Below are 68,316 nucleotides of genomic sequence, written 5' to 3'. Positions count from 1 at the left end.
AATCCTTCAGCCAACCACTGGAGGGCATTAGAGACTTATGTAACAGGCTTGATTTCCTCTTGTAGGTAAGGCACAGGGAAAGTGAATTAAATTGGATCTCCTTTATGTATCCATCTGCTAACCAGTAGCATTGAATAAGCCTTCCCACTGTTTTATTATTCTTTTGGCCTTTCCATTTTTACTTCTGTTTCATGATTGTAAGACACAGACAAAAATACATTGCTTTAATTACTGCTGTTGTATTTTGAAGTTAGTAATATTAAAAGCCTTTCACCTACTTTATCTCAATAATTCCTTAGGATAACAATCTGCATGGAAGGCTGGTAGGGCTGCCATATTAAAAAAAATGGCTTAGAGAGGTTGATAATCCCTACAGGTAGTCCTTGACTTAAAACCGTTCATTTAGTGACCGTTAAAAACTACAACAAAACTGAAAAAAGTGACTTGTGACTTTTTCATGCTTACAACCGTTTGCATGGTCACACGATCAAAATTTGGATGCTGGGCAACTGATTCATATTTATGACAGTTGCAGTGTCCTGGGGTTGTGTGATCCACTTTTGTGACTTTTTGACAAGCAAAGTCAATGGGGAAGCCAGATTCACTTAACAGCCGTGTTCCTAACTGAACAACTGCAGTGATTCACACAACTGTGGCAAGAAAGGTCGTAAAATGGGGCAAAACTCACTTAAATGACTCGCTTAGTGACATAACTTTTGGGCTCCATTGTGGTTGTAAGATATTGACACTCTAGAAAAAGTGCAGAGAAGAGCAACCAGGATGATAAGGGGACTGGAGGCCAAAACATATGAAGAACGGTTACAGGAACTGGGCTTGGCTAGTCGAATGAAGAGAAGGACCAGGGAGACATGATAGCATCTTCCAATATTTGAGGGGCTGCCACAGGGAGGAGGGAAGGGGTCAGGCTATTTTCCAAAGCACCTGGAGGCCAGACAAGGAATAATAGATGGAAACTGAACAAGGAGAGGTTTAACCTAGAAATAAGGAGAAACTTTCTGACAGTGAGAACAATCAACCCATGGAACAGAAGTTGCCCTCGGAAGTTGTGGGAGCGCCATCACTTGAGACCTTCAAGAAGAGGTTGGACTGCCATTTGTCAGAAATGGTGCTGGGTCTCCTGCTTGGGCGGGGGGTTGGACTAGATGACCTACAAGATCCCTTCCAACTCTGATTATCTGTTAACTATCTGTATTAGATTATGTTCAATATTGTTTTTGTCAATGTAATTATGTAGATGTATTCTATCAATAAGTGCTTTATTTAAATGGTTTTATGTATTATCTGTTATCCTGTTTCATTAGTATGCTTACTTAGGGATTAATTTAATGATTATACAGTATAAAGTATGTATTTGAGAATAAATACAGTTTTGCCCAGTTCTTCCAGGGCTGATATTATTGGCAATAATTTCCAATTTCAAGTTCTTAATCTCCTATGTTGACTTTCCCCCATTCTGGTCATCTCCAGAGGTCAAAACTATCAGAGCTATTATCTTTAGTCAGCACATCTATATAGTCATAATGACTAGCATTGAACGTCATGCTAAACCAAAGTAATGTAATTTGTTTGGGCTTCTTTTCAAATGTGCAAATCATTCAATGTGGGCTGTAATGTGGCTTCTGGACAATAGAGGAGCCCACCAACTGAACTAGCAGTCAACTCCATGATGAATCATGATTTTTCAAATAAGTAAAACGGTCTCCCTGCAAAGCCAAGCTTCTAAACACAATTGACAAATCACAGCGAATGGGTTCATGTAAAACCAAATTCCAGAGTTGGGTGGAGCTAGGTGGCACCCAAATTGAAATAAACACATTAAATCAAACATTCTGTGCTTTGCTTGTTGTATAAGCTAGGGTAGGACCTAGTATACCAGAGACAACATGTTAGCAAGGGCTAATCTTGTAGCATTATTTCTCAGCCTTGGCCGCCTCAAGAACTCTAAGAAGTTGAAGCCCACACATCTTCAAGTTGTTGAGGTTGACAAACGCTGTCTCATAGTTTATCCCCTTTTTTCAAAACCTTACACAGCACAACAACGGTTGTATTTACTAAGGATTCTTAGGAAACAACAACTGGCTGAGAATCTACTGACTACCTTCTATCGGAGTTCAATTGAGAGTATATTATCCTACTGTCTCTGTGTATGGTTCTCGAGCTGCACAGTGGCAGAGAAAAAGGCAATTCAGAGGGTGATCAAGACGGCCCAAAACATCATTGGCTGCTCACTCCCCTCTTTGGAAGAACTATAGAGGAATAGATGTAAGAGGAAGATACTTAACATATTGAATGACTCCTCTCATCCGGGACATCAGCTCTTTGAACTATTACCATCGAGAAGGAGATTTAGGGTATTAAGAACAAGGACGACTAGATTTAAGAACAGTTTTTATCCAAGTGCAGTTTTGAGTTTGAATGCAGGGTCATAAGATTTTTGTGGAATTTAAATGGCTGAGAGTAATGGGGTATTTACATTTTTAAATTGCATAGAGATTATTGTATGGTTGGTTGTATTTAGTTCAATTTTTTTCTTTTAGTGGTGTTTGTCCAGTTTTACTTTGTGGAAGAGCACCTCATTTCGTTGCACCTGCTAGCGAGTGTAATGACAAATAAATTCTTATGTCTTAAGGATCAGCAGATTCCTCCCTTGAAGGGTAAGGAACTATGGATCAGTATTATTTCAGGGCAGGATGGATTCACAGGCAATTTGGGATACAGTTTTGGGTAAGGATGGATCTTAAGGTAGGAAATTGTCTTCTTGTTGCCCTCTGGTTAAGAATGGATCCGTTCACTGCCCATATCACTGCTAACGAATAGTAACAGTACAAAAATGATCTAGTCCATTTTCATGGCTTATAGCAGAAATGAACCTGGATTGTTTTCATTCTGATCTAATTTAAGGGTCCTAAGTATAAATTGAGATAATTCTGCATTCTGCCCAAGATCCTTTGGGGGTTGGAGGGGGAATGGGCAAGATACCAATGAAAGAAAACCTTTTAAATTTGGTTTGATTATCCAGTTTTATTTCACTATTTAAGAATGATTTATGATGGAAGTTGTACAATGTCCAGGAGCCAAGGACAATTTTCAAATCTGGAAAAGTAAGCAAAACCCCAAATAAGAGTCCACTATTAAGAAAATCACTTGAGTAAGCAGAAGTGGTAAATTGGTGGGCATTTTAAAAGACCCACAAAAATACTGAAAGCTGAGAACCCAGTGATTAAATTGTTGACTATCCAGTTAGATGCAGATCTTAGAGAATTGAAATTGTGGGTTAAATTGCATGATATTGTGAGATAGTGGCATTACAATAAAATGTGCTGCAAACCCCTTTAAAAATGATGCATAGACTTGCGAGAATTTTTAAGAATAAATCGGATAAATGCTGGAAATGTCATCAGATACCTGGTTCATATTACCATATGTGGTGGACATGTTCGGACGCGAAGAAATATTGGACTAAAATCCACACATGGTTGGAAAAAATGATAAAACATCATATAGACTTTAAACCAGAGATCTTTTTATTGGGAGTCATACCGGACATATATAATAAAGAACTGAAATATTTGATTGTAATTTTTTTAACAGCGGCTAGAATTGTATTTGCGAAGAACTGGAAAAATGACAAAATACCTATGTAGGAGGAAGTTATCAAAAAAATTATGGACTGTGCTGAAATGAATAAACTGACATTTGAAATTAGAGAACAAGAAGACAAGCAATTTTATATGATATGGGATTTGTTTTAACAATGGTTGGATAAAAAGGCATGGTAATGTAATAGACTAGGTAATTTTGTGTTAGAAATTTAATAGACTGATATAAAACATAATATAGATATACATAACCACTGGTTGAAAGTATAACACAAATTTTAAGATAAAACTTGGAACATATCGTATAAAATGATGGAATAAATAGTTTAGTCATGGATGATTAATAACTGCTAAATATATAAGCATATGTTAGTTCGACAATGTGAAGACTGATATAATTAGACTACAAAAGGATAGCACAAAAGATATGTAACCAACTGACACACTGTATATATATAAAATGGAAGATGGTTTTACGTTTTCATGTTTTGTATGTGTATGTTTGTTTTTTAAAAAAATTATAAATAATAAAAATGATGCATAGAAAACCATTATTTTAAAAGGGGAAAATACAGATTGGCATTCAGTATGCTCAAATTATTGTGTGAAATTTGAACTGGTAATTTCCCATCTGTCTGGGCCTGTAAGGTCCTGGAAAAGATCAGTTCAATTCTGAGATAGTATATATTGGCTTATATTTTGCGAAAAGAAATTATGAATGTGATATGTAGAGGCAGAAATGTCCCTGCAAGTATATTTTTGGCATCTCTCCTGTTTCCTGACCCACTAGATTCTATGTTGTATTTTTTTCTAAACAGTATTTATTGCAATATAACAACAAAGGGGAAGCTAAATATCAGCCGCCAACGTTGTTTTTATTTCTAAGTGTACCTATGGGACCCACATAGATCCCGTAAGCATTCTAAGAAAATAAACACTTGGGTGGATGTGGCAAAAAGTTTCCTGGAAAGATTCCCACACATAAAGGGAAGAACAAAACACAACGTAGGTGGCAAGGAGGAATCTCACCAGCTTCATTCATTCATTCAATTTATATATTAATGGCAAATGGCTGCTTTATGGTGTTTTATCTCTCTGGTTCAGGAGTGGTATTCAGCAGTTTCTCACCAGTTCTGGAGAACCAGTAGCGGAAATTTTGAGTAGTTTGGAGAACCGGTAAATACCACCTCTGGTTGGTCCTGCCCCCAACTATGCTCTGCCTCCCGAGTCCCAGCTGATTGGCTGAATCTTCTTTGGTTGCCCTGCACAGGAGAGCGGAGCTGGAAAGCAGGTTAGTGGGGTGGGGAGGGAATGGAGATTTTGCAGTAACCTTCCCCTGCCACGCCCACCAAGCCACACCACGCCCAGTAAAAAAAATTTTTAAATCCCACCACTGCTTCAGTTGCCACTTTGTAGCATACTTCTAAAATTGCAAAGGCACCAACAGCTCTTTAAAAATAAATCCACTTGGCACGCATTTGAAAGGCGCACCCTGTACCGTAGGAGATGACCGGGGAGAGGTCAGGCAGGTCATCAGTCTAAAGTCTTTTCGCACCCACAAGAGATCTAAGTCCAGCCCACTTTGAATTCTGTTGATTGTTATCCATCACCTATTTGTTTGTTGACTTAGTAGTTTAGATTCTTGTAGAGAGTGTTAGCATGCAATCAACCTGTAGCCATTTGAACCGCCCTGCTTCCTGATTCATTGCACCTGACATACGAAGCAGGGATCTTAATGTATTCTGCAGTTTTCAAAAATTGTATATTTGAAAAAGAAGGAAAAAAGGCTGCTTTGTGATTAACAGGCTGTAGGTTCCCTTGCAGAAAGGATCAGTTGATTGATAGACTTTTACCTTAAGGCCTGCAATGGGATGCTCATAAATAACAATGACTTTGCTTTCCCAAAGGTGCTTTTTTCAAAGCTTTCTAGCTTTTCTTTGAAGACGTTTCGCTTCTCATCCAAGAAGCTTCTTCAGCTCTGATAACTTTGTTACTTTGCCCAGCGCTCCCCTAAAGGTACATTTGGAAAGAGATAGTTTAATGGAGAACTAAATTCCCTGGCTTGTAGGGAGAGGATTTGTGCCACGGCCAAGAAAGGTCTTTTCAAGTGAAGAGAGCTTTAGTTAAGGCAGTGCTCTTGTCCTACTTTGGCAATAGACGGAGAGAAATACCTCTTTTCCCAGCTGAATCACATACTTTTGTTTCTGGGATTTATCTAGCACAGGGGTCTTCAAACTTGACAACTTTAAGACTTGTGGACTTCCACTCCCAGAATTCTTCCTGCAGTCATGTTAGTTCAGGAATTCTGGGAGTGGAAGTCCACAAGTCTTAAACTTGCCAAGTTTGAAGACTCTTGATCTAGCATGAGGAAGAGGATTCTTCCATCTGTGTGTGATTTCTGTGTGTGATTTGTAGATTGCTGGCTATCACTCTCATTAGTTATATACCTGGCTTTCTAGAGATAAATATTAGTTTGTTAGACACCAGCGATAAAACAATGGTTTTCTTGTAAGTTCCATTCGTAGGCTTTCTCCAGGCTCCTTGGAATTCAGAAGTGGTGGTTAAAATCCTGGAAGATACCATACTGGACAAAGCTGGTTGTAGATCACGATATGAAAGCTACTAAATGTGGATCCTCACCACCCAACATGGTATTTTCCAGATGAGAAGGATGGTTTGTTTGAATGCAGTTACTAAGCTGATATTCTCTTTATCGTTTCCTGAGTCTTCCTTGGCTTGACCCCTAATTGTAGCATTATTGACATCTGTTAATCAGCCATTTGGATGTGGGAAACATTTTAGAGCAACTCTGTCAACCCCATCAGGAAAGGAAATCAAGGAATTATGTCTCCATTTGGCTTCATTCCCATATATTTTTGCCAAGAGAATAGTAACCAAATCCTTCCCCCAAGCAAAAATACAAGCATTAGCCTCACCAATCTTTCAGCAGATATTATAGCAATGTATCTATCCTTTATCCTCCTTTCCCATCCCCCCCCTTTTTTTTCCATGTTGGGAAAACCTCGACCAAGTCAGTAACTCTTGGCAACTTCCATGCAGTCGGATTTCATTCCTCAAACCATAGAGTCCTTGGTACTTTCTGAGCTTGGCTGTTTTCTTACAGATGGTGCTTTACCCCAGGGGTCCCCAACCACCGGGCCGCGGACCGGTACCGGGCCGCGGAACAAGTCCTACCGGGCCGCTGGCTTGCTGGGCGCCGCCATCTTTTTGATGAAAAAGTGCTTCCGGTGAGCTTTTCCGGGTAGAAAGCTCACCGGAAGCACTTTTTCATCAAAAAAGATGGCGCCAGCGCTTCGGTGAGCTTTTCCGGGTAGAAAGCCATTTCTACCGGAAAAGCTCACGAGCGCGCCGCCATCTTTTTGATGAAAAAGTGCTTCTGGTGAGGTCACTGGAAGCACTTTTTCATCAAAAAGATGGCGGCGCCCAGCTAATCCGGGTACCGGGCCTCGGCGCCCAGCTGATGCCGGTACCGGGCCGCGGCATAAAAAAGGTTGGGGATCACTGCTTTACCCAACTAAGTAATGTCCTCAGTGCACTGATGACGTTACCTAGATGGGTAATGAAAAGTCTGCAAGAAAACTACCAAAGCTCAGACAGCACCAAGGACTCAACAGTTCAATCTTGAGCTACAAATATTCTTTTCTATTGATTCCTCAGCCCTTCAGAATCATTTCCGAAAATCTGCATAATCCTCACCAGGCAGAGAACCAACTGAAGAATCCTGGGGAGCATTTCCACTGAGCAACAATGCCAAAAGCAATAGCCAGCCAGCAACTTGCTTCCCCCCCACACACACACAGTTTAATCCAGGGGTGTCCAACCTTGGCAACTTTAAGACTTGTGGACTTCAACTCCCAGAATTCCTCAGCCAGCTTTGCTGGCTGAGGAATTCTGGGAGTTGAAGTCCACAAGTCTTAAAGTTGCCAAGGTTGGACACCCCTGGTTTAATCCATCACTTTTTAAAAAAAAAAAAAAGTATCACTGCAAAGGAGGATGGCAATGCCACCTCTCTGCTCTGTTGGAGAAAACATCATAAGAATAGCATGGCATATTAGAGCACTTCAAGCCATAGAAGAGGAAGGGGATTTTGGAGGCACAACAAGACACCAGCTTCTCCAGTGAGAAAGTGTTCCCTTTTAAGCTTTGTGTTTCTGCTGCAAAACTGCGTACACAGCAATTCTTTTTTCCTTGCAATATAGTTGACCCAGAAATTAATCAGTTCAGCTGCCAAAGCCAGGCTAGTATACAGTACAGGAATGCATTCTGACATCTTGGCTAAAACTTGTTGCAATTGGTAATGCTTCCTTTTGCTAATGAACCCCAATTTTCCCAAACTTTTCAGGGAATTAAACATTTCTGCCCCATAGGCCAGTAGAGCTTACAAACTGGAGGAAAGGATGCTATCTTTTATCATCATCCTCCCTGCCTTGCTCATTGTCAGAAGTAAATACTTTGCTTAAAACACCTTGCTTTTCAGAGAAGTTCAACAAGGAAAAATTGGCAAATGACTTAAGGGCTCTCACCTCTTCACAAAACATAGAATTATAGAGCTGGAAGGGACCTTGGAGATCATATAGTCCAACTCCCTGCTCAAGGCAGGAGAACGTACACCATCCCGGTCAAATGGTTGTCCAGTCTTACTTTTGAAAACCTTCAACGATGGAACACCCACAACTCTGGGATGTAAACTTTTCCATTGACTAATTGTTCTCGCTGTCAGAAAATTCTTCCTTATTTCTAGGTTGGATCTCTCTTTAACCAGTTTCCATCTTTAGTATGTCTTGTTCTACTTTCTGGTGCTTTGGGGAATAAGTCAACCGTCTCACCTCTGTTGCAGCCCCACAACAGAGGTGGGGTTCTGACCAGTTCTGGAGAACTGGTAGCAGAAATTTTGAGTAGTTTGGAAAACCACCTCTGACTGGCCCCGCCCCCATCTCTTCTCTGCCTCCCATTGAGTCCCAGCTGATTGACTGGGATTTCTTTTGTTGCCCTGTACAGGAGAATGGAGCTGGAAAGCAGGTTAGTGGGATGGGGAAAGGAATGGGGATTTTGCAGTATCCTTCCCCTGCCACACCCACCAGGCCATGTCTACAGAACCGGTAGTAAAAAAATCTGAATCCCACCACTGCCCCTCAAGTACTGGAAGAGAATTATTGTTGTGGTTTGCCGGCAGCAGGTGCGGACGGCTGAGGTCTCGGAGAGTGAGGACTCAGATGAGGGGCCTGCGTGTGGTGCAGGGATGGGGCCAGGACCATCAGGGAGTGAAATGCTGCCTTTGTGGAGATTGTGGAGGCTGGTAGCAGTGATGAAGAGGTCCCTGAGGAGCCTGTGCCCAGTGCGCATGCGCGCAGGGCTGCTCAAAGAGCAGCTGCAGCAGCACGGGTGACTTTGGAGTAAGACTGCAAGGTAATGGCCCCTCCCTTAAGAGATAAAAGCCAGTTGAGAAACTGGAGTTCTTTGCAGGAAGCAAAGAAGTAGTTGCACTTCAAGCTTTGTGGCAGTCCGGACTATCTTGGTTTGTGTTTGAAGACTTTTTGTTTGGAATATTTCTTGGCAACTTAATCTAGTGCTTTTGGCAGCCTTGCACAACCTTGGCAAGGCTCGTTCTTATCAAAGACAATTAGTTTTTAACCGTGAATTAATGGAATTCGCAGAGAAGCATTAGAAGGTTTTGCTTTTATGTCTGTTTGGTGTTTGTTTCCTTGGAACAAGGTTTGGGTCAGAACAGTTATCCTTCTCTTCAGTTGATTAGACATACCGAGATCCCTCAGCTGTTCATCATACAATTTAGCCTCCAAACCTGTTGTCACCTTTGTTGCTCTTCTCGGCACACTTTCTATGTCCTCGGCATCCTTTTTGTATTGTGACCACTAGAGCCACTAGTGTGGCTTCACTAGTGTGGCATATCAATTCTCATGATCTTGATGCTGTCCCTCTATTGTTGCAGCCCAGGGACTGCATCTGTTTTTTAGGTGGCTGCAGCACACAGCTGGCTCCTACTTAAGTGGTGGTCCATTAGGGCATTTAGATCTCTTTCCTAGTTGCTACAATTGAGTCAGATGCTGCCCATTCTGTACCCAGGCATTTCTCAGAACATCATCTCCCAAACTATCACCCTTGTCCTGCAAGAAACCTTGCATTGAAAGGACAGGCGGTCCTTGACTTACAACCATTCATTTAGTAACCGAAGTTACCACTGCCCTGAAAAAAAGTGGCACGATCAATTTTTCACGCTTAAAGACCATTGCAGCCTTCCCGAAGTCATGCAATCAAAATTTGGATGCCTCAAAATTTGGCTGGGGAATTCTGGGAGTTGAAGTCCACAGATCTTAAAAGGTTCTGAGATTGAGAAACACTGTTTTAGAAGGCAAGGAGAAGCATGCCCTTTTAATAGAGCGGCATGGTCCTGAAGAAAGATTTTCCTCCCTGCATCGGTCAACTATTGGACAAAAAAGGTGGCCTGAGGACACCATGATTTCAGCATATTCAGATTGTTTCATTTTCCCAAAAGACATCATGTTTTACTCTTTTTTTAAAAAAAAATTCTGCCTCTGCTGAGGAGCAGGGAAATAACAAGCAACTTGAAAATACATTTTTTGTCTGATTTCACCATCTGCAATTCTAGCTAATGGTCAGGAGAAGCCAATGTAGATTAGGCCCTACAGATTTCGAAACAATATTCCCCATCCGTGTCAAAACACCAAAGCCAGTATTTCTGTCTCTGATCTGAAAAGAGTTGGCTACCCAAGGCACTCAAGAAATAGCTCTTTTCTGCAAAACTTTATTGATACTGGTAAAACCCAATAAAGACTGAACATTCCTCTGGTACCACCCCTGGCTACCAGGGAGAGTTTCCACTTTTTAGGATCCAAAGTTCGAAGGGCATCGATGCAGTGAACCCACCCCAAAATCCGGCAATAGCGCCAATGGCCTAGAGCAAGCAGTGAGTCCAGCATGGCTGGTGTCTTCTTCTCCAAGCACCTCCCCCAGAGAGCAGCAGTGGGCTTTCTCCCCGGAGCTAGTCCCTCTCCAGTTGCCGGTACTTTTTCCGTAGCACAGAGACCTGATCCTTGAAAAGCACTGGGTCCAAGCGGAACTGCGAATGCACCAGAGGCATGTAGCCAAACCAGGCAGCAAAGCGATTGACACACTCCTGGCGTTGAGCAAAATGCAGGCTGCTGTTGGATGGGGCTGCACTTTTCAGGAGCTTCAGAAACCGAGAGAAGACCAGGAAAGAGATCGAGCATCATTATGACGGATGTTTAGATATATATAGATTTTTATCGCACCTTTATTACTTTATAAATAATTCAATATACATTATACCCCTGCTTCTTCCCATTTTCCACACAACAATCCTGTGAGGTGGGTTGGGCTGAGAGTTCAAAGTCACCCAGCTAGCCTTCATGCCTCAGACGGGACTAGAACTGACAGTCTCCTGGTAACTGATCCAGTTACCCAATCGGCTTTCATGCCTAAGGTGGGACTAGAACTCGGTCTCCTGATGATTGGCCCAGTTATTTAGCTTTCATGCCTAAGGCGGGACTAGAACTCAGAGTCTCCTGATGATTGGCCTAAAGTCACCCAGCTGGCTTTCATGCCTAATCCTATTAATCCTCCCATCCTTCCTTTCACCCATCTCCTCCCACTTAGGACTGTATGACTGTTTCCTAGTATGATTTGATTGCTTATTGCACCCTATGACTATTATTAAGTGTTGTACGTTGTGATTCTTGACTCTTGACGAATGTATCTTTTCTTTTATATACACTGAGAACATTTGCACCAAGACAAATTCCTTGTGTGTCCAATCACACTTGGCCAATAAAGAATTCTATTCTTTTACCTAAGGCAGGACTAGAACTCATGGTCTCCTGTTTTTTAGCCAACACCTTTACCGTTACACAAAATGACTTTCATTTCAATTTCAGGCACATTGTTAAGAGATTGAAATTCTGAATTGACAACAAGTACAACTGCCCTGTTTTGCTTTCCACAGTGAGTGCTTCCTTGTACCAAAGCTCATACAGTTTTTTAATTCAAATTCTGGACAAGGATGACAAAAACAATAGCTACCTTTTACTGTTGTTTTTCAACAACTGGCTTTGAGAGGTGAACTCCTTCTAAATATGGAGGTTTTCACATTTCTGTGTATCATCCAGCTGCCATAAAAGCTTCGTGTATATACCCCTATCAAAAAAGTGCTCTTGGCTCACAGGTTCTCCACACTGAACAATTAACTCAGGTTCAAAAGAGCCACATGGACCTCTCTGCTAGGTATGGATTCCAAAGAGTAGCACAAATACGGCTGGTCAATCTGCTATCCTTTAAATTGGTGTGTCAATTCCCACCGTCAGTAGCCAATATTGCTATTATGGAAATGAAATCCTCACACCTCCAGAGGGCACTAAATGGGAGAAGGTTGGCCTAAGTCAGTGGTGGCTAACCTTTTCGTGTGCACTTGCATGTCAGCACCCAGAAGGCAATGCGCGTGCCCCCCCCATGCCCCCTACGCGTGAGCGTGCAATCCCCCCCTCCCACGCCACCCCCTTATCTGCACTGCACCTCCCAGCTGATTTTTGGCCTCCCAGAGGCTTGAGGAAAGCTTCTGCAGGCTGAAAAATGGGCCCATTTCATCACTTCCGGTATTTCCGGAAATACAGGAAGTGACTAAACGGACTCATTTTTCGGCCTGCAAAGCCTCTGGGAGGCCAAAAAGGCCTCAAACAGGGCAAAAATCAGCTGGGAGGTGCGCGCATATGCAGTGAGGGTAGTTTGCCTGCAGCTGGCGTGCTGGCACAAATGGCTCTGCGTGCCACCTGTGGCACGTGTGCAATAGATTCGCCATCACGGGCCTAAGTCATATTTAAAGGGCATCAAGAAGTTTTGGAGGAAAAAAATCTTCAAGACAGGAATAATTCTTTCCCTTTTCTCCTCTGCCCCTTTGGTTCCCATGCGTGTCTGCCTACCTGCTGTGGTGGGCTCTCCCTGAGATGTTTCTTCTGGGTCACTTTGATGGGGGGCAGTTTGGTTACAGCAGAAACCAAAAAGTTCATCAATATGTCCTCGCAGTTGGCAATCCGATCAACAAGGCTCCTTAGTTTGGCGGGCAAATAGTTGCTGAAGAGGCTGTGATAGTACCTGTGGAAGGGAAACACAAAGGTTGGGCAGAAAGAAGATCTCTGCAGAAATGTGTAGGCCTCCCATCCTCAACCTGCTCCCTCCAGGTGTGTCTCCTGCACCACAATCTTTTTTAATCATCCCAGAATGCATCATTTAGAATGTTCTGGTTGAATATTAGGATATTTCTAACATGTCCCAAAGGTACTTTTTCAAGAGGCAACTGGACTTTCTGGTCTTTGTTTGAAGATGTTTCACTTCTGAAGAAGCTTCTTGGAGGAGAAGTGAAACGTCTTCAAAGAAAAAAACAGAAAGTCCAATTGCCTCTTGAAAAAGCACCTTCGGGACAGCCACATGTCAGAGAGACATCCATTGGGATTCCAGCACTGAGCAAGAAGTGGATTTGATTGCCTCAATGGGCCCTTTCCAACTCAAGGGCGTTCTTCAGTCAGGAAGGGTACCTGTGATAGAATGCCGCGGCAGTGAGAACCATAGAGAACTCATTGGTCCATTTTGAAGTGTAGCTCCACTGGTTCTTGCTCGTATCCCAAAAGTGGCTGCGCATTGGGAAGCCTACAATCCGGTCGGGGAACTTTCTCCATACAACAAAGGCAAAGTCAACCTAAAAGGCAAGGAAGAGAACAGGGAAACAGTTTGAGGAAAGAGAATCTTTCACCAGAAGGCTTCAGGTTGTCTACATGCCTTCTACCTTCGAATTATATTCCTTCTTTTTTTCCCCAAGGAGCATAATCTCTAGAGCAAGGGATATCCAATCTTGGCAATTTTAAGACCTATGGACTTCAACTCCCAGAGTTTCTCAACCAGAATGGCTTGCTGGAGAATTCTGGGAGTTGGTGTCCACAGGTTCTTAAAGCTGCCAAGATTGGACACCGCCTGCTCTACATGTTAGCTCATGATAGTAATGATATCCATAATTTGTATCCAGTTAGATATCTTCTGTGATCCAGAAATTTCTAGAATTCCTACTGCTAGTCATGCAGATGGGGCATTCCAAAAGTAGTAATGAAAGTTGTCAGGTTGGGAAAGGTTCACCTATTCTCACCAGCAGTGATTCTCTAGGATCAGCCACAGTCTCTGCTAGCCAGTTCTGGAGATGACACAAATTAAAGCTAGAACCTTTTGCAAGCAGACCATGCAAAGATTACTCATCGTTCCCTTTCCAGATCTAAACAAGCATTTTACAATGGGGAATCAGAATTGGATAACTAAAAGACAACATAATTCCATATTTTAGTCTATATATGTAATTCCTTTCCCTCTATTTTTCTATGTCAACCAATTTACATTTCAATCATTTCATTTACAATGCAGGTATATAAATATGTAGGCTTACAACATATGCTTTGTCAAATAGGTTTGTGTGTGTGTGTGTGTGTAAAGAGAGGGAGGGAGGGAGTGGGGGAGGGAGAGAGGGAGAGAGGGAGGGGGGAGAGAGGGAATGAGAAAGAGGGAGGGAGAGAGAAAGGGAAAATGGTGTTTCTCAAGGATCCCTAAGTCCCTCTGAGCCAAGATAGCTGCAGTAGTGGACAGACTGTTTCTCAACTGTCCCAGGTTCTAGGCCTTGCCCTGCGTTTAAGTAGTCATATGTCCCTTCCTGTATGCAAAGTCCATGGCTACAACACAAGTAGAAAGATTCTGGAGAACCTCCTCACCTCACTGGTTGAAAGGCTGGCATATTCATCAAGGCTCAACACAGCATCCGTCCCAATAGCAGAATAAGGCAAAAACCGTTCACTGACCTGCAGGAGTAGAAACAAGAAACAAAAAAGTTGACCTTCTGTCACCCCTTCAAGAAAGAGCCAGAGAAGGAAATCAAAGTCATGTAAAACAATGCTACTTTTATTGTAAAGATATAGGAGAGCCAGCTTGGTCTCTAGTGGTTAAGGCACCAGGCTAGAAACCAAGAGTCTGTGAGTTCTAATCCTACCTTAGCTATGAAAGCTGATTGGTTGACCTTGGGCCAATGGTCCTCAGCCCAACCCACCTCACAGAGTGGTTGCTGCAGGGAAAATAGGAGGAGGAAGGTGTGCTCGATATGTTCACCACCTTGAGTTATTTGTAAAATTATTAAAAATGAGAGATAGAGAGAGATGATAGAGAAAAGGTGGGATAATCTTACAAGTCTGAATGCACTTTCTCCCTCTCCATCTTATCTTTGTGAAAACTCGGGGTGGACTTGTCTGAGGTGTTTCCTCAGGTTACTTTTCTGCTTTCTTTCTGCTGTTGGTAACTATTTCCTCCCACCAGGATAGTTCTTTTGAAAATTGGAGAGTAAGAAAAATCAAGAGGAAGATTTACTCTTGTCTTTATGTTGGTATTTTGTTGAGTGTTTGGAAAATGCACATTGACGGATGAGGAGGAGAACTGGCTTTGAATGATAGGTCAACAAGGGTGTTTAGAAAGCTGGATTCCTACTGGAATGTGGGTTTCAGCTGATTTTTGCCTAGGTCTTTTCTTCCTAAAATGTTTTCCATGACAATTACAACCACAATCTGCAAAACTGACAATGGGCCACAAATTTTATGTATTGTAATTTTAGTATAGTTAGACCATGTATAATTGACTGACTGGATTTTTATCATAGATTTTAGTTATTATTTATTATTTTATACTAGAATTTTTTTTAACTGTATATTTACTGAGTGTTTTTATTTGTTCTGGTCTCTGGTCTATGACTGTAATAAACTGAACTGAATTGAAAACTGAATCTCCATGGCCTCTTACCTGGTTGCTGCTTAAAATGACAGTCAAGGGAACTGTGGTTGGCGGCCATTTCTGTGGAGGTGGCTTCTCACAGTTCCATAAGACTAAAATCTGTACAAGAAACAGAAATGCTAGCTGAAACGTGCAGCTGAACAACTGTCTTCATTTTGTGGGCCCATGCATGTTTGTTTGTTCCTTCTGCAACTTTATCTGGCCACCCATCTTAATCAATTAACTCTGGGCAGCCAACAAGGCTTGCAAACAAAAACATACATATTTAAAAGAATTAAAAGATGCCAGAGAAAAATAACCAATTGCTCAATTCATTGCAGAGCATAGCATATAAACAAATCAAGTCTTGCTAGCATCCTGGCTCTAAATTCAGAAGGGAAAGCCAGGTTTATAAGGCCTTTCAAAAGGCATGAAGTGGGTTTAGGTGAAAGAGGTGGAGAGATACTTCATGTTCTCCAGAAATGATATCATCCCGAAGCCCCAGATTCCCCTAAAAATCAGACTTGATTTTTTTAGGGGCAGGGGGAGTTTTTAGGAGTTAAACGAGTGCCTTAACTCCATCCACTTCTGTAACCCACCAACAAAACTCCAGAAAACAAGCAAAACCGCTGAACGTTCTCCCTGACATCAAAATTCCCTGCTCACTCTCTAACGCCAACCAAATTCCAACTCAGGCTAGAGGAAAAAATGGTCATCTAAGGTGTTATAAGCAAGCACCCACTCTTCTTAGCCAACCTGGCCTATTGGCAGCCTGCTTGGGGATTATGGAAACTGAAATGCATCTCTGGGCATCATTGGGTTGGAGAGGGACTGGGTACCGTAAAGAGGCAGAAGACAGAATTTCATTAAGACGATCTTAAAAGCACGTTTTTGGTTTATGCTGCAAACACCTCCAATGGTACGTCTCCTCCCATTAGTGGGAAGGAACAAAGCCCATTGGCACAGAACCTCATTGAAAAGGGCAGGAGCTGTGCCAAAGCCCAAGAGCTCTGCTTATTTCTATGGGTCTTATATAAGAAAACACGCAGACGACTCTTGTTGCGCTAAATCTGCCTTGTTTGAACTGTGCTGCAGTACAAACAGTACCTCCTGCACTGATCCTCAAAGCCGCCCTCTTTGGGGTGGTCTTTTGGTTTTGTCTCATCACCAGACTGCCTCGGGAATTTCAGCTTGTACAATTTTCCTCCCCTGCCTGGCAAGCTGCCCCAGTCCCCCTGCTTTCAAACGGCAACTGGGGTTTGGAAGCAAGTATTCCACTGTGCAAATGCTGCCACGTTTTGGCTCCGGAAGGTTGTTCTCAAGCCAGCATTTTAGGTTCATAGGAACGGTTGACCCCAAAATGTTAATGGTTTCCTGCAGCAAATCTAAATTATACAACCAAGGAACAGCTAAAAAGTTGCTCCAGTAAATTCATTTCAGTTTTGCTTGTCATAAGGAAAACTGCAGAGACGTTGATCTTTCTTAATGAAATTTTCCCACTTGATATATTTGAGATCTTTCTCGTAAATCGTTTCCTAGGTGTGTGGTATGAGTCCTTTTAGCGGCAGCACTGCGAACATGAAATGCCCGCAACTATGAAGCTCTTATATTTTCAGCATACATGTTTTGGGGCTTTGCCTTTCCTTCCCTATCCTATTTCCAGGGCACAATGGGCTGTGTTGTTCCATTTTTGTCCCCATAAAACCAGGCTGTGCAATTGAGAGACAGACCAAAGACAAAAGACATTCATATACTGATGGTGTACTAAAATGGGACTTGCAATTTCTCTATTGCTTTCTTTCATTTGGAAAGAGGTTTCTGTTTTCTTGCCTTATTCCCTGTTGCTTGAGAATTCCCTTCCAAGTTTTCTTTCGGAGCATCGGTGGAATGGTGGAAGATACAAATGATTAAGCGAGGATCTCACATAACCGTGACCTCCAACTTTCAACTTCCTGCCGTCTTCCCCATTGACTTTGCTTATGGGAAACTGGTAGGGAATGTCAGAAATTACCATCATATGATAGTGGGGATGCTGCAAATGCTGGAACTCCAAGGACTGGTCACAAATCCCCTTAGTTTAGTACCGTCATAACCTCGAACAGTCACTGAACAAATGCTCGTAACCCAAGGACTACCTGTACTTTTCTTGTTGTGTGCTTTTCCATTAAGCGTTTTTTTCCATCATTCCGAAGCCGCCTTGCCTGTTTGCAATTCCCAACCTCAAAACGCCTTAGAAAAAGAGTCCCTCCCAAACGGTCCCTCTGGGACTCAATGTAATCATGGGAAGCCGGGAAGCAAACAATGTTTGGAGACAGGACTCTGCTACGTAAGACGGGGCATTCACGTATTCCATTGAGTGCCTCAGTTCTAAACAAATGCAAGGCCATCACACTGTACACAAGAGAATTTTGTAGACATATTCCTGATTTCCTCCAATTGAATGAGAAATGGTTTTTAAAAATGCAGGATTTGGCAGTAATTCATACTGTGGGGCAGGACCAAACAATTGCCACTCAACCTCTACAAAAGGAAACTCAAGCCTTCATTGTTGTTGTTGTTTTCTTTTTTTCCTTTCTTTCTTCGGCCTCTGAATTAACTTTTTGACTCCTGGCAAGTAAATAGACAGGTCTCTGCAGTTTTCTGGGCAACATTTTTAGAAGCAGATTGCCATTGACTTCTTCCCAGGGCTGAGATGTAATAATTGGCCTCAACGCTGGAACTCCCAGCTTCCACCCAGCACCCTTAAGCAGAACCCCAAACGGGCTTCTATATAATGCACTAGATTACCCACCAAGGCATGTTTCCTTGGTACTTTTGTTGAAATAGACTGGATCTTTCCTTCTAAAGCAGACAAGCTACAAGGACAATGTGCTTAGACTCCTGACTTCACAAACTTAGAAGACTCTATTTACTGCCACACATTTTGAAATGCTCAGGATGGGCGCGGCCTAGTTAGCTGAGCTCATCTGCAGTAGAGACCTGGCTGTTGACAGGACTTGCCCTGTAGTTAAAGGGGAAGGTGAGACCTGCTGACAGCAATAAGGGTTTCTAGCCCACCCAGGTGTATCCTAAGGCTGCCACACCCGCCACAACCCTCTGACATCCAAAGGAATGGAAAAGGCACAAGAGCTTGGTGGGATTTTGTACAGCGCAACTCTGAAAGATCACACCTCCTAGCAATCTTCACAACAAGAGGTGTGTATGAAAACATAGAGGTTGTAGTCCAAAGCATCAGAAACCTGGATTAAGAGTGTAATAGCAAGGAGATGAGAGCTGTTATTAAACATGAGAGTGATGGCAAAGAGACGATAGAAATTTGAGATACAGATAGTCCTTGAGTTACAACAGTTCATTTAGTGACATTCAAAGGCACTGAAAAATGCAACTTATGACCGTTTTTCATAGTTACAATTTTGGCAGCATCCCCATGATCAACATCATGCGATTCCCCTTTTGTGACAAGCGAAGTCAACGGGGAAGCCAACAACCGTGTTACTAACTTAACAACCATGTTACCAACCAACGGCATTGATTCTCTTAGCAACCAGGGCAAGGAAGGTCATAAAATGGGGCAAAGCCCATTTAACAAATGTCTCACTGTGATCGTAAGTGGAGGACTACCTATATTGTCCTGCTACACGTTTTAGGTGGCGATAGATCATTTTTCACGTTCTTCGATATAAAACTAGCATGTTTGTATAGGTAGTCCTGGACTTACAAGCACAATTGGGGCCAGAACTTCCATCTCTATGCTAGGCAGTTGTTAGGTGAGATCCGCCCAACTTTACATTCTTTTCTGCAATGGTTGTTAAGCAAGTCACTTGTGCAATTGTGAAGGGAATCATGCAGTCATTAAGCAAATTCAGCTTCTCCCATTGATTTTGCTTGCCAGAAGCCAGCCAGGAAAGTTACAAATGGAGAACATATGACCGCCCCCCTGCTTAGGACACTGCAATCGTTGTAAATACACGCCTGTTGCAAAGCGCCCACCGTTTATTCGTGTGATTGCGGGGGACGCTGCAACCATCCACACTGCAAGAAACAGCAAGAAACTCCTTTACCTTGGCGCAGTATTGGGATCTGGAGACAGCCTGAGTGAGCTTGAGGATGGGCTGAGAAAGGGAGGTAATTGGTGAGACGGCCCAGATTAACGCCGTAAACTTCTCGGAGGGGCTGGATCCTGTTAGGGGAGAGAACGGGTGAGTCTCGTAACCTTCTTCCAAACCTGTCTCGGGTTTTGGCTCACCTGCTGAAGTTTAATCCCCATCTAACCAATTATCGTTAGTGGTTTATTTAGTGCTGCCGGCTTACATGACATTTCAGAAGATAAAAGAAGTCAGCTCTCCACCCACAGGAACCTTGCAATTCAGATTTCACTGCCAATGAAAACAGTAGGAAAAAAAAAAACCCAGGTGGAATTAAGGCAGATGAAACAGAGATAACATTAGTGACAATTTCAGATGGGTTATTTTACAGGAGTCCACAATGTGGCTCTAATGGACGCCAATTGTCAGGTACACTACCTCAGCAGTCTTTATTGTTTTATCAGTTTATATTTTACAGTTCCTCGACCAGAGGAGTCCCCAAACTTGGCAACCTTAAGACTTCTGGACCTCAGCTCCCAGAATTCTGTTGGAGTTGATGTCCACAAGTCTTAAACTTGCTAATTTTAGAAACCTCTGCTGTAGCCCTTCAAGGAAGCCTATGTGAGGATCTCCCTTCACTTTAACCACAAAGAGTTGTCGAAGATAGACTGAGGGAGGAAAAGTGATAGGCCCAAGATCTCCCCAGGAATGGCTGAGACGGCAGCTGAACGCCAGTTCTAATCCAACACCTTGATGACTCTATAGCAAGCCCCGCCCATCTTTAATTTAATCCTGCATTACCCCTCCTTCCTAAAACATCAGGTTGCTCCACATGAATCTTAGAAGCTTTCTGGTAAATAAAAAGAGTGCATGGGTATTGCTCTTTTGCTTTGCCTGGACAGTTCCTCATCTGCCTTGATTTTAAAAAAAAATCATTCAACTATTTGAACTTTACATTAAAGCAGAGGTGACATTCAGCAGGTTCTGACCAGTTCTGGAGAACCAGTAGCGGAAATTTTGAGTAGTTTGGAGAAACAGCAAATCCTACCTGGCCCTGCCCCCATCTATTCTCTGCCTCCCGAGTCCCAGCTGATGGGCTGAGTCTTCTTTGGTTGCCCTGCACAGGAGAAAGGAGCTGGAAAGCGGGTTAGTGGGGTGGGGAGGGAATGGGATTTTGCAGTATCCTTCCCCTGCCACGCCCACCAACCACGCCCACAGAACCGGTAATAAATTTTTTTTGAATCCCACCACTGCATTAAAGTATTTGACTTCCTCAGGTCTGGAAGAAGCAGCTTGCCTTTTGCAGAATAGATGGCTTATGACTGTCATACCACAGGTAGTCCTCGACTTACGACCACAATCGAACCAAACATTTCTGCTGCGAGACAGTTGTTAAGTGAATTTTGCCCCATTTTGTGACCTTTCTTGCCACTGTTGTTAAGTGAATCACTGCAGTTGTTAACTTAGTAACACGGTTGCTAAATGAATCCAGCTTCCCCACTGAAGGTCACAAAAGGGGATCATATGACCCCGGCTCACTGCAATCATCGTAAAGATGAACCAGTTGCCAGGCATCTGAATTTTGATCCCATGACCCTGGGGGATGCTGCAACGAGCATAAGCGTGACAAACAGTCACAAGTCCCTTTTTTCAGTGATGTTGTAAGTTTGAACGATCACTAAAATGAATGGTCGTAAGTTGAGAACCACCTGTAGCTGTTCGGTGACAATGCACCATTGCTCAGGATGCCCTGCTGAGCCTCACCAAAGAGGGAATTGGGGATGCCTGACAGAGACGGATGTGTCCTTATCTATTTCATTCCATCCTCTCTCTACTTATGTGGGTTTCTCCCTTTTGATTTCTCTCCCAGGGGCCTGATTGCAAGCTTCTTGGGAGCCGAGGCTGTTTCCCTGTGTTCCTTACTCTTTGTCAGCCCTTCAAAGGAGACCAGGTCAAGAAACAGGCACAGCAGCGACTTCAGGAATGCTGTTTATTTTAATTTTTTTGAAAGCCTGTCCAAGTTTCTCTTTGTCCCATTTTTAAAGTAAACAAAATCACAGCAGCGTGGTTGTTTTTGCATGCTTCCTGCAATCCCTGGACTATGTAATCTCTCTACGTTCCTCTTCAACAGCTTGTTTCTTCGGCTTTCTCAGACCTTTCCCAAAGTCATCTCTGTGATTCTTTACGTTCTGTAAGGTTAGACCCTCCCCCTAAATGATAAATGCTAATGCTAATTAAAAAACAAACAACAACAACCAGAAGATAGGCACCACCTTACTCGGGAAACCTTAAAGTTTGCAAAAAAGTACAAAAATCCTTTCGGAAAAGTCTAAGATGCAATGCCTCCTAAAATAGATTGACACGCAAGCAAATAAACATTCAATTAAATGATAATTCTGAGCACCTGTAAAAGATGAACCTGGAAAACAGGTGGTGGAAGTCATGGTGCCTGACGGAGTATCCTGGGAGAGAGACAACAGGTACTCCTCAAGTTATAACCATTTGTTTAGTGACTGTTACAAAAGCGCTGAAAAAAGGGACTTATGACTGGTCTTTGTACTTACGACAGCATCCACAGTCACATGATCAAAATTCAGAAGACTGGCAACCGGCATGTATTTACAGTATGATGATTATAGCATCCTGCGGTTGGGCAATCACCCTTTGTGAACTTCCCAGCCAGCTAAGTCAATGGGGGATTCACTTAATGACTACCTCACCTAACAACTGCACTGATTTGCTTAACAATCAGGGCAAAAAAAAAGCTCATAAAATAAGATATGGCTCACTAAAACAACTGCCTTGATGGTCAACGGAAATTCTGGTCCCAATTTTGGCAGTAAATCGAAGACTAACTCTTTGAAAAGGAACATTCATGGCCACCACATTTTGTGGTATTAGAGCCATCGCCACCCCAACAACTTCAACTTTTTAGGAAAGAAGAAGCAGGGATTAGAAAATGAAGTTAGAAACAATGCAGGGGTATTTACCCTACCTTGCTGCAGGTAATAGAAAGGGAAGTCGTTGAGATGAGTGGAGTATTCTGGTAAAGCCACCAACCCTCCAGGAAGTGTGTTCCAGAAGAACTTTGGGCGTGATTCCTGATGAAATATCCGATCTTTTATTATCTAGCAAAGAGAAAGATAAGTTGTCATTACACCCTGGAGCCATCTGCACCTGCTTGGAAATCTCCTGGATATGAGATCAATCTCAACAGTTGTTCTTGGCTCCAGTTAGGAAAAGCTACGCTTGCGTAGCAAAGTAGCCACAAAGTCCAGATTCAAATCTGGGATGCCGTTATTGACTTTTGGATGCTTCCTCTCTAATTCCAGTGTGAGGACACTGGTCACAGTAGTTAGCTACCAGCAGGCATATTTTGTGCCTTAGTAAGAAACTGTAGATGAGACAGTCTGAAAAAGCTCTGAAAATGTTACATAAATGTTAAGTGTTACTATAACTATAAGCAAAGCATGCTAGGCTGAAATACACCTGGTGCAATTTCTATTCAGGAGCTAAGAGCTGGACTGAATAAAAATAGCAGTTGCCTTCAAAAATAAAAGCAAAGCAGTTATATTGCATTCATGGGGTACAATTATTTATATTTGATTTCTAATTTCCGAATGATCTCGCATGGGCTGGATGGGGACAGCCAAAGAGGCCATAAAATGCTCGGATTTGCTATAGGCATTTGCCTCTAGACAGGAATTTCCTGTCTAAAAACAACTTGAAGAGGTCAAGAGGAAAAAAAAAAGAGACTCCTCATTCACTTATATTTACATCTATATACCTAAAATATTTTTAAGCATTATATAATACAGTTGAGGCACTTCATGAGGAAGGTGAAACTTAAAAACTTGAATTTCCCTTCCCCATTTCTCCAAATTTTGGACCAGAGGGAAAAAAAATAAACAATTATGTTTTCCAAGGTGAGAGAGATTGTGGGATGGGGAGGTTGAAGAAGGAAGGGGGAAAAAATAAAAACATAAACCATTTGGCAGCTTATCTCATAAACGGCAACTCAGCCCAGGTGGTGAGAAAGCCAGGAGCAAACATTTCAAACCATTCAAAGAGATTCCGCCTTTTACTGGCACCTATGAATTTCTTCCAGTTCTGGGTCCAAGAAAGGCAAGTTGCACTCATAGATCTGGAGAACTTCACCACCAACTTAAGTGGTATATCAAGCAACAGACACAGTGGTGGTATTTTACCGGTAGTTAAAAAAAACCTACCGGTTCAGCCAAACCGGTAGTAAAAAAATCTACTGGTTTGGCCGAACCAGGAAGGTTGGTGGACAACATGCTGGAGGTTGGTCCAATATACAGCTGTGTGGATCAGTGAAGTATCAGTGAAGCCATGGAGGGAATTACATGAAGTTTAACCTCACCTTCCCCTCCTTCTCCTCCAACTACTTAGCCCTGACCTAGAAGCAAAGAGAGAAGAACTACTGGGAGGAGGTTAATGGGCCATGGGGACACACCCTGAAGACTGACACAGCTTGACACACCTAGACCAACTTGAAAGCTAAAGGTTCCCACCTCTCTGTGGCTTCCTTCGGTCATCATGCCAAGCCATTATGTGCTGAACATGCTGCATGAAGCAAACCAATTTGTTTCAGAGCTGACTGCATTGTGTGACCCTATTCACTGCACTCTTCAAGCCATGTTTTATGTCTTGTGTTATATGAATCCAGCCAATTCTAATTTATTTAGCAAACCACAGTTCACCATGGCATGTGATCTCAATCATAGAAACAGAAATAATTGCAGATGAAATATTTGGGCAAATGATGGGCATACTTCTGCAGCTTACCTCAAGAGTGGTTTGCACAATCTTCTCCACAGAAGAAAAATACGTTTCCCATAAAAACTGGGTTTGCTGTTGGAAGGCCAGGATTTTGTCACTGTTCAGACATCGGACCGTAGATGGAATCTGAGAGGAAGCAGCGTGAACAGAAGATACAAAGGGGCAAATGCAGGAATTTTATACTGCTTATAAGTTTCAGAGAAATTATTAAAATGGATATAATTTTCCTTGTTCATATTTTATGCTACTACACTCTATAACTGAAATACAGTCTTGTTGTTTTGATGGAGGAAAGCATCAAGAGATCTTTCCTTCAACAACAAAAAGCACCAAGGATGATGTGGAGACAGACAACTAAGCTGAACATTTGGTCTAGTGGTTAAAGCACCACACTAGGTTCTAGTTCCAGTCCCACCTTAGGCATGAAACCAATTGGGTGACTTTGGGTCAATCGCCAGGAGACTGTGAGTTCTACTTCTACCTTAGGCATGAAAGCTGGATGGGTGACATTGAGCCAGTTATTCTCTCTTAGGCCAACCGATCTCACCAGGGTTCTTAATATGGGTAAAACAGGAGGAGGAAGGAGTATTAAGAATGTACACTTTCTTTGGTTATATAAAAATAATAAAAAGTGGGATGTAAATAAACAAACAAACTGCAGAATGGGCATTGACTAAACTATGTATGCATATTATAGCTTTTTATCCACAGAATCGATATTCCTGTGACCAGCAATGATCTATCCAGGATGCTCAGGGCAATGTCATAACAAAGGTTACAGTAATTCAGTTACCAAAATTCAACACATTGCTAGATCAGTTTCTCTATTTAAATCAATTCCTAAGTTACCCATATCAAGAACAACAAATAAGTGAGACAAGAACAATGAAAGGCCATATGAAAATGAGGTAAAGAGGTAAATAAATCAACACCTCCGTATCAGTAGTTGCATCCTACCTTAGTCGCTACCAGTTTGGTGGGTGATTGCACATGCACGCGTGTACATGCCCCTAATGCGTGCCCCCCTAAAAAGCCAATCAGTTGAGAGGATGAAAAAATGAAAAGCTAGGAGTAACCCTCCCTCCCTCCCATGTGCTTTTCGGTCTTTTATCCTCTCAGTTGATCTGAGGCTTGTTTTCCTCCGATCAGCTTGAAGGCTTTTTTTTTTTTTACTACCAATTCGGCCAAACCGGTAGCATACTGTTATGTAGATGTAAATAATGTAGTTGGGTTGACAATATATAAACTACAAATATATATGTTTGTAGCTTTAAGGAAAAATACTGTAATGTATTATGCTGTGTTCTGGTTGGTTGATTGTGCTGCAAGTTGCCATAAGAGGGAGCTATAGATCATGGTTTAATTCTCTTTCACTTTTTCACTGATGATCTCTCTTGATACTTATACTGACTGACTACGGACTGATACTGACTAATCCTGTTTATTTTGATATTCTGTTGATATCGAAGGTTATTTGTTGTATTATGGTTTGATGTTTGTCTGCTGTAAAAGACATGGAACCGGTAAGAAGACTCTATAACTAGATGTAAGAAGACTTTATAAATGGATCTTTCTGGACTGTTAAAAACGTGTATGACATGGACTTTTTATTGGACTGGGCTATTTCTTCAAGTAAACATTAATACAACTTGTTCAACTCTGTGTGGCTGTATATTGCTACATAACTGTTCTCATAAACCATTTTCCGTGTGCATATCCTTTTTATACAAGGGTTACTCTGCACATATCCTACCACCTACCACCACTGCTCCATATTCTAAATAATTGATGTACTTTATATAGGAAAATGAAAGCATCTCATACAAAAGACAATGTTGTTTTCAGGTGGTTTTTAAAATTAAATAACAATGAACCAGGGCTCCAAAGCTCACCAAATGGAGCATTGTTTCCCAACTTTGATGACTTTAAGGCGTAGGAACTTCAATTCCCAAAATTCCTCAGCCAGCATGTTACCTGCAGAAGAAGCCGCTCGTCCCCAACAATGGATGATTTACTCCAATCAATCACCTCTGAAAATGGCAGCTCCCACCCATTGCTGAGCAGGACCGGGATGCACGCAGCCTGGATCAAAGAGAGAGAACAGAGCAAGGATCACCAGGTTGCAGGAGAGGAGAGAGAAAGTGACCTTGGAAGCATGAGGTTCAAAGGATCTTCAGTGGTGCTTACAGGTAGTCCATGACTTACAACTGTAATGAAACATGCCATCATAGTTGTTAAGTTGTAATAGCGATAAAAGGGTCAGTTATGTGCCCAAACTGATTTTATGACTTTTTTTGTGGTGGTCATTAAGCGAACACTGTGGTCATTAAGCAAAGCAGTGGCCATACATATCCAGCAGAAGCAGAATAAAGTTATCTTTAGCCATTCTCATTTTGAAGTGGTGTTTTCCCTCTTCTCCCAATACTGTGGGATTGATCCATTAATCTCCAACCAGAACGATAGAGTTGGGAATTGGGATCTACCCAACTTTGATTAGTTGCTTTTTGCAGCCACCTCAGCTGAATGGCAGGAGAGACTGGACTTCTGCAAAAGTAGCTGCCCATATAGGGTCTAACTGGCCCCATCAGCTCTTATATATGTGCTCCTTTTATATACAGTTTAGTGCTCTTTTGAAAAAACTGCTGGATCTGGGTTTCGGACAAGTGATGCACAAGTAAGTCTAAAGCAGGAAAGGAAGCTGTGTTCTGTCACTTGTGTGTTGTTGGTTCTGTCACGAATGGATGCACAACATTTTTTTTTTCTTTTCTGCTGCTCCTGCCATCAAAAACGGCCATGCTATTTTTTATTATTGGCAAGGGAGAACCAGTTTCATTAAGGCACCAGGCTAGAAACCAGGAGATTGTGAGTTCTAGTTCCGTCTTAGCCAGCTGGATGATCTTAAGCCAGTCCCTTTTTCTCAGCCCCAAAAAGGAGGCAATGGCAAACCACTTCTGAAGATCTTGCCAAGAAAGCTGCAGGGACCTGACCAAGCAGTTGCCAGGAGTCAACATTGATTTATAAACACACATACACACTTACACATAATAATAATTGGCAGCAGGAACTCTTTTCTCTATTTCTATTTCTTGCCCAGTCTGGAGACTTTTGCAGGTGTAATCCAACTCCAGCAGTTGCCAGTTCACTTGCTATCAATTGCTCCTTCTTCCTAATTTCTTCTGCTCCCCTCCATCTGCCCCTCTTATCTGTTAGCCCGGCTATTTCTGAAAACAGGTCTGGCACCCTTCGGAAAGTGTTGGGGTGAAGTGCATGAGAACTTTAGCTCCTTTGGGTCTGTGACCTATCAGTTAGGCTATTTCTGAAGATCAGTCTAGCACTCTTACAACACTAGGAAGCTCACCTAAAACAAATTATTTCATCTGTTTGTTTCATCTAGTAGAGGAATGGGACAAGTTTGGAAAGACAGTTCTCAAGAAGTAGAAAGAACTTTTCTCAGAGCTGGTTGCACAGTCAGCCAAAGGTTTAGACTGGATGTGGCATTTTTATCTACCTATTGAGTCCTTCTCAAGGACCTGAGATAGGTAGACGTTGTTTGAGGGTGTTAAAAGTATTATTGCAAGATTGTTATTAACTTTTTTATTACGCTGTTATAAATCTTGATTGTTCAAACACAGGATTGTTTCTATAATATGATTAGAGATGATTAACATTCCATTGTTTAGATAGCTTAGAGTACTGGCAAGAGAGGAGGGAAAGAAAAATATGCTATTCATGTTAATTATAATTTAGAATGTCAACATCACAAGCATAAAATGATTTGCCTTTTTAAATTAAAAGTTGAGGATAATATTGAAAAAAGAACCACTACAACTCACATCAAAGCATTTATTATATAATCTTTGACTTACAAGCACAATTGAGGCCAAAATTTTTGTTGCTAAGCAAGACAGTTGTTAAGTGAGTTCTGCCCCATTTTACAACCTTTCTTTGCACAGTTGTTAAGTGAATCACTACAGTTTTTAAGTTAGAAAGTGAATCAAGCTTCTCCATTCACTCTGCTTGTCAGAAGGTGGCCTGGGACACAGCAACCCTCATAAATACATGTCAGTTACCATGAATCTGAATTTTGATCATGTGACTATGGAGATGCTCCAATGATTGTAAGTGGGAGAAACAGTCATACGTCATTTTTTTCAGTGCCATTGTAACTTCAACTGTTCATTAAAGGACTATCTGTACAAAGAGCTACAGTGGCGCAGTGGTTAAATGCAGTACTTGCAGGCTACTTCTGCTGACTGCCAGCTGCCTGCAATTTGGCAGTTCGAATCTCACCAGGCTCCAGGTTGACTCAGCCTTCCATCCTTCTGAGCTGGATAAAATGAGGAGCCAGACTGTTGGGGACAATAGGCTGACTCTGTGTAAACCGCTTAGAGAGGGCTGTAAATCTATTGCTAAATAGAGCTTTTGATCTTAAACAGAATAGCATACTTAATATTAAATTTTCCTTATATTGTTCCTTTATGTTTGTGCAAAGGCGTGTGTGTGTATGTGCGCGTGTATTGACAAGAAATAGAAACAATTCTATTTCAAAATTGAATTTCAAAACAGTTCAAACCTGTGACATAGAGCTAGTGTGGTGTGATATAGTGGTGAAGAGGGTGGCCTAGAAACCCGATGCCTCCTTTCAGCATGAAAGCCAACTGGGTGACTTTGGACCCGTCCCTCCCTGTCAGACCAACCCACTTTGCAGGGTTGTTGTTGTGGGGAAAAGAGGAAGTGGGAAGATTAGGTATGTTCACCACCTTGAGTTATATATAATATACTTCCAACGTTAATAACCTTTTATTCCTCAACATTATCCATTCTTTCATCCATGTTAAAGCCATGACTTGATAATATATTTCCCAACTGGGTAATCCAAATCCTCCTCTAGTTCTAGCATTCTATAACATGATTTACAAATGGGTTGTCATGCATTCTTGTGGTACAGGAGAGGTAAAACACATGAGTTATATATAATATTAAAAGATGGGATAAAAATCTCAGAACAATACAGTAATAATAACCACGTACCTGCAAAGCTTCTAGGAACCGGAAGGACCCCAAACGTCTCCCCCGGGGGATGACACAAAAGGTAGAGTTGTGCAAAAGCTCCTGATAATCAAACCTGGGAAAAGACAACACAAAAATGTCCTGAAGTAGTGGCAATCGTTCAGTGCTCTTGTTCTTTTCCCTTCATTTAATTCCCATAAATTTAAATAATTTATGAATTTTCCAACAGGATGGAACTTTGGGGCATGAAATGAATCCTTTCTCATATTGGATAGCTTTGGATTTCCCAGTGGTGTCCCATTCTAATATTATCTAACAGATTTAACAGATAATCAGAGTTGGAAGGGACCTTGTAGGTCAGTGATCCCCAACCTTTTTATGCCGCGGCCCGGCACCGCATCAGCTGGGCGCCGCGCCCGGTACTCCGCATCAGCTGGGCGCGCCATCTTTGATGAAAAAGTGCTTCCGGTGACCTCACCAGAAGCACTTTTTCATCAAAAAAGATGGCGGCGCTAGCTTGTGAGCTTTTCCGGTAGAAATGGCTTTCTACCCGAAAAGCTCACCGGAAGCACTTTTTCATCAAAAAGATGGCGGCGCCAGCAAGCCAGCAGCCCGGTAGGACTTGTTCCGCGCCTGGTACCGGTCCGCGGACCGGTGGTTGGGGACCCCTGTTGTAGGTCATCTAGTCCAAGTGGGCGATCTTACACCATTACTGACAAATGGCAGTCCAATATTCTTGAAAGTCTCAAGTGATGGCGCTCCCACAACTTCCGAGGGCAACTTCTGTTCCATTGGTTGATTGTTCTCACTGTCAGAAAGTTTCTCCTTATTTCCAGGTTAAATCTCCACTTGTTCAGTTTCCATCCATTATTCTTTGTCTGGCCTAGAGGCACTTTAGAAAATAGCTTGACCCCACTCTGTGGCAGCCCCTCAAATATTGGAAGACTGCTATCATGTCTCCCCTGGTCCTTCTTTTTACTAGACTAGCCAAGCCCAGTTCCTGTAACCGTTCTTCATATGTTTTAGTCTCCAGTCCCCTAGCCTTCAGTCCCCTAGCCTCCAGTCTGAGCAATATCCAAGCAAATTTACCCTCCAACTGTTTGGGATTATCATCAATCCCAAACCAATCACCCTCTCTTCTCTGAGAGCTTTGTAATGTGATAGGTTTACACCAGAGGTGTCCAACCTTGGCAACTTGAAGACTTGTAGACTTCAACTCCCAGAATTCCCTAGCCAGATTTAGAAGTCTATATGTCTTCCAATTGGACATCCCTGGTTTACACCAAACTACGTTCAGAGCCACGAAGAACTTCCATTAAGAACTTCCATTGAGAAATTCCTCGGAAGGCAGAGTTACCTCAGGCTAGATCTGAACTACATTTCAAATGTCCTTTTCATAAGCCTCTAAGCACAACCCAGGGCAAGGAATGGATTCGGGGCCTGACACAAAAAGCCCTGTGTGCCAAAACTGAGACCAGAGGTGGAGGACAGAAATTTCCACTGTGTTCTGTCAAAGAGGCTGACTTTTCCCTCACCACAAATGTACAAACATCCTTAGTAATGAGAGGAGGCAAATCCACAAAACACCTTTGTATGGGGGATGATTTCCCCCAGGATGTAGGCAAGAAGATTTTTCTATCAACACTCCTGCTTTCTGACTTGCAAACAGAAGCAAAGGTGTCTATACACACAGCCAACAGTGGCTCCCGCTTCAGGCAGCTTTGGGATATGCCCATAAATTATTTCTTACTTCCAGAGACTTATTAGTCACCCTGGAACCCAGCCATAAAGCAGGAAGATAAAAATCCATGTCAAATCAAAGGAAGAACACACCATAAAATGAATCAGGGCAGGGCAGGAGATGAGATGGGGACAGTAATTGTTGGATAAGGAGCAGATGCTTTAAAAAAACCCCACATCTTAATATCTAAAACCATTTGGAGATACATGCTCCCCAAAACACACTGTAGTGCAGGGACTGAAAAAAAAATACGAGGAATGAAAGGACTGAGAAAGTGGAAAGATCCTCAGTAAATGCAGAAAAGAATAACAAGGGAGGTGCCAGGCAGATCTCTCAGGGGAGGATATTCTGTACCTCTGCGGTTATGACTGAAAAGGACTATTCTCAAATAGGCCTCTACTATGTCTCAGTGAAGAGCAAGGCCTCTGCTGATGTGGGAAGCTGCGGTCCCAATCCATGCCCAGCTTTTAAAAAAAACAGTCTTTCTAAATATGTAGGAACTCAAATGTTCATTCAAAGTTATTTTCCTGTATATACAGTATATATTTTTACCAAGGGAAGAGGAGGAGGGGGAAGGAGGAGGAGGAGAGGAAGAAAAAGGAGAAGGAGAGGAAGAAGAAGGAGAGGAGGGGAGGAAGAGAAGGAGGAGAGGAAGAGGAGGATAAGGAAAAGGAGAAGAGGAAGAAAGAAGGAGTAGGAAGAGGAGGAGAAGGGGGAGAAGGAGAAGGAAGGAGGGGGAGGAGGAGGAGAAGAAGAGGAGGAGGAGGAAGAGGAAGAAGAGGAGGAGGAGGAAGAAGAAGAAGAAGAAGAAGAAGAAGAAGAAGAAGAAGAAGAAGAAGAAGAAGAAGAAGAAGAAGAAGAAGAAGAAGAGGAAGAGGAAGAGGAAGAAGAAGAAGAAGAAGAAGAAGAAGAAGAAGAAGAAGAAGAAGAAGAAGAAGAAGAAGAAGAAGAAGAAGAAGAAGAAGAAGAAGAAGAAGAAGAAGAAGAAGAAGAAATAATAATTCTTTTGCATTGTGGTGGTACTGGAGGAGGAGGGGAAGGAGATATTCTGGTTTTTCTTTTGCAGGGATGTAATAAGACTTGCCTGGTTCAGTGGAGAGGCCAACGGATGTATATGATGTGAATGTCCTGCCTTTCATTGTACCATATAATCACTTCTCTGGCAATCTGCAACTTTCTTGGCTTTCTACACTACCATCTAGTTATTTACTTTGACTGGCTGGCTTGCTGATTCAGGAGCTCAGGGGGCCCGTCCATTGTGTTCCCTCTTCCTAATTTTCCCTACAACATCAACCCTGTGAGATAAATTGCATTGAGAGAGAAGGATGATCAAAGCTCTTGTGGGAGCTGTGACTAAGTGGGTCTTCAGGTTCCTTATCCAACAATGTCATCACCATATAACAGTCTTTATTACAAAGGAAAGGTATTGGAACAGTGTTTCTCAGTCTTGGTGACTTTAAACCGTTTGTACTTCAGCTCCCAGAATCCTCCAACCAGCATGGCTGGAGGATTCTGGGAGCTGAAGTACACGCGGCTTAAAGTCACCAAGGTTGAGAAATAGGGCTTTTCGAAGAAACTCTCCTGAAGGATTTTTAGTAGTTTTCATCTCTATTTAGGAAGAGTTACACCTATGAAGAATTGCTGGAGAATTTCTGCTGCCTCTGGAGAAATTGGAGGAATCAATTTATCTAATCATAAATTTGGGAAGGATTTTGAAACGCCATGTGAGCTCCTCTGCCCTCCACTCCCCATCTTTTCCCTATTAGGCCCAGATTTTGTGAGATGTTTGAGCATGGACAATATATTTTGTTTTGCACAAAACTTACACCTGCTGGCTGGTATGCCTTCTGTAAGATATTCAAGAAGCCTGTGATCATGCTGTGCTAAATAAATTCACCTGTGGCACATAATAGGTACCCTACAATGCATTTACAGCTTTTACAAAATGTCTCCTTCACTAAAAGAGGCCATGTTCTCAATTGCTTGGGGAATATATTTTTCACGCAAAGTAATTAATTTGTATTATGAGATAAAGATGAAAAATCTGTTGCTCTCCAGATGTTACTGAAGTATGGCTCCTGTCATTCCTCATGTTTGGCTTTGGCTGTCTGAAACTGCTGGAAACCAAAGGATAATTACCCTGTTTCCCTGAACATACAACCTATCCTGAAAGTAAGTCCTAGCTTGAGCCCAATATAAGCCCTATCCCAAAAATAAGCCCTAATTAAGATCCCATCCATTCTAGAGTGCACGGGTAAAAATTAAGCTAGGGTGAGGATGGGGGGTGGTGGAGCTGCCCTACTACTTACCTTTGGACAGTTGTAGCCAGGCCTCGCACACCCCAACACTTGCCTTGCCAGCCCATTTCTTCTGCAGCCGGCAAGGTTGGCAAGGCTTTCTTTCTTTCTTTCTTTCTTATTTATTTATTATTTATTTATTTATTTTGTACATTTTATTGGTTTTTAAAGACAAACAAAAACAAACAAAACATAAAAACATCCAACTTTCTTCCATAAGTGTACAAGCAGTATGTCGGTTGGTTTACAAATTTTTTGTGCATCCATTTCATAGTCTCAATTACAGTTACATTGCATAATAACTCATATTATCAATCAAAAATTGAATACCCTAGTATCATTATTAATCAATCATTTGACTATAATTTTGTTCATTCATACTTTGCGAGATAACTATCATTTACTTAGTTTATTTTATAACAATTCATATAATCCTCCTAAATCTAACCTAGAAACATTTTATAGATATAATAATGAAAAAAGAAAAGAAATACATGTTTATATATTCATTATTTTCTAAAATTCTACATATCCTATTATTATATTTTATTATCTAACCATTGATAGAAAAGGTCCCAAATTTTGTAAAATTGTTTATCCTCTAGGAAAAAGGTTGGCAAGGCTTTCTTGAAGACCTCTGTAGCTGATAACAAAGCTCTGGATCGATCCAGAGTTCTGTTATTGGCTGCAGAGGCCTTCAGGAAAGTGTTGCTGGCTGCAGAAGACGTTCCTGAAGGCCTCTGACAGTGAAAGGAGGCGGAGGGACGCAAGTGAGCGTTGACATCCCCTGAAAATAAGACCTAGTGCCTTTTTGTGGCAAAAAATATAAGACAGGGTCTTATTTTAGGAGAAACATGGTAGGTAGATGAACTGACTTAAAAAGTACAAATCAAATGGATTTTTCCGCTTATGTCTGTCCTCAAATATGCTCCCCAGAAAGAAAGTTTCTGGCTCCCCTGCAAGTTGGTGGCCTGCAAACTAGTATCTGTCCACAGCCTCCTTGAAGTTCAATGGGATGAAAGAGAACTTTCTGGAAGCTATAAAAGGAGAGGTAAAGGCACTGTAGGGAGCCTATAATCACAGTGGAAAAATCCAATGTTTGCGTTCGGTTTAGAGACACATCCTCTTGTGTGCTCCGCCAATCAGCAGCACAGCGGGTCAGAGAGAACAAAGAAATTAGTGTGATCCAGCATGGAAGGGTTCTCTAACCAGGAGGTGGACCCCCTTCTGGTCCAAAACTTCAAGAGAAAGTTAAGGATGGACAAATTGTTGAGCTAAACTCTCCACCCTGCTCTGTAATCTCACACCAGTTCTCTAAAGTTGCCAATTTGCCAACATTTGCTGGGTGGACCACCAGCTTGTTCAAACCATGTTAGGAATGTAGAATTTGAACAGCGGCTTCACACCTCAGGCTTTCCAACCAGCTAAGAGCTTGTTTTGCTGAGCTGTTTGAATCTGAGGCATTTTCTTATGCCACAAAAATCCAAACTAAGGCAGTCTCTTTGCTGGGTCAATTCAAATGCGGTTACAAATATGGGCAAGCCCTGGAAATCAATAAGTTATGAAAAGTTATGATATTTTTTATCTAGGATTAATGACAAATAGGAGAAGAGACATGGTGCCAATGACTTAGCAAAGTGACACAAAGGTGGGAAGGGAAAAGACTCAGCGAAAAAACAGAACGAAGCAAAAAAGTAAAATTAAATGTAAAGCAATCTCATTTTGATTTCTGACTATACTTACTTTTTTTAAACTTACTGAGTCATTACTTTGTCTTCTTTCCCTCTTTTCTCGTTAAAATAAAATGATTTTTGTTTGGTAATGACAAGGGATACAAATCTGCCAAACGGTTATCATTGGTTTAGGGCAGTGGTGGCTAACCTTTTTTGGGCTCATGTGCCAAAAATTGTGCGCGTGCTTGCATGCTCCCATTCTCATGCCAGCACCCAGAAGGCAATGCGCGCCCCCATGCCCCCTACGTATGCATGCGCAATCCCCACCCACCGCCCCCTTACCTACACTGCACCTCATAGCTGATTTTTGGCCAGTTTGAGGCCTCTTTTGGCCTCCCAAAGGCTTGAGAAAGGCTTTTGCAGGCTTCTGGAGGCTTTGCAGGCCAAAAACTAGCCCCGTTTTGTCACTTCCTGTATTTTCGGAAAAACAGGACACGATGAAATGGGGCTAGTTTTCAGCCTGCAAAGCCTCCAGAAGCCTGCAGAAGCCTTCCTTAAGCCTTTGGGAGGCCGAAAAAAGGCCTCAAACCAGCCGAAAATCAGATGTGAGGCGTGCACATGAGCAGTGAGGTAAGTTTGCCTGCAGCTTGAGTGCCGGCACAAACGGCTCTGCGTGCCACCTGTGGCACGCGTGCCATAGGTTCACCATCATGGGTTTAGGGCATAGATAGGTTCCTAAGCTTTATCTGGATATCAGAGTATAGTATAGCAAAATTTATGTAGGTCATGTAAACAGTATTTTCTCAACCTTGGCAGCTTTAAGAATGTGTGGACTTCAACTCCCAGAATTCTCCAGCAAGCATTGCTGGCTGGGGAATTCTGGGAGTTAAAATATATGCAATCTAAAATTGCAAAGGTTGAGAAAATACTGTTTAAATCAGTGATCCCCAACCTTTTTATGCCGCGCCTGGTACCAGCATCAGCTGGGCGCCGCGCCCGGTACTAGCATCAGCTGGGCGCGCTTCTTTTTTTGATGAAAGTGCTTCCGTGACCTCACCGGAAGCACTTTTTCATCAAAAAGATGGCGGCTAGCGCTCGGTGAGCTTTTCCGGGTAGAAATGGCTTTCTACCCGGAAAAGCTCACCGAAGCGAGCGATAGCCGCTTATCTTTTGATGAAAAGTGCTTCCGGTGAGCTTTCTACCCGAAAAGCTCACCGGAAGCACTTTTCATCAAAAAGATGGCGGCGCCCAGCAACCAGCGGCCGGGTAGGACTTGTTCCGTGGACTGACCGGTCCGCGGACCGGTGGTTGGGGACCCCTGGTTTAAATGACCTACATAAATCTTACCTTATACTTACCATGAGAGTTGAAGTCCACCCTATTAAAGTTGTTGAAGTTGAGAAACACTGATTTAGAGTATCTGCATGGAAGGAAGCTCCAGCTTCTATATTTTTCTTCATAATGGTTAATCTTAGCCAGAGGCAACCTTATCACTATTTCCTTTTTCTTATGCTTCCTAAATCCCCAAATCCAAACAGAGACCTCTGCCCTGAAGCAAAATAGGTTCTCACAGGGAATGAAACAGTTCCCCTATGTTAACAAACTTACCCTGTTCTATGAATGGACCTGTATAGTGCACCATTCATTAATCAAACTCAGGCTCACATCAAACCTCAAGACATAGACCAGAATTCCCCCAAAGTGGTCAATATCAACCAGTGGTGGGATTTAAACTTTTTTACTACCAGTTCTGTGGGTGTGGCTTATTTGGTAGGCGTGATTTAATGTGTTAACTGGGTGGACATGATTAGAATGTATGAAATACACTACAAAGCCTATGTCAAAAAAAAAAAAAGCATTTATCCCCATAGACCAGGGGTATCAAACTCAAGGCTTGCGGGCTGGACCCGGCCCACGGGGTGCTGAGATCTGGCCCCCGGGGCTGCCCTGGAAACAGCAAAGGATTGGCCTGCGGTGCCTCTGCCAGCAAAAATGGAACTTAGGAGCCCGTTTTCGCTGCCAGAGTGCTCAGGCCACCACAGGCACCCCCGGCACGAGTTACATCAAGCTGTCTATGCCCACCCTGGCCACATCGATCCCGGCCCCCCGAGATCAAACACAACCCTGATGTGGCCCTCAATGAAATCGAGTTTAGCACCCCTGCCATAGACCAAAATGGACAGAGATCAGTGATGGGATTCAAAAAAATTTGCTACCGGTTCTGTGGGCATGGCTTGGTGGCCGTGGCAGGGGAAGGATACTGTAAAATCCCCCTTCCCTCCCCACCCCACTAACCTGCTTTCCAGCTCTGTTCTCCTGTGCAGGGCAACAAAAGAAGACCCAGCCAATCAGCTGGGACTCAGGAGGAGGAGAAGAGATGGGGGTGGGGCCAGTCAGAGGTGGGATTTGCCAGTTCTCTGAACTACTCAACATTTCCACTACCAGTTCTCCAGAACCGATCAGAACCTGCTGAATGGTATTCAGAGGTGAATACCACCTCTGACAGAGATGAACATTTTTTTTAAATGAGGGTAAGTTGGGGAGAATTGGACCATTTTAGGTAATTACGAAAGTGAGGCATTTCTAAACACAGGTACAGGACTTGGAGAAGCTGAGCAGGGAAGTGCAGCAGGCAAAGCTTGCGTGAAATCAATGCAGCTGTGGTCAGAAGCGGCACACAGCCTGTGACTGGATGGAGAACAAGTGTCATGGGGCTGGAGAGCATCCAGCAGTCCCTTTAACTGCCAATTCTTTGTCCCAGATACAATACCACAGTTCTCCCGGCATGCTTGCAGTGAAGTAGCTACAGGGTTGGCAGGCCCATCCTGGATTTCTTTCGACATCTTCCTTAGAAGTTTGGCCAGAGTCACCCATAGCCTGTCCGAGCCTGATCTATGGGGCAGCATGCACACACACACACACACACACACACACACACACACACAAGAAGACCCATTTTAAAAGGATACTGACTTCAGCCAAGAAGCCACAAGCGGTGAGTCACTGATAATTTAGCAACAAGAGTCATTGGGAGCTAGGTGGATACAGAGGAAATAAAATAATAAACCACAGAAATTCTAACATCGGATCATTGTGTTCCCTCCCAATGGCTTTCTAAAAGTAAAGCTTCAGCATATGAATATGTACAATGGGCTAAGCCCAGGATAATAAATATAATTAATAAACATAATAAACATAATTCACCTAACTTGCCACCCCAAACAAAAGAAATGTTATCATGCTTAACGTAATGGCCTGGTTTAGCCAATGTTCATATGGATTGGCTTGGTTTCCTATAATAGCAATAGCAATAGCACTTATATACCGCTTCACAGTGCTTTACAGATCTCTCTAAATGGTTTACAAAGTTAGCATGTTGCCCCCAGAAATCTGGGGTCCTCATAATACACTGAACAAGCCGGTCCATCCCCCTTTCAGTATGGCTTGACTTAATTTTGTGGAATATTCTAAAGTAATCTATGAGTAATCTATGACATAAATAGACTAAAATAACAGAGTTGAAAGGGACCTTGGAGGTCTTCTAGTCCCGTGATGGCGAACCTATGGCACGCATGCCACAGGTGACACGCAGAGCCATTTGTGCCGGCAAGCTGCAGGCAAATTTACCTCACTGCGCATGTGCGTACCTCACAACTGATTTTCGGCTGGTTTGAGGCCTTTTTCGGCCTCCCAAAAGCTTGAGAAAGGCTTCTGCAGGCTTCTGGAGGCTTTGCAGGCTGAAAGCTATGCTCATTTCGCCACGTCCTGTTTTTCCGAAAATACTGGAAGTGACAAAACAGGGCTACTTTTTGGCCTGCAAAGCCTCCAGAAGCCTGCAAAAGCTTTTCTCAAGCCTTTGGGAGGCCAAAAATCAGCTATGGGGTGCAGTGCAGGTAAGGGGTGGTGGTGGGGGATTGCACCTGCATGCGTAGGGGGCATGGAGGGTGCGCATTGCCTTCTGGGTGCTGGCACGCGAGTGGGAGCATGCAAGCACGTGCACAATTTTTGGCAAAGGAGCCCAAAAAGGTTAGCCACCACTGTTCTAGTCCAACCCCCTGCTTAGGAGTAATCATTATTGCAATCCCACTGGTTAACCATATTCATTCATTACTGATGATGCCATCTAGTTGGGTAATGAACTATTTGCAAGAAAACAACCAAGCTGAGACAGCACCAAAGTCCCCACAGTTCAACACTGAGCTACAGATATTCTCTTCTGTCAGCATTCTCATTCTTAAAACACAACAATGATAAACTATAATAGAGCAGGGAAAAATAACTACAAAACCAGGGCTCTTCCTGTTACAAATGAATGCACACTCTAAGCTAGCTAAATGTCTATGGAGATCCTCAGTCATCCAGGTCCTGGTTGGTTGTCCCAAAAGTGCTTTTTCAAGAGGCAACTGGACTTTGTAGTTTTTCTTTGAAGACATTTTACTTCTCATCCGAGAAGCTTGTTCAGCTCTAAGATAGCATTACTGTTTCTTCTTCACCACCCCTGCCTTCTTCCCTCTGCCCCTTGCAAACTCTGTTGCTTTTAATAGATCAGAGGTCTCCAAACTTGGCTGGCTGGAGAATTCTGGGAGTTGAAGTCCACAAGTCTTAAAGTTGCCAAGTTTGGGGACCCCTGTAATAGATGTTTGACAAGCATAGAATCAGCTAGGGAAATTTTTCTTGAAGATAAAAGTTGAATGTTTCACATGCTGAACTTCTAATACACTCATGGCTGCCGACACTTTAATCTTTTGGCAGTTGACTCCAACAAATATCACTGATGGACTATAGTATTTTGTAGTGATTAATAATACCAGCATTTGCCTATCCCAGATCCTTGAGAAGAACTTGGCAAGTGGATAAAAATGCCAGATCCATTCTAAATATCTGGCTGACTGTGTGACAAGGCATCATAATCCTGGTTTATAATATGTATCCTTGAGTCCAAATGTAATTAATTCTGGTTCCAAGAGGAAGTTTACATAATGAAATATCTTTCTCTCTCATACAGACACTGTGGCTCAGTTTGAGGGCATTCGGTATAAAAGCACAAGGGCACAATTTCTGCAAGACCTAATTTTCCAGAGGGGATATTCTGCCCTCATTTGTGGCTCAATCCAAACTGTCCAACTTCAAATAAGAATGGTAGGAGCAGCAGCAACGGTTGCTAAACCAGCTTTGACTTTTCGTGCATTTTTAACTGAAAGGAAGAAGGGCCTCAAATTCTTTTGGCACTCCAATAAGCCCCAAGGAGACTAAAAAGGAACTAGGCTGCCTTTTAAGAGAGACAAGGAGCAAAGCAAATACTTCTGTCCTCCAGCTGAGGATAGAAGTATTAAGGGTTTTCTTCTCTTAATCCTGTAGAAGTGTGAGGACTACCAACCCCAACCTTCCCAGCCAACACAGATAATGTTCATGATGGTTGACAACTCGGGGAGTTGAATTCTCAATGCACAAGGAACATACCAGATGGCCATGCCTGTTTTGTTCACAAGAAACCAAATTCAAACAACCAATTCCCAATTCCTAAGTCTACTGCAGAGTTTTATTGCCAGAAAAACAACTCTCACCAAATTATAACTTGGAGTCACCTCTGCTGGTCTATGATCATAATAAAGATTTGATTTGGAGTCACCAACTTTTTGGCAATATTATTACGGAATCATACAGTTAGAAATGTCTCAAAGATCTTCTTGTCCCATCTCCTGCTAATACAATATAGAAATATATGGTTCTAGCACCTCTGATAGCCAACTTAGAAATCTCCAAGAATTTATCTACTATCTTCCTAAATTGTTTGTTCCGCTATTAAATAGCTTGCTTTATCAACAAGTTCTTCTTAATGTTTAGTCCAAATCCTTTCCCTTACAATCTACTCTAGCTGGTTCAGTCCCTATTACTTTGGAGCAACAGAGGACAAACTGTGTGTGACCCTAACCCTAATCCCATTTCTATGTCCAACTTCTCTGTGGGGAGCTTTGTTTTTCCCGCTAAACCTATTCAACTCCATCTATTTTCCTTCACATAATTTTATACCTTTATGCCTTTTACCAGCATGGAAAATCACTAGTAATTCCCCCCCCCCCCACACACACACAATGGATTGGTTCTGCCACAAGGTCTGATGATGCCACTAGCTTGAACAATTATTATTCAAGGACGCTCACTTTGAGGACATGGCTAGGAACCATTATGCAAACAGAGCCCAAGGACAGCTTCTCAGAAGTGACCAACACTCCCTCCATTGAACCAAAAGCACAGGAGGCAGAAAGCCAGAATTAAGTGCTTTGAACAAAATTACTTGTCAGAATTCCAGCGTTATTACTGCAAATCATTTCCTAAAAATATTATTAATCTGTATGTCTACGGAGATTCTCAGTCATCTAGTTCATGGTTGTCCCAAAGGTGCTTTTTTCAAAAGGCTACAGGACTTTCTTGTTTGGTTTTTTTCTGAGGACATTTCGCTTCTCATCCAAGAAGCTTCTTCGGTTTTGACTGAATCCTTCCATTTCCCACCATTCAGTCAGAGCTGAAGAAGCTTCTTGGATGAGAAGCAAAACGTCTTCAAACAAAAACCAGAAAGTCCAGTGGCCTCTTGAAAAAAGCACCTTTGGGACTTATTAATATGAATTCTGAAAGAAACTTTCCTTGCTCTTCTTCCCCTGTCCTGATGTATTTGTGGAGTGACCTAAAAACAGCTTTAAGAGAGAGGAAGTTCCTTATATACATAGATGGGGTTCTAAAATTACAGTTGCACCCCAGAAAGCAAAACATCTATTCCCTAGGGGTGGGGCGGGGGCCACAACCCATAATCCCTAGCAGTAGTACTACAAAGCCCTAGGACCCACCCTCAAGCACTTTCCAAAACCTATCCTGTTTTGATAAGTTTAAGCGTAACCAATGGAATGAAACATATCAGGAACTATCTGCATTACATTTAACATTAAATGCAATTAAATGTGAATTAAGATAAAAGCTTCTGTCCTATGTCACACTGTAGTGAACAACCACTGAAAGACTATAGTGAAATCCAACTATAGTGATTCACTTAATAACTATGGCAAGAAAGATCATAAAATGGGAGCAAATTCACTTAACAAATGTCTTGCTTAACAACAAAAAAATTAGATTCAATTTTTTCGTAAGTCAAGGACTACCTGTACACCTTCCAACAGAGATCTCTTGCAAGGGGCTCTTTAGAGAGCAGAAGATGGCAGGAAGAACACCAAGGACAGCTGAGGTACACAACCTTTTGTCCTCAACCATTCTGAGAATTCCCAGAAACTGTGGCCTCAATATGTCTGAAGTTGAAAGTTGGTGAAAAAGTTGTGATAAGTGGATGAATTTACAGGAAGATGTTTTGAAGCCAACCAAGATTATTTAGTATCTAATCTGTCACTCAAGCTTTTCCCATCGCTAGCCTCCTGATCATCCTGGAAATGCTAGAGTTCAAAATAGGTCTGAACTGTGACAAAGGCTTCCAAACTTTCTGCTGCAAAATTACTGCTGCAAACCAGGGGTGGGATTCTACCAGTTCGCACCTAATCGCTAGAACCGGTTGTTAACATTCTAAGCAGTTCAGAGAACCGGTTGTTAGAAGAAATTCCTGGTCTAATCCTGTAAGGAAGGCAGAAAGGAAACATTCTGGTGTTGCTTACAGAAACTCCCTCTCCGTTAACCCTTATTACATTCTTGGCAGGACTAGACTTCCTGTCTCTGGAACTTCTCTGGAGTTTTTTTCCCCTCCTTTGCTGGTACTTTGCTTGTGTTGGAGGGACCATTCAAAGTTACAGTGGCACTGAAAAAAGTGACTTATGACCATTTCTCACACTTACGACTGTTGCAGCATCCCCACAGTCATGAGAGGCCAGGCGAGGAGATGCATGCCTCGATGTGAGTGATATGGACCACCAAGCCACACCCACCAACTAAACCACGCCCACAGAACCGGTTGTTAAAAAATTTGAATCCCACCCCTGTTGCAAACCCAGCTTCACCATGGAAATTGTAAAAATTTTAAATAGTGCACAGTAACTCTGTGCCTTCCCTGTCAAGGTGCTTAGTTTGAAAACCATGAGTATGCAAGTAGTTCTCCACTTACAACAGCTCATTTAGTGACTGTTTGAAACAATAGACTTATATACCACTTCACAATGCTTTTGCAGCCCTCTCTAAGCAGTTTACAGAGTCAGCCTCTTCCCCTCCAACAATCTGGGTCCTCATTTTACCCACCTCGGAAGGATGGGAGGCTGAGTCAACCTTGAGCCCCATCAGGGTCAAACTCCTGGCAGTGACCAGTGAGTTAACTTGCAGTACTATATTCTAACCACTACACCACCACACTTAAGTCACAACAGCACTGAAAAAAGTGACTTATGACATTTTTCACATTTATGACTGTTTCATGGTCCTATGATCAAAATTCAGATGCTTGACAACTGATTCATATTTATGATGGTTGCAGCGTCCTGAGGTCATGCCATCCATCACCTTCTGTGACCTTCTGACAAGCAAAGTCAATGGGGAAGCCAGATTATGAACAGTTTTATTACCTAAACAAATGCAGTGATTCACTTAATAACCATGACAAGAAAGGTCATAAAATGAGGCTCACTTAATCATGGTCTTGTTTACCAACAAAAATGTTGGGCTTAATTGTGACCATAATTCAAGAACTACTTGTATTCAACTGAGGATCCTTCTGGTGCACTTGCCAGATGCACTACAAACCAAATCCAAATAAGGAAGGAATACCTGCACAATAAAACTACGTTTGCAAGGTTGAGGCAATGAACTGTCTTATTTCAGATGTTTTTTTTTTAAAGAAATCATAATGATTTCCTAGCTTAAGAGAAAGGAGCAATCAAACTGAGCATGACATGGACCAAAATAGGCTAAAATGTTTTTCTTTGATGTGCTACCATCCTAAAGGTAAATGTTCACCCCAGGGAAGCATTTGAATATCCAATCCAAATCTTTCCTAAGGTCTTCAGTGGCACCAGATGGATAAAGGTTGCCAAATGCAACTTCAACACCCTTCTCAGGTTCTTGTTCCCTGGGGCCATAACTGACAATCTCTTCTAAATTAAATGCTAATGGCCATGCAAATGATTCCAAATATCCAAAGTAAGTAAATAACTTGCAGATTGCTGAAGGGGCAAAAACGTAATCCTAAAGGAATTACTAGGGCATGATTTACTATTTTGTCAGAGAAGCAGAGTAGGAAGAAACTCAGAGTTGGCAAACTCAGGTAGGATTCTCCGACCTGGCAAATTCTTTCATTGCATATGATGGATGAATCCACATCAATATTGCAACCTAGTTATGTCAGGAAAAAGAACCAGTAGAAAGAGTTATTTGTGCATTCATACACCCAGTTATCAGATGAATATTTTTTTTCTGCAGTTTTTCTTTTCAATGGTTTATTAGATATGATAGGAACCAATTCTGTTTTAAAGGGTGGAATAATATTTTAGTAACACTGGGTGTGGTATTCTTGCATGTTCTTTAGTTCCAAGATAGTTGGGGAATATGTAGGAATCCCGTCTTTCACTGATCAATAACTTACAACAATTCACAGTCTTAACACCATCTCTGTCCAACACGGAACTATTTTAAATTAAGAAACGAAATCTTTTTTTTTCTATCTCCCCCCTCCTTTTTTCTTTCTTTTCTATTTTTCTTCAACTTTTTCCCTTCTTCTTTCCAGAAAAATGTTAAGCATACTCTTCAATTACACAGAAGAGGAAAAAAAAGTTCTCTAGGGCCTGAACTTGAGAAAATATGAGAAAAGTTGCAGTTTTCTTGAACTGCATTTGAGGTGACTCATTAAAGTAGCTATGTCTTTTTCTTTCCTCAAAGGAGGAGGAGCCTGGGAAAAAAAGACACCGCTCTTTTTAAGATATGTAGCTTGCACATTCCCATGTATTCTGAAACACGTCTTCCAAATGGTTTTCAAAACATGCACAACTCCAGTGTTCAGTAATGGCAATTCTGAAGGCAGCTGCTTCTCCTCCAAATCTTGAGCAAAATCTGCTTCTTTATCACCATTTGGAATTTGATCCTTTTAACTAGAGAGATTACAATTGGCAATTTCTGCATCCAGAATTTTTTCCTCCGTGACAATCCCGTTCTTCAGACAGTTAGATGCTCTGCATACCTCTTCAAGAGGACTACGAAAAAACACATCCAACTTTCTGAGTTTAGTTGCATCTTTTGAAAAAAAAAAACAGCAAGGGCCACTTCGACTCTGAGGGTACATCCCCAATTTACTCCAGTCATAGCCTGCCTTGACATAATCTAGGAATTATCTGGGTGATAATCTGCTGAGAATTCCCAATTAAAGATCCTTACTGCTGCTTTTTTAAAAAATTATTTGTATCAATTCTTTATTATTTTTACAAATAACTCAAGACCACAAACATATCCAACACACCTTCCTCCTCCTCCTATCCCCACAACAACAACCCTGGGAGGTGGGTTGAGCTGAGAGAGAAAGAGAGAGTAACTGGCACAATATCACCCAGCTGGCTTTCATGGCTAAGGTGGGGCTTGAACTCATGATCTCCTGCTTTCTAGCCTGGTGCCTTAACCATTAGACCAAACTGGCTCTTTGTACATGTGATGGCTAAGCTTGAACTGACTTGTACTACAATCTAACTTTGCTGACCAGACTACCAGATATGATGGACTCCAACTTATCATGAGGCAGGTGAGATTAAGGAGTCATCACAAGTGTTAAAGTGAATGCCAAGGTAGTCCTCCACTTATAGACCAAATGAGCTAAAAATTGTGGCTCTTTGTACACGTGATGGCTAGTTAAACTGATTGTATCCCCTACAATATGTAATCTGTTCTTCTCCTTCCTCTGACCAGATGCTACCAGATATGATGGACTCCCAACCTTATCATACTCAGGCCTGCCAGGTGAGAATTACAGGGACTGTGAAGATCATCTATACAAGAGGCAGCTTTTAAACAGATAAAAAGAAATTTAGAAATTGAAACGTGAGACTCCAGTATATAAATCTATATTTACGGAACAAATACAATAAATACCGTAACTATAAATATTTAACAATAATATTTGATGCAGAAATCATCAAAGTCTCCAAGGCTTACTTTCTTCCCTCAGAAAAAAGAGGACAGGGAGATTCATTTCTCTCCCTGCTCTCCAACCCCAACAGGAGGCTCCATTATATTAAGATGCAAACTACACATCAAGAATTTCTCGTCTCGGAAATACCTAGCGTGGGGTCAGCGGTTAGCCACCCCTATTCAATCAGAAACTTCTCCCCCTCCCAGTTCGTCTCGTCAGCCGACAATTCAATCTGTGGCTCCTGATCAGATTCCATCTACTTTCCTACCGGGTGTCCTGCACGCATCCCGAAGCAAATCTATTGGAAGTGATGTTTTCATTAAAAGAGCCCATATGGCTGCTTTTAAGCATTATTCTGCCTTTTTCTGCAGGTGGTTTGGCAGAAGGTAAGGAGATCTGGGTGAGTTTTTCCCTTCGGAGGAACCAGCTGGTGCAAAAATAAAATACCCTTGGCTACATCTGCGAGAGAAACACAATTAGTAGGAAGAAGACTTCACAAGGGACTCTTCAGAAATCACTCTTCCCTTCCCTGCCTGGTAATTCCAGAAGACCTCTCCTATTACTGAGTAACGATTACTCTCTCCCAGTTATTTACTCTGGCTATATACTGTCATAATTCTCTTTAGAGCAAAGCTGCTTAGTAAAAAAAAAAAAACGGGCAGAGGAAACTTCTACTCCTTTGAAGACCTAGAGAGCTCAACACAAATTGAGGAATTGCTAGGACGACGGTCGGTGCACAACGCAAAGGGACGGATCACAGACTGTAACAGCCGGCTGCCTCAGTATCATCCACCTCCTTAAAATCAGCAGGGAAAAGAGCGACTTTGCAAACAAGAAGATCAGGAAAAGCCGCCGCGGCTGCATTAGCCTTTTAAGTGGGAAACAAGGCAGAAATGCTGAAGATTGGTATCAGGTCCCTTGGCAACTGTCGTAAACCTAAAATAATTCTTGCCAGCGCACAATTCCCACCCTCGGTTGGGGAGTGTTTACTGAGAAGAACGGGATGGGATTCTAGATCTCCGCTGTGAGACTATAGGTAGGCCTTGACTTACTACCACAATAGGGACAGGAACATCTGTCACTGAGCGAGGTAGGTCTTTTGCTATGGCCATAAAGTGAATCACCATGGTCATTAAATGAATCCGGCTTCCCCCTCCCCAATGACTTTCATCATCTTTTAACAATCCTATAATCCCTTGTGGGGTTATGAATGGAGCTAGCAGAATGTTTAATGGCCGGATGCCCTTCCTGTCACCAATGTGGAGTTTTGTTCAGCATCTGGGAAGACCACAAATGGTAATCAGATGACCTTAGGATGCTGCAACCATCATATATATACATGTTGGTTGCCAAGCGCCTGAATTTTGATCCCATGACCGTGGGGATGGTGTGATAACGTGAGGATTGGTTGCGAGTCACTTTTTTCAATGCCATTGTAAGTTTGAACAAACGGTTGTAAGTTGAGGACTATCTGCAAGCACAATGAAGGCTGTTAAGTCTACAGAGTGGAAGCCAGCAGCAGCAGCAACTGCTAAGGCTATGAAAGAGAACACCTGTTATGGAGGGAGAGGGGAATGACATGATAAATATGAGCCTCTGCAGTGGTTAGAGTGCAGTACTGCAAGCTACTTCCGCTGACTGCCTACAATTTGGCAGTTCAAATCCCATCAGGCTCAAGGTTGACTCAGCCTTCCATCCTTCTGAGGTCGGTAAAAGGAGGACCCAGATTGTTGGGGGCAATAGGCTGACTCTGTAAACTGCTTTGAGAGGGCTGTAAAGCACTATAAAGCGGTATATAAGTCTAAGCACTAACGCTATTTAAGGAGGGAATCACTTGGCTCACTTTGAATATGGTGATTTACAAGTGAATATTGGGTATAAGCTTAAAATCAAGGTGGGGAGAAGTGCTGAAGTGCCAATCAGCAGCCAGGGGTATTTTTAAATCCTTGCACGCAACAAAATAGATACTGCTGTGGATCTGGCAGCTCTTTGATGACATGTGTGATGCATTCAAAAGCAGCATCTCTGTTCATATTGCAGCCTCAGTGAGCATCTCGGCTCTTGGCAAGAAGATGGATTCGTGCCTTCTTTGCAAGGATGCGTTTTGCCTTCTCTTGGGCCTTTCGTGCAAAGATACACAGATATGAAAAATGCACCACCAGAAATGCTTGGGCTTCTTTTGATCTTTATATCCTTCAATATAAATCAAGATACAGATTTTTTTTTTTTAAAAAAAAATTAAGTTAACGAATTCATCTACTTTCTCAAGATCCTCCTAGGGCCCCAGCAAAGTGTTTTTCACACCGCTATCAGTATTTTCCAGCTGCAAACAAGATCCAGTGGAAAGGGGGAGGGGACACGGATCACATATATGAAGAAGTAACTGAATCGTTCCAGGACTAAAGTAGAGCCTTGATTTATTTATTTATTTTAATTTGTGTCTTGCTTTTTCGCCATGGAATTCAGTTTGCACCTGCAGATGTGCCTCTGCTGCAACCCACATGTATCTTCCTTCATTAAAATATTGACTGGCTTCACACATTAGGCTAAGTTGCGGCAGTCTGTTTAACACATTGTTTCTCAAACTTGGCAACTGTTAAGATGTCTGGAGTTCAACTCCCAGAATTCCCCAGCCAGCATGCTTTCAGATGTGTGAACCTCAACTCCCAGAATAGGATGGGATGGGATAGAGTAGAGTAGAGTAGAGTAGAGTAGAGTAGAGTAGAGTAGAGTAGAGTAGAGTAGAGTAGAGTAGAGTAGAGTAGAATTCTTTATTGGCCAAGTGTGATTGGACACACAAGGAATTTGTCTTGGTGCAAATGCTCTCAGTGTACATAAAAGAAACGATACATTCGTCAAGAGTCAAGAATCATAAGGTACAACACTTAATAATAATTCCCTATCCAACAAGCATTAAACATCTGTATCTTGCCAAAACTGTATATTTTAGCATATAGCATATCCAACACACCAGTATTAACCGAGAGAGAGAGAGAGAGAGAGAGAGAGAGAGAGAGAGAGAGAGAGAGAGAGAGGGAGAGAGAGAGGGAGGGAGGGAGGAGTGATTTCCAACTTTGGTCCTCATTCCCTCTACAACTTGTATGGGTTCCCAATGGATCATCCATCATTTCTAAATCTTGTGAAATGACATCATTGAAAGCTGCTCCATTTTGATCCAGGCCTACGCAGAAGACTCCAACTTGCAGATCATATTCTCCGAATGTAGAGAATAATCAAATCCTCAAGATGGCGATGAGATGGAGCACACACACCCCAATGCCAAACAACCAAGAAGGCGCCCTCGAAATACATGGCAAAGAACGTTCATAGAAGACTTAAAGACTTTAAACATCCCATGGGAAAATGCTGAAATACAGGTAGTCCTCAACTTACAACAATTCATTTACTGACTGTTCAAAGTTACAACGGCACTGAAAAAAGTAACTTATGACCACTTTTCACCCTTAACTACCATTGCAGCATCTCCCAGGGTCACATGATCAAATTTCAAATGGTTGGCAACTGACTCACGGTTGCAGTATCCTGGGGTCATGTGATCAGCTTTTGCAACCTTCTGAGAAACAAAGTCAACAGAGAAGCCAGATTCACTTAACAACTCAGTTACAGAATGATAAATGAAATAGTGTACTATGGTATAAACAAGAAAGTAATAGTTATAATCATGATGTATAACACTATGTAGATAAAAGAGACTATATTGTATAATAGTTATAACTAGGATGTTTACTATGATGTTAAAAAAGGGGATTTGGTATAACCAGTACACGGATGTTGTAAAATTGGAACTGTGATGGAAAATAATGGAAAATGTAATAAAAATATTAAAAAACAACACCACCCAGTTACTAACTTCACTGCAATGATTCACTTAGCAACTATTGCAAGAAAGGTTGTAAAATGGGGCAAAACTCACTTAACAAACGTTTCAGTGAGCAACATAAATGTGGTTGTAACTCGAGGACTACCTGGACTTGCCCAAAACTGAAAATACAGGAGATCCCTGTATTACATAGCATGGGAGGATGCTAAATGCACCCAAGGGCATTCCTCTTGAGCCAGCGGATTCCTTCCAGCTGAGTAGCACTGCCCAAAAGTCCTTGTTGTTGGTTGTAAAAAGCCACACAACTGCAGCTCCAGACCCAGCAAGGGAAGGGATCTCTCAGACATACTGTACACATGTAGCAAGTCGAATTTGGCAGCTTTCCTCTGCAGCTCCAGCCGAGGCATGCTCTCATCTCGCTGGTTTCACACTCCACAGGAGATCCAAAAAATAAAGCTTAGCTTGCAAATTAGCCAACTGCAGCCTCTTTGGGCAGGCAAATCCAAGGAAAAAGAAGGGAAAAGAATCAGAAAACGGTTCCCCACCCCCCCACAAATGATTAATAGTGTAAATCTATCTATGTACTCAGGCTTCATAATCTATGGGTTCACACACTGGGGTGAGCCATGATTTGCTCAACCGTGTCTTATCAAATACATTACAATGGGGCAGCTTTACCCAAATAAACAATGAGGGGTTGTGCCAAAGGATGGGACTGGAGGGCTGCAATCACAGAGTTCAGATATATTTCCTTTGTCTCTATTTTCACCTGCTCTATTTTCATAAATGTAGCTAGAATTTCATGGAACAAGAGCTAAATTTTCCTTCCACAGGTTTTACAGGGAAAATCTGGGAAAAACTACTATAATTTACTTGAATGCAGCTTCAAATTACCAATAATCAGTATATGTATAGATGGGTTTTGATTTGGCAAAATGATAATGAGAACTAGGAACTTGTTTTTATTCAAATTAGTACATTGTCACTTTATGGGAAACAACTTGATTATTGATTTAAAAATCTGAGTCAAGGGTGACAATTTATACTGGCGCAAGTTTTTTATTATTATTATTTTGCAAAATTATTGTTTTTCACTATTGTGGCTACAACTACCATTTTTATTCAAGTTTTAAATGTCCCCTTATAAATTTGTCTTGCATAGTTTATGGTCAAAGGGAAAATAGTAAAAGCTTTATTCCAGTTATTTATTAGTTCTTCTCAGAACAACCGTCCCCTCTCCAAAGCAAAACAGAAGAAACCCAAATTAAGCAAAATCTATACTCACAAATTGGACACAGCTAAATAGACAGATGGGGAGAATATTTACATTTATATGCCCTTACAGAAATTCAACAGCAAAAACTGCCAGATTTAAGGTCTTAAATATCAGAAATAAGGAAACCAAATTAAACATTAACTGGAAAACACTTTCACAATCATTGGTCCATCGTGTAGAAAACGGATTGAAAATCTCAAGTCTATAAAACAAATTACACACTACATATCTTCCAGGGACTTGTAGAAACAATTGAAGTATATGCTAAAGTGAGATAAAATCAAGAGCTTTCAGTCAGAGTTAGGCTAGCCCTAATTGTTCAAATAAAAGGTGAAAGATATATGCGGGTTAGTTTCACCCAAGAGAATTGGTCATGCATACCAACATTTATTACTGTTGTGAAATTCAGTATAATATAAAGTTCCTTGTCTTTTAAGTTAAGACCATATTGCTCAACTTTGCTTCTGGCTTTCTTGCACATAATGAGAAACTACAAAGTGCAAAATGAGAAACTACAAAATGCAAAGGAAGAAATTATAGTTTAAGTTCCAACTCTAGTCCTGGATTGCAGACCAAAAGATAATATTTGACTTACAACCAGTTCCTTAATGATTGTTCAAGATTACAGTGGACCTACTTATGAAACAGATTCAAAATTAACACAGCTGCTGCTCCTCCACCAGTCACGTCACTGAAACCAGGTTGCATTTTTGACCTTTTTACTTATTGATTTGTATCCCGCCTTTATTATTTTTACCAATAGGCAGCCAATATATGCAACACACCTTCCTCCTACTTTCCCCACAACAACAATCCTGTGAAGTAGATAGGGCTGAGAGATAGTGACTGGCCCAAAGTCACTCAGCTGGCTTTCATGACTAAAGCAGGACTTGAACTCATGGTCTCCTGCTTTCTAGCCTGGTGCCTTAATCACTAGACCAAACTGGCTCTTCATTAGACCATTTGCATTATCCCGTGGTCACATGACTCCAATTTACAACCCTTTTTTGTGCCAGAAACTGCCTTTTCCTTCTGGTTTCTGGCAACAAACTATTATTACAATGGACAATGGATTAACTTAACAGCTTCGAGGTTCACATAAAGACTACGCCATTTGCTTATGGCCACCACTGTTTAACAAGTGGCTCAACTTACAACCATAATTCTTGACTCGATTATGGTCACAAGTCAAGGACTACCTGCAGTCTGATTCTTTTTCCAGTCTTGGGTTTCTAATCAGACTTTCAATACAGTTGCACTGTTCTGAAGAAGGGCAGTTGGATAATCCCAGAACATTTCCAATAAGAAACAAAGGAGTACAGAGCAGCTCAGTGAAGGAGATATAGTACAAAAGTAACCCTTGTTCAAATAAATCCTGGTTTATGTGACAGAATCTGTCACAGCAGACCCATTCCCCCTTGCCTACATATATATTAAAATGACACACCAGCACTATGGTATCTAGGAAGCAGAATAAGTCCCAAGCAATATTTCAACACCCCCCAAAAAAAAGTAATAATAATAATAATTCATTTCTTCTCAGCTGCTTTTCCTTACTCACCAAATCAACATTTCCAGTTCTGGACTGTTACCTGAATCATACAAGGCAACCATTTAAACACTCACAAAACCACATTCTGCAATACTGATGAATAGGAATAATGTAGAAGAATCTTGCCCTGGATTTTTCTATTATTTCAAAACTTTAAACTAAATCTAAATCCGCAGTGAGACTGAAACTCAAAGGTCTGGTTGGAACATGCATTCCAGTGTGACATGAATGACTGCATTCGCCCATTATGGTGAGCCAAATCATGGTTTATTTGGTTTTATCTTTGCATTTTGCACAAACACAACCACAGTGGTTTCTATACCATGGGTTATGGTTTAATACATTGTCTGAATCAAGCCAAAAGTGATTTATTCAACAGCTATGGATACCTAAACATAAATCTGGCAATCAAAGACTGTGTTACCAATAAACAAACTGTGGTTTAACAAAATGGTTGAACCCCTTGTGTCCATATGATGAAACCAGCAAAGATCAAGCAAAATGAATCTCCACGTCTCTCACCTTTTCCAGCATGTTTATGGAGATAAGATAGTTAACCTATCTGTCTCGGAGTCACAAAAGCAATGTGTGCATGTGCAAACTGGCCCCTGAGATTAAGTCTTATCAAATGTGTATTGGTGAAACCACTACAATACTCATTGCATTTTCTTTGAATTCTGGTAAGGAATGAGTCACATACACACACACACACACACACACACACACACACACACACACACAAATAGAAACTGATTTGGTTAGATTATCTGAGTTTGAATGAGGTGATGCCTGAAAAAAAATCCCTCTGTATTATCTTTCCCATCCAGAAAACTGAGCAGTGACATATAAGGGGATAGCGTCAAAGAAAAGGAAGATCAGAGAAATGACTCACCATCTGTTACTCTCCCCAAAATCAAAAATCAGTTCTATATCAGCACAAGCCTACAGAATTCAAGATTTCTCAAGGTGAGAAGAAAAGATATAAAGCAACTTTCTTCCCTGATTCATCAAATATCCGGTGCTCACATCTGCTTCTTCCGCAGGATTTTTATGTACTACCTATCTAAGCGGAAGAATAGCACGCAGGAGATGCATTGCTATGCATACAAATATATACATGTCCAATCCATCTCCCTTCCCTTCCTCATCTTTTTTACGTCCCTTTGTTTCATTTTCTGGACTGAAGACCTTTGGGGGGGCAGATATTCTTTGAGACGTTGGGTTTTGGTCTATTAGCCCCCCCTTTTTTTTTGCATTCATCCCACCCTCTTTCTGTAAAGCAGCTTAAAGAGCAGAGTTTTAATAAGTTTGGGGGAAATACCACATGCACTGGGTCTGGAAAGAGACCTGTACATGTTCAAAAATTTGTTTTCACAATCTGTAAGAAATCCAGAAGTTCCTTCATAAATATCACTCATGAGGAAAAAATATCAGATACCTGTTCCTTGAAGTACAGGAATGTTATTTGAGAACTTCATAATAATAGTGCACAGATATACAGACACACATACTAATGTCTGTGGTAAACTGGTGGCCAGAAAGTCACCAGGCTAGAAACCAGGAGATGGTGAGTTCTAGTCCTACCTTAGCCAAGAAAGCCTGCAGTGTGACTTTGGGCCAATCACCAGAAGACTGTAAGCTCTAGTCCCGCCTTAGGCATGAAAACTAGCTGGAGGACTTTGGGCCAATCACGGTCTCTTACCCCAACCACCTCACAGGGTTGTTGTAGTGGGAAAAATAAGAGGATGAAAGAGTACTAGTCACTTGGGGCTATTTATACAAATTATAAAGGTGGATTATAAACAAATAATGAAATGTTGAAGGATGTGGAGGAAGCATATAGAGAAAACATATATACAAGTATAATAAAACCAGGGAACAATTGTCTTTGCATCAGAACAATTTGCTTTTTCTGACACTTGAAATCCGTCTCTGTTTGCCAGAAGATGGGACTGACGGACAAATGAGAAAATAACAGTCAAATGCTCAGAATACCAAGAACTTAAAGCCATGCTGATATAACACCCTTTTATTTTATGGCATTAAGCAGCAAAAAGTGTAAGAAATATTTCTAAAGCAGAATCTTAGAGTATGTTATTACATACACATTATTGTCATATATTTCATCTAGAAAAAAATAGAAAAGGGTGTCATGGAAGGACTCTTGCAGATTTTTTGCTTATCAATCAAAAGTAATTATTTGCCCTGTATAGACATTCTTAAAAAATAAGAGATATATGGTTTCATTACTATCCTACAATAACGACATGTTGATCAACCTTTCACACAAATATCCTGCACATAATTATGCACTCAGGTTCAGCCTATACCCAAGGGTTAAGACAGGGTGGATTTACTTATAACATTATCAACAGATTTGTGCCCTAACTTAATCAACAAATTCCCTCACCTTAGGCATGAAAAACTGGCTGGGTGACTTTGGGCCAATCAATCTTTCAATCCAACGTACAGGGTTGTTGTTGTGGGGAAAATAGGACAAAAAGTATATTTGCAGCCTTGAGTTATTCATACACAATAATAAAGGCAGGATAAAAATCAAACAAATACATTTTAAAAATACACTTACTGAAAAAATGAATTTGTGAAGACACGCAATGATAAATAGAAGTCCAATGCCACTGTACCATTGACAACTGGATAAACATTTCTTTAAAAACTGAAAAGACGACTCTTCAAGAAAAATCAGGGGAAGGATAAACATGACCCCATAAAACCAATGAACTGTGAGCAACCTTCTCCTTTCTGAACATAATTTGCAAGATACGTCAATTTCAATAAATCAAATATGCAGATTAGTGGAAGATTATAAACCAGCTGTTACCTCCAAAACTGAGCATGAAACACTATGCATTTAACACAACTCTTTTATTACAGTGTTGTAAATGTCCCATGCAAGCTTAAAAGTCACACAGAAGTCTTCAAACTTAGTTATTAAGAAACCCAAGTGATGAAACAAAAGCAATGATTGCTTAGCTATTTCTACTGACCTTTAGTTTAGTTTAGATAGACAACGCATATTGCTTCAGCCCTACAAATCATATGAAATACTGAGAAAATCCAACATTTGCACGCTGAAATATGGAGGCATCAAATCTCAGAAATAGGGGGGAAAGGAAATTAATTTTTTGGGTCTTTGTCTTTTATCCTACAAAAATGGACTTCAACAACTTAAAAGGCAGGAGTCCTTATACCATCCTGAACAAGAAAAGTTTGGACAACCGTTTGTTCCATATAGTACATTATAAAGACTCCTGACGTGAGCAAGGGGTTGTGCTACAACAATCTTGGCAACTTTAAGATGTGTGGACCTCAACTCCCAAAATTCCCCATCTTGGCTGGCTGGGGAATTCTGGGAATTCAGATCCACACATCTGCCAGGGTTGAGAAACATTAGGTCATTAGAAGACCTCCAAGGTCCCTTCTAGCCCTATGATTCTATGATTCACTATTTGGAGAGAAATATTCTAATCTACATACTCTCAAAGCCACTTTTCATTTGACATTTTCCAGGCCTTTTCTGAAAGTGAAAAAGATTAGGGCAATTTAGCTCTACTAGTTTGAGCAAACATCCTAATGACCCTCAAATCCAACTTACATAAGGGGCAGAAAATGAACAAGGTTTTCCACATATATCCCAGTTTTTAACTATAGAATCTCTATAGTATTTGCATTTTTTTAAAAAGTGCTGATTCCTCTAATCTCTATAACCCAACAACTAAAGTGGTTAGAAACCCATCTGAGCTTGCCCTAAACATTTCAATACCTGAGGCTGAAAACATTGCACTCTATGCCGTTATAAATCGGGGACAGCATCTATTAAACAATCATTAACGATATTCAACATTTAGTGCTTTGCGAAGTCCCTCACTTTCATGAGGCATTTTGGAGAGGAAAAAGTGTTGACTTACTTTTCATACTCGATATTATCTTTGTCACATCGCTTGTCCTTGTGCTTCTCCCAGTCTTTCCCATGTCTGCATGTGGTCAGAGAAATAATATCTTTCCCATTATGGATGTGGCGGAGAGCATTCCGGGTGTCGGAACCAATGCCGGTCAGGTATCTCTTCCCTTTAAAAACCAAGAGATACTTTTTCTTGGGTGGGAGAGAAGTCTTGTATAACCAGCCTCTTTCCCCACCTTTCTGGGGATGTTCCTTCGAAAACAAAGGGATGGAGATATCAAAACCAGGCCGAAAGTTCTCGACATAAAAACTGGCTTTGGCCAGGATAGCCTGTCCAATGTCAAAGCCCAAGTCTTCAGTGTAATTAGGCCACGTGCCAGAATACAGGTTAAATATGAGGTGGTTTTGTCCGTCATTCCAAAGCCGGAAATCTTGGATTTTCTCATTGATGTTATGAACATATTGTATGGAGAGATGGTCCCTGTCCAACGTGTCAATGTTTAGAACAAACAGGCAGGCTTCCTCTGGATTGGAGGTGTAATAACGGGACTCTTCAATGGAGCTGATGATTTTGAGGTAACTTTCGGACACAGGATCTCCTCCTTCCAGGGGGTAAACGAAGATTTTGAACCCGTGTTCCCTACATTTAGAAAAATCAAAGCAAGTCTCCATACGGCACCTGCTGTTCTTGTAAACACTCAGCTTCAACTGCTGCCGGCTTTGGGGAGACTCATCCCCGTGGCCCCTTTCATTGCTCTGGAGCTCCTCAGAATCTGCGAAGTTCTTGAGAAGAATCTCATCGGCCCAATGAGGCCAGGTCTTTAAGACTTCAGCTTTTTTGCTGGAGAAAAAGGCAAAGTGTCTTATTTGGTCTCCTCCAAACAAAACAAGCAGAAGCCACGTGGCCAAGAGAGTCACGAACAGGTATTTTTTCTTGGCCTGCATGGGTTCATGCAGAACCCACCAAATCCTTATTTAGAAAGGAAATCAATCAGATCAATATAGCAATCCAGAAAGTGAATTATTCAGGCACAAGGGGGGACTAACTTCATTGGAGAGAAACAGGAGCTCAAACCTCGGAAATGGAGTCTAGAATGCTGCAGACGGCAATTTCTAAGGGTCCAATTTCTCTCCCCATTTTCAGATATACCCTAGCTTTGAAATGCACCACACCACCGTTAAGAGTTGATTGGGTGGCTTCTTCAGTTCCAACAATTTGGTGTGGTTCTGAAACCACCCCAGCCTTTATCATATATATAATCTTTATTCCATATTTATTTCAGGCTGGGTAAACAGCCTGAGTTTGATTACTGTTTTTTCTCTCTCTCTCTTTACCACTTCCTGGTGCTTTTCTTTTTAAATCTTCAGTGACTGCCCTATCTTTTCCCCCTGAGGATTAAAAAAAAAAAATCGGTCATTTTATCAACTCACCCTTCCAGTTTGTGACTGTACTGGGTTCTTCTTTTGTTCTGCTATCTGATTTGGCCTGGCACAGCCCCCAGCAGACAATCCAACAAGTAACAGATAAAAAGTCTCATGGGATGTTTGATCCTTAAAAGATCCTTAATGGAGAATCTACCTTTCTAACCACTCAGAAAATTGGTTTGAATCCTATTTTTTTTGCTTTAAAAGAACAGATGAACCAAGCGACTGTCTTCTACTCTTGGAAAAAGGCAAAGAAACACTTGCAGTCCCTAATTTATTAGATTCTTGGCACCAAGTGCTTTCCGATGGAGACATTTCTCTGCTCCCAAAGAAATAAACTCAAATCTTCATCCACCAGTAATCTTCAAGCCAAGCCATGTATTTTTCTGCGGTTTTGTTTTGCTGAATTAGTATAAACTATTCCTTTAAAGATAGGACTTTCAACAAGTTTTAACTCTCAACCTTCAAGCCCTCCCCGGTTGATGTTTCCATCACTTTCGCTTTTCTGGAACCCAGTTAATTCGCTCAACACTTCCTTCAAACCGAAGTTATTTTTTGTCCAGGTGCAGGTTTTTAATGATGCCTTTTCTCTCTTTGGCCGGAAAACTGGAGCTTTCTGCGCTTTGGTGCTTGTCCTTGGATCATCCGAGGATTCTTCCGAGGCTCAGAGACCCCATTTACCCCGGGAGAGAGGGAATCAATCCGGCGGGAATCGCAGTGCCCTTAGCGCACCTTAAAGCTTCCTGTTCGCCCTTCCTTCTCAGTCCATTCTATCCTGTATTGTCCGCCCTGCCCGGCTTCCACGCCACCCATCAATCGCTTGGCAAAGCCACAACCATCCACCTTCTCCGCCGCCCGTCAATCAGGGCATTGCGCGTCGCCGGTCCAGCTCTCGCTTTCCACCGCTGCGCTTTCCCTTCCTCGCCCGCCTTCGCAACTCAACGCGCAGCGTTCCACTTCCACCTTCACAACATTCCACCCGGCCCCGCCCCCTCGCTTCTGATTCGTCCCCGGCCCCCTCAAAGGGCGTGGCCGCTGCCCCTAACCCTTTCCTCCCCGAAGAGAAAAAGAGGGAAGGTTGCTCATTGGCTCTTCCTGCCGCGCCCCGTCAGGGATGCTGGTCCGCGTGGGAAAATTGGAGGGCCGCGTTCTCCGGGTGGGGTGGGAGGAATTCTGGTCTCCAACTCGGGAGGGACGCTGAGAGTCGGCGTGGATTACTTCGGGTCGAGCCTGAGCCTCCCAGATGGAATGGGTTACTAATACTAACCTGGTTGGGGGTTTGGGGAGCAACAGTTGCCCATCAGACAAATAGAATAGAATGGAGCTGGAAGGGACCTTGGAGGTCTTCTAGTCCAGCCCCCTTCTCAAGCAGGAGATGCTATACACACCATTATTTATTTATTTATTTATTTATTTATTTATTTATTTATTTATTATTTTTGTCAAGCGATTGTTAGATAACAGGCATAAGCATGGTTTTGAATACATGAAATGGATACGAATAAAAAAGAAACAATAGGACAGGGACGGTAGGCACGTTGGTGCGCTTAATGCATGCCCCCTACGGACCTCTTAGGAAAGGGGTGAGGTCAATAGGAGACAGTCTAAGGTTAAAGTTTTGGGGGTTTGGGGAAGAAACCACAGAGTCAGGTAGAGCAGGGGTCTCCAACCTTGGCCACTTTAAGCCTGGAGGACTTCAACTCCCAGAATTCCCTTTGGGAGTTGGTCCTCCAGGCTTAAAGTGGCCAAGTGGGAGACCCCTGACTTAAACCATCAGCCTGCTTCACACATTGTCTAAGCCACTGTGTGATTTAGGCTTAGCTTGTTTGTGTACAATCCAGCCTCAATGACTTTTGAAGTCTCTCTGGAAGCAGACTGGGCTTCTCAACTTTGGGGAATCTGTGGAGAAAAAATGATCTCTTTCTTGGCCTTTTTCACTTGCTGGCTGGGGAATTCTGGGAGTTGAAGTCCTCCAGGCTTAAAGTGGCCAAGGTTGGAGACCCCTGAGGTAGAGTGTTCCAGACATTGACCACTCTGTTGCTGAAGTCGTATTTCCTTCAATCAAGTTTGGTGCAGTTTATCTTGAGTTTGTATCCATTGTTTGCTCTTGTATTGTTATGGTTGAAGCTGAAGTATTCATTGACAGGTAGGACATTTCAGAGAAGTGGCTGTCTAATCTCTTCTTAAAAACCTCCAAAACGCCCAATCTTCACAGGACATGGGTGGGATTCCCCCCCAAAAAAAAAAAATATTAAAAAAATATTATATAGAATTGAATAGAGTTGGATGGGACTTTAGAGGTCTTCTAATCCAACCCCCTGCACAAGCAGGACCTCCAATACTATTTCAGACAAGAGGCTGTCCAGTCTCTTCTTAAAATCTCCAGTAATGAAGCAGCCACAAGGCCAGCTGTTCCACTGGTTAATTGTCCTCACTGTTTGGAAGTTTCTCCTGAATTGCAGGTTGCTTCTCTCCTTGATTAGTTTCCATCCATTGTTTCTTGCCCTGCCCTCTGGGGCTTTGGAGAATAATTTGATCCCCCTCTTACTTGTTTGTTTGTCAAACGTGTACAAGATTAGTACAGGTATGAACATAAACAAGAACAAAGGAAGTAAATACAGATAAATGGGACAGTAAGACAGACGGTAGGCATGCTGGTGTGCTTATGCACGCCCCCTTTAAGGACCTCTTAAGAATGAGGTGAGGTCCACGGTAGACAGTTTGAGGTTGAAGCTGTGAGAGGTTGAGGCTGTAACAACAGAGTCAGGTAGGGCGTTCCAGGCATTGACCATTCTGTTGCTGAAGTCATATTTTCTGCAATCGAGTTTGGAATGGTTTACCTTGAGTTTGTATCAGTTGTTTGCCAGTGTATTATTGTGATTGAGGCTGAAGAAGTCGTTGACGGGCAAGATGTTGCAATAGACAATTTTGTGAACTATGCTTAGATCAGACCGCAGGCTCTTCTTTGTGGCAGCTTCTCAAATACTGGAATACTGCTATAATGTCACCCCTAATTCTTTTCTCTAGCCAAACCCAAATCCTGCAGCCATTCTTCATATGTTTTAGTCTCCAGGCCTTTGATCGCCTTAGTTGCTCTTCTCTGAACTTTTTACAAAGTCTCAACATCTTTTTTGTAGTCTAGTGACCAAAATTGGTTGCAGTATTCCAGATGTGGTTCTTGCTTGGGTTTTGTAAAGCAGTACTTTCATGTGATCTTGATTCACCACCCAAAGGGCTCACTCCAGGCTCAAATGATCTTATTTAGGACACATGCTGTGAAGACACACCTCTCTGCAGGCCCTAGTTCTGGGGAAGATGGAAGGTCAAGAGATGACCAGCAGGAAGGTAGAGGCTTATGGTTATAGTGTCCATGGAGGCATCCTTGGAAGCCATGATGAAGGACCAGATTAAGGACTAGCCATGGAAAAGGTCTATCCATGCAGTTTCCAGTTGATGATACATCTATCTCGGACACATCATGAGAAGATCCAACTCTTCAGAGACGTCTATGATGCTTGGGAAAGGAGGAAGGAAAGGGGAAAGGATGGCCAGCAGTGACACGGAAAGACTCTGGCACAGTGCCAAGAAGTCCAATGGGCCAAGAAGACCTGAAATATCAGGTTAGGGACTGATTGTCATGGAGAAAATATATCACTGTGGTCAGGAGGAGTCAAAATGACTTCGTGGCACACAATCATTCAGTTCTCCATTAGGAAAGTCACAGATTGGCATATGGATTTGAGTTTTAGTAATATTTATACATTAAAAAAAAAATGAAGAGTACATTGTGATTGTAGAACAAGAGTTGAACTTAAGTTTCATTTATATGTATTGTAAAAAATGTCAGATTATTTATATATATTTGTTTCTGTATTTCTTATTTTTTATATTTGTATCTGCTTTCTTTTTATATATCATGATATATGCATGTGTATGTGTGTGGCCCTACTCCATGTTGGAGTAGCCCCCAAACACACCCTTTATATTTAAAAAATCCAAACTATCTTGATAATTGTGCAGTTCCCTGCCTACAACTGTACTTCATCATTCCAACATGGAGTAGGGCCACTACTTTTACAAACACTGCTTTTTGGAAAAGTATAGGTCAAGACTTCATTGGGATTACCTGCTATAGTAAACTTTGCTTCTGACTCAGCATTGCATAGGATGCTTTTAAAATCCTGATAGTGCATTAAAAGCTACGGATTGCTTAAGGGAGGGTTTGTTGAGTAATTACACATGGTTTGATTGACCAAAGCTAAGCCATAAGGCATGTTTGGTTCCCATAATGGGCTCCTGAGGGATGGTTTCTAAGCTGTTTAACCCAGGGGTGGGATTCAATTTTTTAAACAACCGGTTCTGTGGGCGTGGCTTAGTTGGTGGGCATGGCTTGCTGATCATGTGGGTGGGCGTGGCCAACTCGATGCCACTCACATCAAGGGGCGCTTCTCCTCGCCTGGCCTCTCAGGACAGTGGGGATGCTGCAACGTTCGTAAGTGTGAAAAATGGTCATAAGTTACTTTTTTCAGTGCCATTGTAACTTTGAATGGTCACTAGTTTTAGACCAAAACTCAGAAAGAGTATGTAAACTCACGTTTGAATGTCAATCTTTCTAGCTAGCCAAGAAGCCTTGCTGAATGTCACTCATCTTGGTACCTTGTCATTAAAAGCTTCTTTCTGGCAGCTCTGCTTCATTATTCAATTATTTCTTCAAAGTGCCAACTCCAACAGGGGAGCATTTCCTCCCAACAGCAGTGTAAAAAGCTTAAAACAACCCTTCCCCTTTAAGAAAGTACCAGCAAAGGAAAAAAAAACCTCCTTTGGAGACAGTAAGTCTAGGCATACTGCCAAGAATGCAAGAAGGGTGGAAAAAAACAAAAGAAGATTTCTTCCAACAACTGGTTCTCCGAACTGCTTAGAAAATTAACAACCGGTTCTAGCAAATAGGTGAGAACCTATAGAATCCCACCCCTGGTTTAACCACTGGCAAAAATGGCTGGAGATTGATAAGGAGAAGGATCTTAACCTGTTTCTGTTTCTATTGGCCTTTCTTGCTTGCTTATTGCTAGCTAGATATGCTATACTTAGTATTAAAAGTTTAGTTTAAATATTATTTAAGTTTCTGTCCGTCCCCCCCCCCGCTCTTCCAAATCTAGTTTGGTTAAAAGTGAGTTTTTCTGGCCTCATGCATTTCTTAATAAGTCTAGCTTTTGCTTCAAATATATTAAATGTCTGCCTGTATCCAAGAAAACTATTTCATGAGCATATTTTACTTGTTAATGGAATGTTCTCCATTTGCATACTTTCTATTCTTTCAGCACCCTGCTTATGCTCAGGAACACATCCTCTAACAAGAACTCCCGCTGAATTAAAATCAACCGTGATAAACCAAATCTCAACTGCATCTTTCCAGAATAGGTAAGACTAACAGTGCTCTTCCTGTTCTGTATCTTGAAGGAGAGATACAGAACTTCCAATAGCAATAGCAATAGCACTTAGACTTATATAGCAATAGTACTTAGACTTATACACCGCTTCACGGTGCTTTACCGCCCTCTCTAAGTAGTTTGCAGAGTCAGCATATTGCCCCCAACAATCTGGGTTCTCATTTTGCAGACCTCGGAAGGATGGACAGCTGAGTCAACCTTGAGCCCGACAGGATTGAACTGCTGACAGTCGACAGAATTAGCCTGCAATACTGCATGCTAACCACTGTGCCACCATGGCTCTTGTGGGAATTCTTTGTGTTTTGGGACATTTGGTGAGTGCCAAATCTCCAGGTTGGGAAAGACAGACTTAACATGTCCTTCCTCTCCCTCCTTCTATGCACCTTGTATACCTGAGGTCTTATTTCCATAGTGCATGGCCCCATGTGCCCTGGTCCTCTTCAACCTTCCTGTTTGCTTCAGGTCAGCTTTCTTCAAAAATGCAGTACAGGTGAAATGCATGTTATCCTATCAAGGGCTTAACTTTCAAAGTTTTGGAACTATTGCCACATTTGATGTCTGTAAAATATTGGAAGAAATCCAAAGCTTAAGACAGTGAATTAATTCCCCTGTAATAAAGTTAGCATTATGGAATAATGAAGGGACCCTACTACTTGGTGTATAAGATTTCTGTTTAGTTAGCTTTGTTACATGCTAGCTCAGTGCTTTGGGGCCAACTACAAGCTAACAGTGAGCTTTGTTGTATTTTTAAATATATAAATTTTCTAGAAAATCAGGATGCAAAAATCTCGATTTAAAATTAGCATGCAAGTCAGGAATATGACCAGGAAAATTTAAATTTAAGGCATAAAAGCCCCACATGGTCTCAGGAATTCTTTGCCTGTGCAAATTGACTGTGCTGGTGTTATAACTACACTTGACGTATGACTTTGAGCCCAAAATTACAGTCATAAGTTGCAATTGGTCATTAAACATGTCACTACGTGACCAGGTCCCATCTTACAACATAAATGTTGGTTTCTGGCAGAAAACATAAATTGTGATCCTGTGACCTCGGGACATGGTTGTAAATGTGGGCTAGTTGCCAAGTGCCCCAAATATGATCGTGGGGAGGGGGAAGGGTTGGGCGGCCATCAGAACTTTGAAATCAGGTTGCAAATAGCTCTGGGGAGGTCCATCAGAACTTTGAACTGTTGCTAAGCGACTGGACATAAGTTGAGGACTACCTATGCAATGGATAGATATTGTCTCCCTTCAGGCTAGGAATAGAACTCTGTTGAAAAGGGTAGCAGTTCCATAGAAACGTATCTCAAAGGATCCTTTCCTTGTTCTTCTAGCACCTATTCAGTGACAAAGGATTGGACAGAAAGAAAGCCATACAGAATTGGCTCACAGTTTGCATTAAAGCATTATGCACTTAACTATGGTTTTTTTTGAATAAACCCCTATTGGCTGGATTCATAGAACCCATTTAGCTGAAAACCCTGACTGGCAAACTGTGATGACTGAATGTGCACAGCATGCTCAAACGACAGTAAGGAAACTAGGATGGCTCAGCATTTTATTTATATCCCATTTTTATATTTTTATATATAAATAACTCAAGGAGGCAAACATCTACCTAATAGAGATACAGATAATCAGAGTTGGAAGAGACCTTGTAGGTCATCTAGTCCAACCCCCTGCCCAAGCAGGAGACCCTACACCATTTCTGACAGATGGCAGTCCAGTCTCTTCTTGAAAGCCTCCAGTGATGAAGCTCCCACAATTTCCGAAGGCAAAAAGCTGTTCCATTGGTTGATTGTTCTCACTGTCAGAAAGTTTCTCCTTATTTCCAGGTTGAATCTCTCTTTGTTCAGTTTCCATCCATTATTCCTTGTCTGGCCTTCAGGTGCTTTGGAAAATAGCTTGACCCCCCCTCCTCTCTGTGGCAGCCCCTCAAATATTGGAAGACTGCTCTCATGTCTCCCCTTGTCCTTCTCTTCACTAGACTAGCCATGTCCTGCAACCATTTATCGCATGTTTTAGCCTCCAGTCATCTTGATCATCTTGGTTGCTCTTCTCTGCACTCTTTCTAGAGTCTCACAACAACCTTGTGAGGTGGGTTGGGCTGAGAGAGAATGACTGGCCCAAAGACACCCAGCTGTGCTAAGTCATGCTAAGGCAGAATTAAAAACTCTCAGCCTCCCAGTTTCTAGCCTGATGCTTTCACTCCTAGATCCTATTGAATTAGGCCAGGGGGGATAATTTTCTCTCCCTGCAGATCTTCATAACGGGAGTCCCCGACTGATCCCCTGGCCACCTCCCATTTCCACTTTTATTCATTGGAATCTCTCGGTTCTGCTCATAATCTGATAATTCCATTCTTTATGAGATCACAGCCTTTCACCATGGCAACACAATTGACCTGATTTGTAGGAAAGTTGCATGGCACATCCCTGCCAATTGGCAGCCTGCTGTTATCAAAACCAACACTCTGTGGCTTTAAAACTGACATTAAAATAAAGCTATAATTATTGACAAGGAAGGAAGGATGGGAGAGAAAAAGATTTCGGTGAGTGTCGTCGTCCCCCAGTGGAGATAATTGATGAACAGGTTCTAGATTAATGTTCATTAAAATAAAAGGCCGCGGTGCCATTAATTGGGGCAAATAAAATAAGAATTGGAGTCCAGTGCATTTTCTTTCTCCTCTTGAACACTAAGGGAGAGGGAGGAATTATATTTGCTAAGCTTCATTTTTCCATGGAGAATCCTTTGTGGAGGTTTAAACTGAAACTACCTGACATTGAGAGGAGACGACCTAAAGACTGTGGTTTTCTCATCTGACTCGTCTGAGGTCTGCATTTAGAAACTCTTCCTTTTTCTCTAAACCAGCGTTTTCTCAGCTTTGGCCTCTTGAAGATGTGACTTCTGTTGGAAGTCTTCAATTCCCAGAATTCTATTGGAGGCTATTGAAGTTGCCAAAATTCAGAAACGCTGTTCTATATTGTACAGGTAGTCCTCAATGTACGACCACAATTGAGCCCCAAATTTCTGTTTGTTAAGTAAAATTTGCTCCCATTTTATGACTTTTCTCGTCACAGTTGTTAAGTGAATCACTGCAATTGTTAAGTGAATCTGGTTTCCCCACTGACTGTGATGACCAAAGGGGTGTGGCACAAAAGTAACAAAGTCACAAAAGTAGGTAAAGTCCCTAAAATACCTCCAACTTGGCCCCCAATGTCCAGTTATCATCGGCTGGAGAAAAAACTGTCCCAAGAACAGTTTTTAAAGGGAAGAAATTCAGTCCGAACCCAAAGTACGTATAAATTATAAATAAAAACGAACACAAACCATGCTGCAGACAGACAGGGCAGGATAAGGAATTGCAGACTTCCAATGATAACGAAACACACACAGTTAGGAAGACGCAGGAACCCAGATAAGACTTGACAAATCAAAATAATTCAAGCTTTGCTCCCAGCAAGGTACTGTGCGCAAATGCCCTTTTTAAATCCTGTGTTCCCAGCTGCAGCTATTGAAGGGAATCAGGGCCCTTTTCTCCCCCGTAACCCATGTAACTCAAGTTGCTCCCTTCTCCATTCCTCCCTGTGTGCCCTAGGATGAAGAGGGGGTGGCCCTGGATCTTCCTCTGAATGCCCAGCCGGACTGTGCCCTTCCCCAGTTTCCTCCACAGCCACTGGAGCCACACTCCCGCTCCCTGTCAGCTGCTCAACCTCCCCCTCGGAATCAGATTCCAACAGGGGCATGACAAGTAGCTTTTGGCCAGTCCATTATAATGCTGAACAGTCACTAAGCATCTAGTCATAAGTCAAGGACTACTGTATTCCTGCCCCAGTCCTCTCTTATTGATCATTGTCTCTTTAGCGGCTGTTCTTCCTATCCTTGAAGGGCATTCCCTCTTCTCTCTGCCGTTCAGTTGCTTAGAGCTTCTCTGATACGAAATCCTTCACTTTTTCATTTAGCTGATTCAATACGCATCCATTATTAAAATTCTACTTATGTTCCATATTCTTTTCCACAATCGTGACTGAACTCTGGGGGTGTCCTAGGAGATTCCCAGCTCTCTCTTTAGGAGGACCTTGAAATCTCAAAGGCAGAAAAGCTTCATTTCATCTGAGTAGTTCACCACAATCCTTTTGATCATTTTTCAGAAAACGAGGCACGTGCTATCGCCAAAGGCCAGGGCAGCTGGCACGACTGCATGCCCATTAAAGGTGGGTGTGTAGAAAATACGGCAGCCAAAAAAACAGGAGGAGTTTGGCAGCCCTTTTCCCGACTAAGAGATTTTATTAAAAGGCAGCTGCAGCTCGTAAAAGCTTTTGCCTTTTCAGTAAAACGCAGGAGTCAGGAAAAGGGGCTACCACAATTCTCCTGGGTTTTTGACTACCCCAAACTGATAATATGATTCTCCTTCTACAATGTCTTCTAGGAGCAGGGATTCAACTGTCTATAGAGATTCTCAAATCATCCAGGTCATGGTTATATTCTGACCAAGGCTTCCCGAGACCATAATTAAGCACACGCTTAGTCAAAACAACTCTTGTTTTATTTCAACGCTGCGAATTATGTTCATTCCCAGCTGGTAATGAGTCCCAAACAGCCTCTTGAGATAAGCACCCACCTTTCTCTCCTTTGAACCGCTGCCAATAACTAGAGTGTCAAATGAATTCTAA

General features: G+C 41.9%; 1 protein-coding gene and 1 long non-coding RNA gene across 3 annotated transcripts; one reads left to right on the top strand and one right to left on the bottom strand.

The window, feature by feature from the left end:
* Positions 1-10,408: 10,408 nt before the first annotated feature.
* EXTL1 (exostosin like glycosyltransferase 1) lies at positions 10,409-59,138 on the bottom strand. 2 transcript variants are annotated; one of them, XM_087970631.1, is made up of 12 exons: positions 58,200-59,133; positions 56,776-57,609; positions 29,396-29,489; positions 26,339-26,446; positions 24,371-24,490; positions 22,557-22,689; positions 19,538-19,656; positions 15,507-15,596; positions 14,435-14,521; positions 13,223-13,383; positions 12,611-12,782; positions 10,409-10,848 (listed from the first exon to the last, which is right to left on the bottom strand). In XM_087970631.1, exons 2-12 carry the CDS (start codon positions 57,438-57,440, stop codon positions 10,660-10,662), a joined length of 1,938 nt encoding a protein of 645 aa, XP_087826757.1. In that variant the 5' UTR covers positions 57,441-57,609; positions 58,200-59,133; the 3' UTR covers positions 10,409-10,659. The 2 variants fall into 2 exon arrangements, with proteins under 2 accessions (XP_087826757.1, XP_026531798.1); XM_026676013.2 differs by having other exon boundaries at positions 56,776-59,138.
* Positions 59,139-59,259: 121 nt separating this feature from the next.
* On the top strand, positions 59,260-63,931 carry LOC148129886 (uncharacterized). Its single transcript, XR_015750421.1, has 3 exons — positions 59,260-59,349; positions 63,512-63,611; positions 63,810-63,931. It is a non-coding gene; the product is annotated as an uncharacterized LOC148129886 (long non-coding RNA).
* The last annotated feature ends 4,385 nt before the right edge of the window (positions 63,932-68,316 follow it).

This window comes from Notechis scutatus, chromosome 8, assembly GCF_049901735.1.
Source record: "Notechis scutatus isolate UNSWTSFEM ecotype Mainland chromosome 8, rNotScu1.2, whole genome shotgun sequence".
NCBI classification, from domain to species: Eukaryota; Metazoa; Chordata; class Lepidosauria; order Squamata; family Elapidae; genus Notechis; species Notechis scutatus.
Note: the sequence above shows the minus strand (reverse complement) of the source record. Positions and strands in the feature narration are given on the sequence as shown.

Bases quoted from the DNA above. Each gene is read 5' to 3' on its own strand.
- EXTL1 (XM_026676013.2), bottom strand. From the start codon at position 57,713: ATGCAGGCCAAGAAAAAATACCTGTTCGTGACTCTCTTGGCCACGTGG. The intron at 26,447-29,395 runs GTACGTGGTTAT...TCTTTGATCCAG, and splicing joins GGTTCCTAGAAGCTTTGCAG to GCTGCGTGCATCCCGGTCCT. The intron at 22,690-24,370 runs GTAAGCTGCAGA...TCTCTTTGCTAG, and splicing joins TTGTGCAAACCACTCTTGAG to ATAATAAAAGATCGGATATT.